The sequence below is a fragment of the Syzygium oleosum genome, unplaced genomic scaffold (genome assembly GCF_021117445.2).
Source record: "Syzygium oleosum isolate NSW1041296 unplaced genomic scaffold, Sole_v2.1 Sole_v2.10, whole genome shotgun sequence".
Lineage (NCBI taxonomy): Eukaryota > Viridiplantae > Streptophyta > Magnoliopsida > Myrtales > Myrtaceae > Syzygium > Syzygium oleosum.
The window spans coordinates 7,296,303-7,357,250 of NW_026607494.1; the positions used below are offsets into that span (position 1 = coordinate 7,296,303).

Consider the following 60,948-nt stretch of genomic DNA (forward strand, 5'->3'; position numbering starts at 1 on the left):
AAAACAATAAGAAAGACATTTCTCTGTGTTCATGTTTAGGATCAAGTTTTTAAACAGAGAGACCCACCTGTAGTCATGGCTGAAGTTCTGGAAAAGGGTGCTGAGAGCTTCCATGAATGCCACAGAAAGCGTAGCTGCTGATGCAACCTCAGATGGAGAAGCTTCCTACGAGTGAAAAGCCCAATGAACCTTAAATCTCTAGATACCCTAAAACAAATCTCAGTGCCTGTTGGTTAGCCAGCCCATTTTCAGACACGAGGTACTGAGTTAAAGGTTCACAGAACTAATCCAATATATGTTTAGCAAATAACTAAGGGTGGGTAGATAAGTACCTTGAACGCATCAGGAAGGACTTCTGCAACAACCATCCAAATCATACATCCTGCAGCAAAGCCCGTACAGAAGGGCAGAAACTTGCTAAATGCATCAGCACAGATGAAAGAAGGGACTGCTACAATTGGCTGCAAAAACAAATAATAAAGCCAGTTACTGACAGCCAAATAAGGAGATGAGCAGGATGCAGGTATTCACTGGTATCAAACAGTCAATATTCAAGCAAACTGAGTAGTGAGCCCCCGATATAAACTGACTAAGGTCTGGTCTGGCCATTCCAATATTTTAATAAATTTCACAAGAGACACTGTAACCTTGGGCTTCTCCATTTTTTCAGTTTTAAAGTTTTCAACAACAGGAATAAAATAAAATCAAGAAGATAACATAATGTACTTGATTTGGTCCAAGGAATTGACGCGCTGAGTCTGCATCAAATATTCCATACTCTAGAGAACATGATATACAGTTTGCATGTTCTCCTCATCCTTCGTAATGAAACTTCCATGCTTATTTCTTTTCTCTGGATTAAAACAACTAAACGAGTAGTGCAAACAACCATTACAAGCAAGAAATCCAACTCGATGGCATTTGATAGCCCAATAATAAAGTTGCAGCTGCAATTAAACTGAATAAATTAGACAGAAACACCACAAAAAAAAAAAAACGACAATCTGACAAAGAATTGTAATAGGTAATATTCATGCTTAACTATTAAGAAGCATATGTCTGCTTATAATGTAGTTTTAAATCAGTCAGAAAAATCTGGCTTAGGAAAAGGCTTCCACTTTCCCACAATGACATATACTTTAAAGGTAACAAGAAAGAAAAGGTTTGCCAAGAAGAAAAGCCTACAACATTTCACTCCATACCTGAGGTAGGGATGTAATTACACTCCATAACATAGCATTTTGTGGAGAAACGCCCCTTGATGCCAGTACCATGCTGACAGCTAATCCCTCCGGTATGTTATGAACTGCTATGGCCAAAGTCACTAGTAGACCTTGGGAAAATCCTTTAGAACCAGCAAACGAAACTCCAACTCCAGAGCCTTCCCCGAATGAATGAAGAGTCATAATCCCAACAACAAGAACTACTTTAGTAGCATCCGCGCCCTTTATGTCTAACATACTGACTTCTCCATATTGTTCCAAAAACTGAAACCATCAAAGCAGAGTGCAAATTGTGACTGAGACTAACATGTGTTTTGCTTTTCTCGAAAAAGACAGATAGGTGAAATCAAGATACAGTCATACACCGTATCAAGCAAACACAAGATATTCTCTAACCGAGTATGAACTAACACCTTTTATAAGGATGACAATTCCAAAGTCATCCAAATGAATTTTTCATAAACACTGTCCTAGCCATGAGTCTGATACTATTCATCCTCGAGTAAAGTCTTAAGTCACTCTATTTACAGACTATGAGTCAAGGGCGCTGCATTGGACATGCAGATATGAACAAATATCTTGGCAGAAAATCTCAGAGACAAAAAATGTAAAAGTATCAGGAAACTTTATACAAAGGTGAATTGGCAATATAAAGACAATCTATTACCTTCTTACAGAGCCAGATAAAAATGCCCCCCGATAAAATCCCAAAAACAACCCAATTTCCGGCACCATACTCCTGCCCTTCCTGTACAAGGTCAAAACTTGCAGCCAGCATTACACCAGCTGCCATTCCATTGCATAATCCAGCCCATTGTTGATCAAGCTCCACAAAGAAGAATGGAACAGCACCAAGACCAGTCGCAGCAGCCATTGCCAGGGTAAATAAAGCAACAGTAGAGACTGAGACCTTACTGTCGGCATTCTTCCTCCCGCCCAGTATGTTACCTGCACCATCAAAACTTAGGACCTTCTCCTCGCCAGTACCATCTATGACATTACTTGCCACATTCTTGTGAGGGGCAGCTCTCAGACGTGTAATGTCATTTTCAGATTGTGCCGCAATGCAATCAAATGCCACCAAGGAAAAGATGAAGAATAAGAGGACTCGTTTTGCTACCATCTTCTTCTACATACACACGAAGAAGATATGGGGCCTTCAATATATCAAGAGATGCCCCGAGTGATCCTCTTGCAGACCATTCGGTCTTTCTACCACTGACGGCAACAAATAATTTGTTTTGCAGAGAGTTCGCAAGAGAGAAACTCCCATATGCTCAGTGCTACAAATACGAAAACGACCCCCCTGCGCGCGGGTAAGAATCACGCCAACAGAAGCAAATGTACGTGCAGGGGCCAAGGATTGAGAACTCACTGCCGCACAATTCTCCGATATCGACCCAGCTGCAGTAAAAAAAAAAATTATCATCCCATGAGCAAAGCTCTCAATATCAACCGATTCGTAACAGAGATCGCCGAATTATACCATGGCAAGGGCAAATTCCTTCCTAGGCAGGCCAAGGTACAAACTTGAAAGACCAGATAAGACAAAAGGTCACCAAAAACTAGCCAGGAATTGACAAAAACCTTCAAACTTAGCAGCTCATTAGCCCCATCTCTAATCAATTCTCGAATCGCCGCTAACGGAAAAACAAAAAAATTTTGCTCGAGAAATAAACGATCGATCACCATCGGACGATTCAAGGGCAAACATCCAACAGGGAAAGGAAATCCGCCGAAAGGACACGCACCCGCGAGGCATATTGACTCCGTTTGACCAAACAGAAGAAAGAAAAAGAAAAAAAAAAAACGGGGAACCCAGAATTTTCCTAACATCAATTCACGAATTCAACGGTGCGCACATCGAGATCAGACAAGCGATCGAGGACGCACCAGCCGCCGCAGAAAAAACAAAGAAATCCCCGAAACCCCGAAATGCCTGATCAAACCATCGAAATTTCGGGTAGGGAAGAAGAACCCCGGGGCGGCGGCCGATCGATGAGGCCGACAAGGAATCCACAACCGAGGAGAAGCATTGCAACAAATATCAAAAGGGGAGAAATTTACCGAGACAACGGAAGCCAAGAATGATCCAAAGAGCCAGAGACACGGAAGAGGAGAAGAAGAAGAGGAGAAGAAGAAGCGCGTCTCTGGCCCAAAAAAAGGAGAGGACTTTAGGAATGGCAGGGCACAGTAGCTTCCACGGAATAAACCCCTCCCCACCCCCCTTCCAATACGGGATTATTTGTTGCCATCATCATTAATTATTTATTATCAATTTACTTAATTTTTGAATTTTTTCCTAAAAAAAAGATATATTTATGACGCGAGCACGTTGTTTTTGCTCCCCAGCCCCACCGTCGAATTCAAAACCAGCCAACCCTGGGGGCAAAAATCTGTGTTCTGGGAGGGCCCCCTCCTCCAAAAAGTCAGAATTGGCCCGAAACGCCGCCGCTGACGACGTCACCCGCACGTTCCAACGGTGGAGGGACCCCCCATTATTTTATTTTTATGCTTTTTGGAATTTACTTAATTAATAGTTGGGATGACTTAATTACTTCCTTCCTAAAATCGCACGACAAGGCGTTTAAAATATCACGTTGTCCGAATCAACTCTGAATCCCTCAAAGTATCTAAGCATCGACCTAAAAAAAAAGAAAACGTCATTGATAGAAGCAGCGACAATATAATCGTTGGGGCGTTTTCGAGCGGGTAGCGAAATTGGATTCGGACCGTCGAATCCGAATATCCCGCTCGGAACCCCACATTAGTGCCTGATGTTTGACTTTTGATGTGATTAGTTACTGTGATCAATCTCTCTGAGTGGCTACGATGTTGCTTGGAAGTAACCACTGATGATGGAGATACCCCACCGCTATCATAACCATTTGTCCTAACTACAGTAAAACTCGTATCGGAAGATGGAATGTGACTCAAGGTAAGCAAGGGCAGAGGTGATCCCAGATTTGGGTAACACACCAAATGCAAGCAAGTCAAAGCCTCATTGTGCTCTCAAGCAAGCAAATCAAGAGCAAGCCATTGCAGCAAAGATCCCAGCTGAATCCCAAGACGGCAGGATACAGACTAGATGAATGTAATCCTGGTTCTTTACAGTATGTGTAATAGATGATGCATAATCTGCAAAATGAATTGAGTAGATTCATAAACCACCGTTGAAGTGCACAATCCTTTTCTTTTCAAGGCACTGCCGGACGGAAAATCAAGTCTCAATCTCAGCGTGACACAGCACGGCTGCCAAGGATATAATAAAGCTTCACGGCGACGAGGAAACGAAGTACAAAGAAGTACAGCTATTTTGACCAACAATAGTTGCGAGACCAGTTCATGCGTTATAATGAAGGCTCGTGAGAGTGAAATCAGCGGCCGAGCATCTGAACTTTTTGCCCACAAGAATCTTGAAAACCACCCCCCGTCCCTACTAAACAAATTGCTATTCTAAAGAAGAATAACACCGCTATCGTCTTGACTTTGAAAAATTCTGGATCGCGCTTAATTGCTACAATTGAGAGACAAGACCCAGCAAAGAATCATTTTTGGACTCGGTCTTACAGGATCGACCTTTACAATGTACATTTCTTGAGTAAAAAACATGCCACAGCTTCATCTTACTGGTCTTCCATCATCAATGTCGAGGGCTTTTCCCATGGCTCTGCAGCGGCAAAATCATGCTTGTGGTAAAGAACCGGCCGCTAATACTTCGGGTACCAAAACATTCCTTTGATTCCCTCTGGGTCAGCTTCAAAACCCAAGTTCCGGTAAAACTCTACAACTGCAATGAAAGTGACAAAGCAAAGTGAAAAACGCATATCTACTCGAAATCAAAATCAAAATCAAAGCCAATTGAGGAACTCTAAAATTAGTCAAAGCTTCCAATATCTCCAGGGACAGCACTCATAACAGCTGGAATCAGAGGCAACCAATAATTAAAAAACAATATCCTCAAACTGATATATGCATTTCATTGATATATTTATTCTCAGAACATAGAAGATTTGATCATGCACTTCTCATACTGTCAAGCACATGCTGGTACATAGGAGGGAGGAGATCGATGCTCATAGAGGAAAAGAAAATTTGAGAAGCAAATCAATTTGCCAAGAATAGTAAGATGCGTGTTATCAGTAATTTCTGCAGCATTGGAAATCAAAAGTGGGTTTGTTCTGCAAAATATATTTACAACAACAAAAGGATATGTGAAAGTAGCATGGTCAAGACATTTGCCTCAACCTCTATGATGATATTACAGCCTTCGAAAATTTTCAAAAACATAAAACAAATAAAAAAGAGAAATATAACCTGAAGAGAGATCAGGATAAGCTAATAATCTATCAATAGTAATAACAACAAAAATAACAATAAGAATCAAATTTCAGCAATTTTGAAAAAGTATAGCATTGTCATAAGAGCCAACATCCAGTCTGCTTCGACCCCATAAAAAAAAAATCCTCCAGTCTGCAACCACGACATGATGACAACAGGGATAGGAAACAGATGGAAAAACTTTGGACATGATTTCTCTTATTTCTTCTAGTTTGCATGGCCTACATATTTTATTACTTCTAGTCCATCATCATTATTTCCTCCCAAATATTAGAAGGTAAAGCACTTCACCTCAGAAAAATCAATTTACTGATTTCAAATTTTCCGTCTCCCACAAAGAGGCGCAGATTAAATGACTATAGATAAACAGATGCATCAAGTCTCATAACTTGGGTATACATTGAAGTCATTCAAACTCCAACAAGATTGACTTTACTCAAAGGTAGTAACAGGCTTTAAACTGAGATCTGCTTTTCAGGCGCTTTGTCATTGGCGAAGAGAAGCCGCTGTACAAACTTTTTCTTTTTTTTCTTTTTTCAAAAGAAGAGCTGAGGTATGACCTCAATCAGTTGCCATGGACAATATATCCTATGGGAAGGATCAAACAACATCACTGCTCACATACCTTTACTATCGGCAAAGAGCGATATATTGCCAATGTCCCTCTGCAGAAGAGTCCTGATAAGATTTTCCACAAGAGTCTTCCCAAGGCCTTGACCCTGGATGAAGAGAACTTCATTAACACAACTGCTGTGTGGTATGTAAAATCAGAACACAAAAAAGCGTCCGGTTATTCTCGAGCAGTAAATAACCATGGCACCATATGTCATTATCAGGTAATAACTATCCCACAAAATCTCCCAGAATGTTGGCCTTAATGTTTTGTTCGGGTGGTGAGTGTGGAAAATGGGGTAAAATTCTCCATCTTTGCAAACAAAGCACAAGGGTCCCTAGATCTGTATTATACCATAATTAAAAGTTTTAATTAAGAGTTGGGATAATAAGTAATAGTAGCATGTTAGCAATTAGTTGAAACAGTGTCACTTCACAGATATCCACTACATATTAGGAATGCCTTAATAAATGATTATTCTAAGGTATACCTTTTGATTGGCTATCTCAATTATGTAATGATGCCATAATTCAGCTTAATCATATGCAAAGATTATGGCACAGAAGCGACACAAATGAAGGCCAAGGACCGAAATAGCACAAAATTCAATATTTAAAGACTCAAACCTCAGGATTCAATGATCACGGACTAAACCATTAGAATGGTGAAACCTTAGGAACAAAAGATGCCGTTTCTCCACTTTTCAAATTATCAGTTATCAGTCAAGCCAATAAAACTCGCTCAACTAAATCTCATCCAGATCTCTTATGGTTTTCTTACAAAGAAATATTTCTCTGAAACACTAGCTTAGTCTGTGACACAAGATTACCTGATAGGAAGGATCAACAAGGACATCCCAAATGGTGGCATTAAAGGCATGATCAGATGTAGCACGTGCCATCCCAATGAGCTTCGTTTGGGCACTCTCATCTGTAGGTAACTTTTGCAGGTACAATAAGACTATCATCAAATAGTCTTTTACTGAAAGGAAAATGCGTATACAGCGGGTATAAACGGATCTACTGCAACACACTAATTTCTTGTGTTAAAGTACCTGAGCCAGGGGAATTCCTTACAGAATGCAATGTGGCCACAATGTAGCTATTTTTCAAAGCTGCAGCCAGTTTGGACAACGGCCTCCGAGGCCATCCCACCTACAAAACAGGTGAAACTGATTTATTTCTAATTACCACTGGAAGCACAAATGTTCTAGCTAATACATTAATATAAAAACAGGGATGAAATAAAGCAGAGTTGACATGAATGATCTTGATCGAGCGAATCAACTCCACTTCTACACTAAGCAGCTCAAAGAAACCTGAAGATATACCTAACACTGCATTGCAAATACAAATTTAACCACCGAAAGAGAATTAGGTATTAGCCAGCTCTTGCAGGTGAAGAGACACAACAATGACCTTATAATCACCTTATCACATAGTGCTTGAAGATCATACACATCAACATCACCACCAGATGAGAATATTATTTGTTCAAGTGAGCCATCTGGTAGAGTCTTCTCAAATAGTAAAAACTCCTGGGGTAAGATCTCTTCCTCCTCTTCAGGAATGGTTGGTGGATCAACAATTTGCGTCGCACTGTCCTTCAATAAACTGCCAAAAAAATGAAATTGGTGAACTTTCATAAAACAGGCGGCTAAATACCACCAGAGATTATTGGCAAAAGGATCTGCTAATGAATACACCACAAAGAAAAAGGCATGCCAATGTGTGTCGCACAAAAGCTTTGAATGAGGAATAAGAAATGGGTGAAATCTAGCAAAGAAGAAATAACATGGCATCCAAAATTAAACTGTTAAATATGAGAATCATCAAGAGCAACAAATGAACTTGTATGTTAAATTACAAGGGCTTTTCATATTTCTGGAACCCACATTTCATGAGTAAAAAACTTAGCTTCGTCCCATCTAGAACTGGTTGGGACTTGATAGTTGTGGTAATATTAAAAGCTTCTTGCAGCACGCCATGTAGGTTTTAGAATCAGCTCCGTATAGTAAAATTTGTGCCTCAAGTTTGATTGTGCTCATACAATCACAATGAATAGTAAACTGAGATGCTTCAGAAATAGAGTTCTCACCATGTCCAATATATCTCTAATAAACACAGGCCTTTCATCAATGTTACTCTAACCTCTTTTACATCGTTATACGATAATTTTTACTATGTCAAAATGGACCATTTTCTTGATTAAAATAAGCTGCTGTGGCCATGAACTAAACTACTTGCGAAAATAAACGATGCCCAACTTCAAATTTATGCTTTCACTGGAAAAGCATTCCAAGCTATGAGATTTCGATAAATATATAGGTGACAAATGTACTGATAGTGATATCCATTTTCTTCGCCTGATAAGGCTCGCAAGCAATTCAGCAAAGAAAATAGAATTTAAAAACATAAATAAAAAGTGCTATTGTTCAAAATCCCTCATGCCACTAAAAGCTTTAAAAAACAAAGTAGCTCAAATAAAAAGTTTCGTACAGCGGAACAACCATGCTGATGTAAATACCACAAGAAAGGATAGCTATTTAACGCTTCAAATAGAGATGAATGATCAGAAACCGGAAAGCATTTGATTTGCAATTCGGGTGCACGTGCATCATATGCTTGCCAGCATAATCAAGGCTTTTACGATTCGTCAATTACCCTGATCTTATGGTTTCCCAAAAGCTTGCCTTGAGCGGAAAAACTTTAAACCTTCGGCTTGCTGCAAAAAGTAAGCCAGATATCAATCAATTGCCAACTAAGAGACTAAAGGAAAGAAAGTGATCATGCATTAATGGTAGAAGCCGAGAGAACAAAGGAAAGATCAGTACCAGAGAATTGGACCTTTAGCTATTAGAAAATGCAACTAAAGTTTTCCAGTTTCTCCTTTCTTATCCGTGTGGTTCAAATGTTCAAACAAAGAGTGTTATGGTGATGATCCAACAGACGAAGCATATCTTATAGACTGAGTGAAATGCAAACACTTCAGCCTTGGAATTCAAAATGCAAGAAATTGCCAAACAATAAATAATATTTTGACATAGCCAAAGTGAGAAAGTTATCTGCAATTTTTTCATTCCCTAAGCTGAAGATATGGCTTATTTAATCTGCATCACCTGCCTACTCAAACATTTGGTTGTTGTTTCACAACTTCCAGTTTCACATAACGATGAGATTTGGGATGTACAAATACAAGCACCTTTGAATTCAATTCATGATAAGAAAAACTCGCCTCCATTGGTTACCATTATTTACATTGATCAAGCTGGTTTGCATGACTTTTATCTTCATAAGCAAAAGATATAAGAACGCGGAAATCCAATAGACGAGCACTTTTTTCATGATGTACATGCTACGCATCTCGACGATTTAAATCTCCAAGAAACACGGTACTGTCGTATCGATACTAAGAATGCCAAGATCAAGTGCCTTATTCTAGTGCAATGACTCCATGAATTTCGATATCTCCAAATTTTCAAAAGTTCTCGATCCTAATTCTATTCCACTTCAAAATGGATAGCGTAAGCAAACGTTCCATCTCTTCAAAGCACCACGGCCAAACCAATCCTTACGCGAGAAAGGCTTTAGACATGCATAATCCACAACATTAGACTTGCATACCGCGCTCCGGCCCATACCCCCCATTACTGATACTTGCGCCTTCTTTCTAATAAGCCAAATCTCTCACTTTTTTTGGGACAAACTTTCTCAACCCACTTAACTTCGACCTAACTACTCACCTCTCCCTCCCTAGAATTTGACTTCAGAAGAAACAACTCGATTCCTTCTTTCACTCGGTTCGAATTGCCCGACCAAACGCCGTTCTCCTACAACGGGAGCTCCGGCAAGCAACATTTCACCCACTCAGCCCGAAGCTACGCCGCACGAATCGAAGCCGACCCGATTCGCGTTTCACTCGACGGAGCCGAGAGAAGCAGGCGGATCAACGCGATTCTATCCTAGGATTCCCATCGCAAGATCATCTCGACGACGAAATCGACACGGACTCATCTGCCCGACAAAGGGATCGACGGACTCGTCAAAGAACAATGGGCGTCTAAAAACTCGCTGGTTGGGTTGACTTCGAGGCAGCAGCGCGGACGCTTACCTCCGGCGAGTCCAGAAGGGGAGGCGTCGGGGAAGAGAGGGTGGTTCGGAGGCTGGCGGCGGCGGCGGCGATCGAACGCGAACGGGGAAGGAGGAGCGGAGGACGACGCCGGGGCGACCAAGTTGTGGGCGAGCATTTTCTCGCCACTCTCTCTCGCTCGCTCGCTCTGTGGCTCAGGAACTGTCTACCGTTTAGGGGATGAACGCGCCAACATCACCGCCTTAACTTCGTTCGCCTAGGTGTGTCCATAAAATCTCAAACATTAATAGTTCGTGAAAAACGAGGATGATATCGACGGTTGAGATTTATCGAAATTCCGAAAAAAAAAAGAGGCACTATATGAAATGGTGAATCCCTACCCTCATAAATTCAAGAATATTATCCGCATGGATTGATCGCCAGTCCTAATCCTCCTTATTTATAGGTTACCATTATATCGTATTGGATTCAGGGAAAATTCCAAGTAAGGCTATCTAAAAAAAAGACTTGAAGTAGATTTTGTCTTAAATAACGACCCGAAGTGGTTATTTAGTCTCAGATAAGGCCATGGCTTGTCAGCCAGCAAGGAGATGCATCTCGAGTGCATATTCTGACAACTAGGTCAGGGTTATTTTCATCCAAAATTTTTAAAATTTTTCTTGCTCCCTCTTCTGCCCTATTCATTTTCTTTCTGATCAAAGCCGTGATTGTCCCTTTTCATCATCTTCTTCGTTAAGGTCGAGGATAGGCATAAGATTAATGTCCCAATTAATGCTTGGAGAGTTGCTCCGGAGCGGTGGCATTGGCAGTCTCGGCACCGAAGATGCTAGAGAAGCGGGAGTCTGATGCTACACACACCCTTAAGGGAGGCAAAGGGAATCGGCTTAGAGGCGGGAGTGGCTCCAATAATGTCGGAGCCGAAGCTATTGCGACAATGGATGAGGGTCTTGGTGACGATCACAACAAGGAGGAGGGTGATGAGGATGAGGAGGCAGCGGTAAGTCCGCTTATGAAAGGCTTGCTCCTCCACCTCATTTGTACGGTGCGTTTGGTTCAGCATTCCCAATGGGCTTTGAAGGAATGCAAATACCTTTAACTTAAAATCTCCTGGAGAAATGCAAATTGCGTTTGGTAAAAAATCCTTTGTGAAGCTTCTTTAATCCAAGTAGTATTTGGCAAATTTTATATTGCAAAGGGCGTTGGAATTTTTTTCTATTAAAAAAAAGAACTTACCCTTCATCGGAGCCGGCGATGGGCAACAGCCGCCGGCCCGATCTAGCCTTGAGCGGCTCTGGCCAGTCGCCCTCGCTGGCCACCTTCAGCCCAAAGAAGATGAACAGTTATGAGGGGCAAAATTGGAATATTGAAGAATTAGTGAAAGTAGTTTTCGGAAGAAAAAAAATTGATTTCAGTATTAGGCAAACGCTGAAAGCTCAAAACTGGTTCAGACTAGCCTTGGGCTTTCAGCATTCTCAATTCTGGCTTTCGGTCGAAAGCTCATTGGAAATGCTCACCAAACGCCTTAGCATTTCCCCAAGGGGCTTTAGAGGCCGAAAGCCCCTTGGGAATGTTAAACCAAACGCACCCATAGCCCTTGAGGACTTCATCGAATCCATTCTTCACCTTCTTGTCTTCTTTTTTTCCCCAAAAAACTCCAATCAAATCTGAATTCCAAATTGATTCGAGTTCCTTCACAATATGTGTAATGAGAGTGAGCGCGTGAAATGTGAAGTGTTAAAGAGAGAAAGAACGGAGAGATGATGTGGTTTTTGGAAGGTACTTGATTTGGGCATCAATTAAAAATTTCTTGAAAATGATCATTTGTATCGCTTAGCTAATTTAGAATTCATTGTAACATGCGAAGCAAGACAAAAATGGGTGTTAACAATTTCTAGAGAGGTGGCATGCTCTCTATCATTCATCATCGAGACAAGCGGTCTTCGAAGGGATTGGGCCTAGTTACAAAATAAAGCCCATTGACAAAGGTCGTGGGCCGGGAAATTTGATCTTTTTGCAGATAAGTAGGAATTAGTTCAGAAGAAAAAGGGATTTCATACTAGGGTTACACCTCATCCAACCAATGTTGCGTGGTTTAACAAGTCAATCAAAACTCGGTGATCCAAAAATTCAAGTTGCATGTGGTCGGATGTTTATTACACGTAGACGATGTGATTGGTCCGTCCCTTGCTTGAAGTTACCGGAGAGGGGGAGTCGAGGGATATTTAATTTTCAACGGGTGCTTTTATTTCTCAAAAAATCCATGATTCGAAAAGTATTTTCATAAAAAATGATTGCTTATGTCGATCACAAAAATAAATGAACGAAAAAATGCTTTCGTCGTTCACGAAAATATTGACGATAATGAAAATACTTTTCGTTGACTAATTATATCAAGTGATACGAAGGATTATTTTTTGGATAAAAAAATTTCGCGAAATAAACGGAATTCCCAAGAAAATAGATTTGGGAGGGCTGATCTTCTCAAATGGTGAAGCTGACTGAACTCCGCACGCGTGTCTCGATCTCGACTCAATTTCGAGTCGGGTTCTTGAATGAAGCCTTAAATCATATATGCTCGAGCTCGCCAAACGGTTGAAACTTCTGGCCCATCCTCTTGTCACATCACTTTGCAACAACTATTCTACTAAAAATATCATCTGATTTTTTTCATCTAGTCGAAAAATCACGTATCGGGCGCCCGAAAAATCAAATCCGAGATGCGTTCGAGACGTATAGGGCTACAAGTTCGGGATCTCAAATCCGACCCGCTTCTTGACACGGAACATACGTTAGTCCGCTCGCGATTCGACCGGGCCAAGAAATCCAATTTCTTCATAACCAAAATTCGTTTCCGTGGGGGGGGTGTGGGGGGGGGAGGGTCCGAGTAGATATCTTCGGACGGCAGATGAGGAACTAACTCCTGACCCAAGCATTCTCGGCTTTGAGCTATCGGACAATCGCATACCCTGAAGCTGTATTTGGTCCTTTGGATTGGTACAATGAAAAAGTTTAAAGACTGAATTGATCACGAGTGCAATAGGTTTAGAACTTTTCGGTAATCATCCTCACTTCCATGTATGCTCGAGTACATATAATTCTGGGGATGGATACATCCAAACCAAAATTCGTTTCCATAGCGGGGGAGGGCAGATATCTCCGGACCGCAGAAGAGGAACGGCTCCCGACCCGAGCATTCTCTCAGGAGGCATCCTCGGCTTCGATCGCTTACCCCGGGAGATCGATCCGGGGGCGGTCGAAGAGTCTCGAACGCATCTTTATTCAGGAGGAAGAAAGGAAAAGAAGGAAAAAAAGGGAGAAAGGAAGATGAGGAGTCGAGAATGATCGGCTGGCAGGTCCCTGTTTGGTCGATTCCTCGCGTGTGTTTTTGTGAGCTGAGAGGATCGGGAATCACATGTGGTGTGGGGGTTGGGAGGAGGAATTCGTCCATCCTTTTCCACGATCCCACACAGCCGGTGGCACATGGCTATTACCCTCCTCTCCTGCCCACGCGAATCTCTTCTTTTTCTCTCTCGTTTGGCCCAGCAACTTCATCTCGCTAGAAGAGCAGCCTCATCCGATCCGATCCGATCCGATATGATCCGATCTGATCCGGTAGCAACTTCATCTCATTATAAAAATATTTTATTTTTATTTTTATATGGTATGGTTGGTCCACCTATATATCTATTGATTATTTCGTGCACAATTCCTTTGATCCCAATTCCAGCCCACGCAAGCCCTTCCCTTCCCTCTTTTGACCTTTCGAGATTCACATTAAAATGTGATTGAGATTTGATTTGATACGTGCGTACGGACACGCAATCACTTTCCCCCCCGTGTACAAGCTAAATTAGCTGCTTCTTCTCCCCTCATCGTTGTCGAAGAAATTTTGAGATTGCTAATTTCGTCCGTTTTGTCAAAAAATTTTATGTGGAAAAACGTTTTTCCCATTTTCCGGAATTGGAGGATCACTTAAGAAAATGGGCCGACGGAGAAATCTACTCATAGTCGGCGAAAAATCTATGCTCAGATTTAAACAGATAATTTCCTCTTTTGAAAATCGAAAATCACCTTCCATAATATGACTAGACAACGACGTTTGGGCACGGGAATCCCGACACCCTACCATGGTCCACGACCTGGCTCGAATCTACAGAGGCCAGGCTCAGGACCCCATGTCTGTGCCTGGGTCCACGGCATGATACCTGGCTCCTAAGCCCAAGTCACTGGCTTGCGGACTAATTCCCGGCGGTTAGGGGTGCGCATAATACCATTCTGCACTTAACTATTTACGAACGAAATGATTTTTTTATTACGTGCCTCTAAACAATTTCTCGAGTATTTGAAGGCGTTTGATAAACTGTCCAAAATTTCTATTCCTGCAGTAGAAAAGAACGTAAATGCGTTTGGTAACTACACAAAATTTTTGTTCCTAAATAATATTTTAATAATATTTTGAATTGTTTAATTTTTTTTTCTTTCTACCCATTTTCTTCGTTGGCCATGCGCCACGGCCACGGCCCGGGCCGACGAGGGCGTCACGGCCTCGCCGCCGGCGGCGGAGGGAAGGGTCGCCTCTCTGGCCGGCCGCGGCGGAGGGAAGGGTCGCCCTCGCGCCCGGGCGAGGCCGAGCCTCGCCAGGTGGGTCGCGACGGCGAGGTCGGCCTCGCCGTGAGACGGCGAGGCCGGGCTCCTCGCCGGATCCGGCGAGGCCGAGCCTCGCCGTTGCGACCCACGGCGAGGTCGGCCTCGCCTGCAGACGGTGAGGCCTCTGCCTCTCCAGATCTTGGCGAGGCCGAGCCTCGCCGTCGCGACCCACCTGCGAGCTCGCCGCCAGGTCGGCCTCGCCGAGACGGGCAGTGAGCTCCCTGGCGAGGCCGAGCCTCGCCGTCGCGACCCACCGGCGAGGCTCGGCCGCTGGGTCGCGACGGCGAGGCTCGGCCTCGCCAGATCCGGGCGAGGTCCAGCCTCTCGCCTCCGGGCGAGGCCGCCGCTGTGCGGCGAGGGTCCAGCCTGCCTCGCGCGAGGGCCGTGACACCTCGCCGCCCTGGGCTATGGCTTCACGGCCGCCCACCCAGGGAAGAAGAACACAAAAATAAGAAAAAAAAAACCGATTCTTAAAATTGTCGAGAAACAAGAAGCAACTTTTTTACTTCTTGTTTCTCTTCCAAAATCGTTTTCTTGGCACAAATTTTTGCAAAAATGTGCCCGGAACAAAAAGTTTACTAAACGCATTTGTTCTCAAACTATTTCAAAACAAAAGAACAAATTTTCACCTGCTTGGCACGTGCCAACGGCCCAGGCCTACGTCCACAAAAGCTTGGCCTAGGTCTCTCGAGGCCATGCCCAAAACCCCCGACAACAATGCTCGTGTACCCAGCTTCGAGTCCAAGTCACCGGCACCCTGGCCCGAGTCCATCAAGGCCGGGCCGGGTCCCTCGCGCCCGTGCTCGGGTTCTTCATAGATGGGCCCGAGAAACATTGACTCTTGCTATCATATTACACGAATAATGCATGCCTTTTTTAGGAAAATAAGATCAAGTTTTCGTTTTCAAAAGACGAAAAATAATTGTCGCTCCACTTTCATTTTTTAGTCAAATGCCGAAAAATATTATTATTATTTTTAAAAAAAATAATGACTTCTTAAAAAAAATATTTTTCAGAACATCAAAATTTTTCACGGAATTAATGAAGACACGGAATAAAGTTATGTCGAAATAGGGGGCTAGGAACCTCCATGCTCGCATCACGTCATCCGATAAATCTGTCCATGTAGCCAACAGCTGGCGCGTGGCTCGTATACATGCACGTTGCATTGCTGAGCATTACTGAATCTGGCAGCTGATTATGAAAACGTATAGATCACATCATTATGTTGCGTGCACTTTGTCCCTACAGTGTTACGAAGGACCGTGTGTCGTGGGACAACGCACCCATTTGAAATTATGATAAGCACATTGATACCATTCACGATCCATACGAAGTGACCGTTCCTCGTTGGTTGGCGCATTAATTAGACGCTCGGGCCTTCCGCCTCGAAAACCCAAAAAAAAAAAATGCCGAGTGCTCCCGTATTCAATCCACAAGAATCCGCTCGATTCCATTAATGTTCAACGCGAATTAGTCGGTTGCTAATTGGTGCCGGACTACCCGACGATACCCAAAAGGCGGATCGCACTGTGCGACGGGCCGATCGATCTCGCCCGTAGCCTGGACCCGAGTCGACGCTCTATTCGACCCGAATCGACAGAGGGGTCTCGGGTTTCGAACACTTATCAGATAGCACGAACATGGAAGGCAACAACATCGACCGACGGACATGGCCCGTGCCCCAAAAAAAAACAAAAAAATTTCAAGCAGGAGGTGGTGGGGACTAGGGAGGGTGGCTAAACGATGCAATTTTGTGGGGATTCACATGCACATGCCCCTTCCTTTGCTTCCGATTAAGGTAGCTCAAAATCTAATTTCTAATCACTTCTCTCGCGTCACTGTTGTCTTCCCCTTTTGAAAAAGCCAACTTTTCTTCTCTCCTTTCTCTATTTCTTTTCCTCGGCACACTTTGTTTCTTGCTGAAGTGACGCGACACCGCCTGGTGGTTGGTTAGATGGAGCTTCGATTAGTCAACAGTTTGCCTTTAAATGAACGACCATAAATTTTGGAGGGATGGTACGGACTAAGGTTCGTGCAACGTTGATTGGGGGGTGGTGGTGGTGGTGGTCCCGTGCCGTATGATCCCCCTTAAGATCGACCGACCGACCGATGTCGAAGTTCACGAACCGTCCCTATTCGTTTCTCCATTACATAAGAGTACAAGAGGCGAGGCCACTGTCCATCATGTGATCCGACGATCCTTTCAGGCGATTTTGTGTTCAATCGGCCAAAATTCTCGGTGTTGGGGGTAAAAGGAAATCCGATTGATGCCACGTGTTTTGGCTGGCACGCGAGTTTACGGAGCCTTCGACGACCATGTGGGTCGAATAAGTGACGCGTGTGTGGGTTAAGTGCACGGCTCGGGTCCCATATCGATACCGCCAAATGCGAACAATCCCGTATTTTTGGGATTGTAGCGAATGTTTCTCCCTGATTTCATTTTAGTGATGGAACCACAAAACCGGAGTGGCTTCGAGTAATATTTACGTGTTTGCAAAATATTTTTGGGTGAAACAGTGATTCGAGTAATATTTATTGGGCATCTCTAGGGATCGGAACTTCCGATCAATCCTTCCTAAGAATCGTCAAAAAAAATCTTAAAATTTACTATACGACGGCTAATTCAGTTATAAACTTTTCATTTTGATCAATTTTCATCTTAAACCTTTTATTGATTTGACAATATAACTATATTCCAGCCGATTTTGATTGGAAATCACTGACGTGAACGTGGACGTCGATCGTCTTACGCAGCACGGGCGATATTGATATGAATAAATTTTGCAATATTTTTTAGTTCGGACGATCCGATCTTCACGTAACTTTATGCAATTTGGCCAAAATTCTCAATTCGGAGGGCGCGCGAAGGGATCCGATTATTGATGGAAGCCACGTGGTTGGGCTCAGCACGTGTGAGTTCACAGAGCCTCCCGATGGTCACGGGGGACGGAGCTTTAGGATTTTCCGGACGAGGCAAATGTTAAAAGAGACTTTTCATCAAGCACAGCCCAGCAAAAGCAAAAGCAAAAAAACCAAAAAAAAAGGAAGAAATGATTGGACCAAAGGCACGAAAGGGGGGCGTCTTCCATTTGAGCGTGACGGATTTGGTACCATTCGAAGCTCTCAAACTCGCCCATTACATACGTTCGTATGTTTTACGTAGTGCGCGTAATCTTGCTATGCCCAATCCGCAAAAGATTTTCATGTCAGCATCGACTTTTTACGACAATGATTTCCGGACAATTTGCCAACGCAGTCTTTTTTTTGGCCAAATTGGCCGTCGCAACATAGGTATGTGGCATTCTGGACAATTCTCCTCCGTCGTATGACGCGGTGACGGTGTTGCCGAAGGCAATCCAAGAAGAACTCGTCCCGTGAATGGGACCATTACATTTTGGTTAAATAGTTTTTTTTTTTTGATAACCGAGGTGTCCGCGCGGCCGGCGAGCTAGGGCTCAAACCAGCGGTGATGCCCGACTAGTCCTCGAGGGGGGCTAGCGCAGCATCCCACCGCCACGACCCCCCACTTAAACCACCGATGGGCGAGTTTGAACCGAGGACCTCTTGTGAAAGGAACTGAGCGCAAACCAACGCGGCCACCGATGGGTGGGTTTGGTTAAATAGTTTTGTAAGCACTTAAAACATAAGATTGCATCCCGCGTACATATTTGATTGGGTTCGTATCACGAAAAACCCAAAACTTGTACAACCATGACAAATTTATCCCAAAATTAATTTTTTGATCACGAAAAACCTCAAACTGGCACACATGTGACAAATTTACCCAAAACTAATATTTGGATAATAAAAAACCCAAAACCGGTATATTTGTGACAAATTTACCCTCTGTTAATTGAATTAATACTATGAAAAATCACAAACTTGTATACCTGTGACAAACGGAGGGTAAAACCCTAAATTCATATCATCAAACTCAGAAATTTGATGGAAAAATTTAATGAAAACTAACATAGGATAAAATTATCATAGATGTACCAATTTGGGATTTTTTGTGGCAAAAAAATTAATTTGGGGTAAGTTTGTTACATGTATACCAGTTTGGGATTTTTCGTGGTATTAACTCTATTTGATTTGATATTGGATCAGATTGCAGTGGATGCACATCTCATGATTGTAGAGTGACGGGTTTTTCTAATGTTGCCGCTGAAATCATTGGTCAAATAATGGAACTCCCGAAGCCAAAATTCGCACAAATTCTTGAAACGGAAGAAGAAGCTAAAGATGGATACGTAGAAGCAAGAATGCCAAGAGTATCGACTTTCACACCAAGAAAAGAGAAACCTTAAATTCAAGAACATGCCTCCTATATCGGGTCGATTGGCTTTTTTTTTTTTTTTTTTTGTAATCGAGGTGTCCGGGCCAGCTTGCGTGCACCTCGACTATTCCTCGGGAGAGACTAGCACAGCAACCCACCGCCATGGCCCCTCATTTAAATCATAAGTGCTCAGCTGGGAAATCGAACCTAGGACCAGTGCGCCTAACTACACAATCCCAAGTACGCCCTAATCAACTGCGCTACCCATAGGTGGGTGGGTCAATTGGCCTTTGCTGTTGCAAAAAGCCAAAAACAAAATAAAATAAAATTAATATCACCGAAAATCATAAATTGATATGGCCATACCGCATTTATCTCAAATCAATCTTCGTGTCCCAGAAAAATTCCAAACCGGTACATTCGTGATAAATCCACAAAATATTAGGATAAAATTGGAGCGAAAAATTAGAGATCAGGGAGCTCTTGAGGCAAAATCGGCATATTTTTTGCATTCTCCCAATTCATTTTGTTCAGACGTGGCTTCTCCAAAACCACGTTGTTTAGGAAATTCGTTCACGTTGCATTTCTCACGTCGGATTCACATCACATGCCAATCATCCGATTTGTCCGTCGCTTGAGTTTCCGCGTCGACAATTTACAGGAACACTAAACAGAAGCCAACCGAGAACAGATTCGCCACAAGTAATGCCCGGTTGGGATTTTTGGCGATACACATATCAGTTTCAAATAAATGCGGCACGGGAATTTCCTTTTCCGATGGTGTATAAAAACGAGAAAAAAAAGAGAGACCCTTTGATGAAGGGCGCATGATTGTTGAATGTGGAAGTTGGGAGTTCTTAAGCGATGGAGATTAGATGCCAACGGTGGTTGCTATGTCATTCGGACGTACCATAATGATTTTTTTATTTATAAAAAAAAAAAAACAAACAACAAAAGGGTGCTTTTTTTACTCGTAATCTGTCAACGGCACAGAAACTTTTGCTCGGGCTTTTACACCGCTGACCCTTTTCTTGTTCAACCGCTCGACCTTTTTCCTTTTTCTTCTTTTTTTTTCTTCTCTTGTTTAATTATCATTACTAGTTAATTAATCGTGAAAATCACGTCACTCGTGAGCTTGATTCGGCCTTTTGGGTGGGTCCAATTTGGCTTGGAATGGCATGATTCGGACGTTTAGCCACATATCTTATAGTGCGCTTGGGCACCGGTTAATCATACGGAAAGCGTATTTATTTCGGATAAAACTTTGTAATAAAAAAAAAAAGCTTTTTGGGGAAATCATTTTTTCGAAGGAAATGTTTTTTTCCGTTTTGGGACAGAGAATTCATTATTCTAACATTAAGCATGCGTATCTTGTTTATCAAAAGATCGCTTATACTGTCTGAAATAATTAACGATTACTAAAATTGAGCGAATAATATAGATACAATTAATTTGCAATCATGGTCTTCGAGATCAGACCCAAGCCTCCGCTCATGAAGGAAAAGATCATCGCCTTTGCATGTGCGCGCAAATAATGTTTGGCTTCTCCATTTATAGTGATTAGGAAAAGAGCATATGCCCATGCGGTTTCCGAGAAAAAAAAGAGTTTTAAATTTTCGCGAAAAAGCGGTAATTGTTTATAAATTAAAAAAAAAATTGGCTTAGGAAAGAATTAAATGAGGGCGACTTGCATTCAATTTGAGAAAAGTAGGGTATTTTCAATGGGATAGGTTGACAATTATATGGATTATTGAAGATTGCAGTTTTGTCTATTTTTGGGTATTACTGTATTGTTGTAATATTTCTGAACAAAATATATGGGCATTTTAATGGCATTTTTGGAGTAGAGGATTTGAGATTGAAATCCTCATTTGGTTCGATATATATATATATATATATATAACAATTATGATAATGTATTTTTTTACTTTGACAAAACAATATGCTCCTTTTTAAATTTTTTATTTGGATTCGATACTATGACGGTCTTTTAAGTATTAGCAAATGTTCAAACGTTGCATGGGTACGATTGACATTTGAAAGATTGAATTTGTTATGAAATATTGGAGTCGTTAAATAATAGAAAAAATAATCGATGAAAGTACATTATATAAAGAAACTGTATTTATGGAAAGAGAGTCATTATGACATTGAAATCTTTCTACGAAAGCAGTTGTAATCATAACGTTCTTAAGGTAGCGAAATTCCCTCGGCTAAGTTTTGATATGCACGACGATTTGGGCACTATCTTCAAGACAGTGAGCATGGTTCCAGATTCTACCCTGAACCTAAGAACCTGATCAATGGAATTTTGCAGGTTCCAGGTTCCAAGGTATGCAGTGTAGATTCTAGGTTCTAAAAATTGGGGAGCTTGTTTCGACAAGTAGATTCAAGGTTCTAGATAGGTGGGACCTGAACTTATCTTCTCGTGATCTGTGGTGTTTCATGACATTAGATAATGAGTATATGATCCAAAACCATTAGTCTAAGCTTTCATTTTATGACTTGTTAATATTTCATATTTTTCGTGTGTTTAAATATAAATTGTGGTCAGTGGATCATAACAGTAAGTGATGATTATTAAAGATGATGATTCACTGCAATTGTTCAATTAACAATACAGGTGAAACCTAAGTAGACTTTAGAACCAACCCTCAAAGCTGTGATAGGGTAGGTTCTAAGTTCTAAAAAATGAGGAACCTATTATCATGGATGGAACTTATATGGAACATGGAACTGCTCACTTTTAGTATTGATTTACGCAATGACTTCTCATTTTAGTTATATTTATTTTAATCGTAATGTCAGGAAAACTAGTTTTTTGTATTTTTTTTTTATGAATAACAAGATTGTTCAATAATGTTGTGGTCATTTTTGTTTTGTTTAACTAAAAATGCAATAAAAAAAAAGAATCTGTTAGACTCTGGAACCTACCCTTCCAAGTTTCGACGGGTAGGTTCTAGGTTCCAAGAAATGGGGAACATGTACCTGAAGGTAGATTCCAGGTTTCATAGAAGGAACCTGTAACCGCTCACCCCTACTATCTTGGAGGGAGACTTTGAGAAATACACGTGTATGTGAAGATATGGACTATCTGCACTTGGATAGAAAGACTGCTTTACTATTCCCTAAAATTGGTTCGAGCCATTCTCTTGTGCCGAAACTGATTCTTATATTTGCTTTATACGATATCATATATAAAAAAAATCTCATCTCAGAGCGAAATATGCGAAGTTTTACGCCTGATTTCGTCGCTGGATTGATACGGAATAATAGCAAATATAGGAAGATTAATTTATAAAAATGGTTAATACCACGAAAAACCCAAAACTGGTACATCCGTGACAATTTTATCTTTCGTTAGTTTCCGTTAAATTGGATTAATACCATAAAAAATCACAAACCAATACACTTATGACAAATGGAGGGTATAACATAAAACTAGTATACGTGTCATTTAACAAAACAATTTGATAGTAAAATTTAACGGAAACAAACTGCGAGTAAATTTATCACAGATATACCGGTTTGGGGTTTTTGGTGGTAAAAAAATTAGTTTGGGTAAATTTATCACAGGTGTACCAGCTTTTAATTTTTTGGTAATATTAACCTTTATAAAAACGAAGCGATAAATATTTATACCGCGTTGAATATGATCAATTTATTTCCGCTCAATATTTATTATTTAACTTTTTCCTTATAAAACTGTACAGGGCGAGCCTAGATTTTTGGCGTCATAAATACGATGGCAGTCAAGATCACGAGGTAGGAGAGGGAGGGAGGAGGAGGAAGAAGAAGAAGAAGCAGGAGCCCACCATTGTTGTCAGAGAAACTGCTTCTTCCTTCTTCCTTCTTCCTTCCTTCCTCACGACCATTTACTGCGCGCACAGATCTTGATGCTGCTGCAGTCACCAGATCCACCACCACCTCTCTCTCTCTCTCTCTCTCTCTCAATCATACATGACGTAAAGCTTAAATAACCGACGGAAAAAAACAATATCCGCGGCCACTTTACTGTCCGTCTGTCCCTCCCTTCGCATCTACTGCACTCCTCGCCATCATCCCCCACGTTCTCTCTCTAGATCCCTCCTCGGTCCTCGCTCCCCCTCCCCCATGAGCCGCATTTGCCATTCCCGCGTCCCTGCCGCCGCCGCGGCCGCCTCGCGCTGAGGAGTCGGCCGGAGCCCCGGAGGCCGGGGAGGGAGCGAGCGCCCGCGAGATGAGCCGGAGCGGCAGGGAGTATCTGTTCGGTGGGAGGACCGGCCCCGCGGGGCCGCTGAGCCGCCACCACCACCACCGGCGGGGGCACAGCGTGACCGGCGTGTCCGCCGCCCCCTCCCGCGACGCCGACGAGAGCCTGGATCTCTTCTCCAAGAACCGCCGGAGCGTCTCCGTCGCGTCCTCCGACGAATCGTCCGACGGTAAACGACCGCCCCACCCCCCCCCCCCCCCCCTCCGATCGCCGACGCATCTTTTTTTCTTTTTTTTTAATCCGATTAGGGAGGGCAGCTCCGTCATTTCGTCGGATCGCCATTCAGTTTTCTCCGGGAGGATTTCGGTTTGTCTGCTTCCGGCTCGGTTGTTTGCATCTTCCCGGAGGGAGAAGATCTTTTGGGGGGGAACGAAAACGATGTTTTCCTTGGATTACGCATTAAATGGAAGCTTGTCTTTCGGCCAGGATGCACGAAACGATCGCGTTTTCGGGAAAAAGTTAAATCGGTCCTTGTGTTTTTTTTTTCATCTTCCCCTGCAACAGGTAAAGTAGGAATTGGCTGTTGCTTGTAATGATGACGGTTCATGGCCACTCGGCAATGATCATCTTCTTCTCGCTTCGTCGACCCAGAATTTTTTTTTTTCCCAATCCCCCATTTTCTCGTTTCTCAATGCTGCTGCAATTTTGAAGATTTGGAGTTTAGTGTGCATCTAACGTGCTGCATCTTTCATGGGTTCTTTTTCTTTTCTTGAATGGGGGTATGTTGGTGGTGGGATAAGGATCCTGAGCTTTTTTTCTGATTCAGTAATTTGATCCCCAACAGCTTCTTCGATAAAACTGGGAAGGCTTTCCGTCGGATCGGCGAAAGTGGCGCAACGGAGCGGGCTCGATGATTTGCTTTCGTCTACAGATGGAGGGAAGCACGATTACGACTGGTTAATTTCTTGCAATGATCCCACATCAATGCAGTACTACACCTTTGTAACTGTGCTCTTTTTCTGATTATTTCTTTCTTTTCCCCCTCATTTTTGGATTTCCTTTCTGTTGTTGAACTTTGGCTGTGCTGACATTCTGCTGACGTCCTTACCAAAATTTTTTTTACCCTTACCAAAAAGACATTCTGCTGACGTAGATTTGGGAATGTCACAATTATGTGCAGAAGTTTGGTTATCTGCTAGAGATGTTTGGTTGTTCAACTACTAGATTTGTTCATGTCTATTCAAATCTGGGATAATAAAGTCGGGATAAGTTTCTGTATGGACAGGATTTAGTGGTGTTTTCTTATGTTGACTATGGGAGCGACATGATATGGGTCGAGCACGATAAGGACTCTTATCTTTCAAATTCTTGAACAGGACTGTTCATGTACTCATCAAGCATAGACTTTGCAATAGAGGAAATTGGATTTGTGTGATCTGTGATCTATAACTATAAGTTTCTAACTGCTATGAATTGAGACCTCGGCATCTATCTGAAAGCATTTTGAGGTACTCTCTGCACATTGGCTTAGGACTTGGACTTTGCCTATTAATAAGATGAGGCGTCCTTGCTCCTTTTAATAGAGACTCCACTCTGACCAAAAGAATAGAGACTCCACAGGTAGTGTTCTGGGATTCTAGCTCAAACAAGGAAAAAAGGTGAAAAGAGGACTAGTCATCTTTGATCAATTATAGAATGTTGTATCTGAGATTCATGATGGCTAAGCTAACTAAACATTGGTTTAGCAACTCTTCAATGGTTTCCCGCCAGATCTAGATTTCCGAGTACCTATTTTATTTTTCTGTAGCTTTTGGTATGAGACTTTTAGATTGTTTTCATTCTTCTTTTTTCTGAACTTTCTGATATGGAAAAATGTTATCAGGCTTCTCACTCCTCCGGGGACTCCTCTATTTCCTTCATCGGACGGAGGAAGTGAGTCTCAATCAAACATAGCGGTGTCGAGAAGCAGTTCCATGGTCCGATCAACCTCTACAACTAAGGTCTCCAGGGTATGTGCATCTTCTCTAATTTTTAGTAAATATTATTCCCCATCCAGAATTTAAACCCTTTTACACTTTGCAGCGTGTTTGCTTCTCTTAATCTGGTTCATGCGGTAATTTGAAGAAATTAGGCACAGGCTCTCTCAACATCGATTTACTTCTGCTGCCAAGTCTTAAAAGAGTTAATTATCGCCTGCTTTGGGTGTTTTGGTTTTCCGTGCAGCCTAAGCTTGAACAATATTGCTAGCAGTAATCAGTCTGCATCGTGTGTATCTCTTGTTGCAGTTATCTGTTTCACAGTCGGAGAGCACTCATTCCTCCAGACCTACCAGAAGCAGTTCGGTGACTCGCCCTTCTGTCTCTACTTCTCAATATAGCACCTATTCTTCTAATAGATCATCATCAATTCTGAACACCAGCTCAGCCTCAGTCTCATCCTACACTAGACCATCTTCCCCAATTACCCGCTCTTCCTCTGCGGCCAGACCTTCCACCCCATCTGCCCGTGCAACTGCATCACGATCCTCAACTCCTTCAAGAATTCGTCCGGTCTCCACAAGCTCCTCTATTGAAAAACCTCGACCATCACAAAACTCGAGGCCTTCCACTCCAAGTTCAAGGCCACAGATTGCGGCAAATATAAGTTCCACCACTGCTCGATCTAATTCTCGTCCATCTACGCCCACTCGTAGGAACTCTGCACCTTCCCTATCCCCGTCAGCAGGCACTCCAATATCTAGTGGGCGAGTGCTTTCAAATGGTCGCAATGGAGCCCCTGCATCAAGACCAAGCTCCCCAAGCCCACGACTTCGACCTCCCCAACAACCTATTTTCCCCCCCGATTTTCCTCTGGAAACACCACCTAACCTTAGAACTACCTTACCAGACCGGCCGCTTTCTGCTGGTAGGTCGCGTCCTGGTGCCGCTGTCACTGTTAAGGGGAACTCAGACATCTCGGGGCCAGTAAGCACGACAAGACGACAACCATCACCCGTTACTACCAGGGGAAGAGTCGCGACTGCGGAGTCCATCGGAAGAGGTCGAGTCCATGCTAATGTTACTGATGCACTCGAGCCTCGTAGATCCCCTAATTCATCAGAATTGGGAATGAGAAAGCCTGTGAAAAGTGTGATGTCTCTTAGTGAGAGCACTGGATTTGGAAGGACTATCTCCAAGAAATCACTAGATATGGCTATCAGGCATATGGTATGTCTATCCTCATCATATCAAGATATGGTAATTTTGATGCACAGTCACATTACTTTTGAGATGTCAGTTTGCAAGCTTCACAAATAAATTTTAATTTCTACAGTGAAGTTTAGTTTAGGTGTATCAAGTTTCTTTCCTTACATGGTTGATTGGAATTGTGACTAACAGCTAGAGCTGTTCTCCAGTCGTGATTTGATTTCTATTGAATTAAGCAACAAGGCCATTCACTCTTTATTTGTTTTATCTATTCTGACGGCGCAAAAGTCATATCACTAATGTAGGAGTACTTGGTTGAAACTGTGGTAGTTGAAAGAAACTTTATTATAGGGGACGGATGGCAGTATGTCAGTTTGCAAGCTTCACAAGTAAATTTTAATTTCTACAGTGAAGTTTAGTTTGGGTATATCAAGTTTCTTTCCTTCCGTGGTTGATTGGAATTGTGACTAGTAGGTAGGGCTGTTCTCCAGTCGTGATTTGATTTCTCTTGAATTAGACAAAAGGCCCTTCACTCTTTAGCATCATTGATGGGATCAGTTATAGAGATATTGCCAACAGGGTTTATAGCTAATTCAGATGCAGCAGTCGATCAACAGCTACAGTCTCGTTCATCCTCGTCATTGAGGTCTCATATATTATTTTTAATGTGACCCTTCCCATATCATAAAGTTTCTTCCAACTACCACAGTTTCAACCAAGTACTCCTACATTAATGATATGACTTTTACGCCGTCAGAATAGATAAATAATTAGTCTTTGCTTTTGTTCTTTTGGTGTAGAACTCGCTTTCCTTAAAAGATTGCTAGTCTTCTTCTTCTGTAACTTCCAATTGAAGCAATTTGGGATTCATAAGAAATCTTTCTATTGACTTGGCAAGAGCAGAGGGCTGGCCTGTCAATAGTTTACAGAAAGTGAACTTTCTAACTTTCTGACTTCATATATACAAACAGGATATAAGAAATGGAGCAGGAGGCAGCCGTGCACTTTCAGGCACCACCCTTTTCCCTCAGAGTATTCGATCTTCTGCTTCGAAAAACCAATCAGCTCGCACTTTGAGTGCACCACCATCCGTCAACGGCAATGGCAACCAGCACTGCATGAATGACGTAGTCTTTTTGGAGAATGGCAGCAGAATGAGAACTCCAGCAGTTGGTGGAGAGGTGGGCAATGGAAGGTACTCCGCCAAATTGACAGAAGTTGATATCTACGAGAGCTCGCGCTACGATGCGATGCTGCTCAAAGAGGATTTGAAGAACACAAACTGGCTCCACAGCTTCGACGATAAATCCGATCAGGGATTGATCTTTGATAACGGGTTCGAGTCTCTGCCCGAACCATTCGCCCCCTTATAGCGTGACCGAGAGACGCGGCCTTCCTTCCTTACTACTCCCGTTATTTATTGGTTGGAGTATGGTTTATATCTTAGCCCTAAAGAAAAGCAGCACATTGACAGAGAAACAGGGGAAGTGCTCAAGTGTCCTCAAGGAGAAATCAGCTTGATGTGGGTCTTTCTGTTTTGCGGCCATTCCTCATGGAGAAATCGATGTTGTTCCCTTTCTCTCTATAGCATCCTACAGTTTTCTTGGATTGGGCAATGTAGGAGCAGCAACGCCCTATTGATGGATGATACGGGGAAGTACGTTTTCTTTTTTTTTTTGTTTCTTCTTTGGGATAAGTGAAGAACTTGGTTTGATGGATGTGTTAATGTAAATCATAGTTTAATTATCTAAGCATTTCTCGCGCATCTTATTGAATGAAATAGAGGGGTGTGCACTGGCCAAAAGCAAATTAAGTAGAGCTAGGGGTTTAGTCAATTGGCTTCTTGGTTATACAAGCACAAAGACTTATCATGACGATCTTGAGGATGTGAATGTTTTCATGGGCGATATGATGTAAAACTTGAAGCGGGTTCGACAGAACTATTTTTATTAAAGGTAATCTAAGAATTTCTTATTTCTTACAAACTGTGCCTTTTACTTTCCTCTTAAATAATCTAATGTGAGTCTTGAAAGCGAAAACGGTGTAATTAAATTTTCAACGGTCATTTTGCGATCCAGATTAAAACGTGAAAAGTTCAAAGTAAGCTATGCTTTAGTTTTAGGTAGCATGATAACCATTCTGGTTCTGTCCAGAACTAATTTTCTGTTCCCAGAAACAGTTTTAAAATAGAAACCCGTTTGGTAACGCAATATCATTTTTCTATTTCTGGGACAACTTTTTGTTCCAGAATCGATTCTGAACCAGAAATCAGAACAAAAAAAAAGTAGGTTTTCTATTTCTAGACAAAAAATGAGAATCATTTCTGAGAGAACTCTTTCTTCGAAACACATGTTCATCTGGAAGTCATGATCTTTGAGGTGGGAAAAAAAAGAAAAAAATCAAAAATTTCAAAACTTCACAGAATGGTTTAGAATCTGTGGCTACCCACTTTGAGCGAAATTTAAATTTTTTTAGGTGCCGAAAAAAATAAAAAAATTTCAAAATTTCACAAAATGGCTTAGAATACCTATGACCACCCACTTTGAGCGAAATTTAATTTTTTTTAGATGCCAAAAAAAATAAAAAATAATCAAAAAATCTAAAATTTAAGAATTTCACAGAATGTCTTAGAATACCTGTGGCCACCCAATTTGAGCGAAATTTAATTTTTTTTAGGTGCCGAAAAAAATTAAAAAAAGCAAAAAATAAAAAATAAAAAACTTCACATAATGGCTTAGAATACTTGTGGCCATCCACTTTGAGCGAAATTTAAACTTTTTTAGGTGCAGAAAAAAATAAAAAATAAAAAATTTCAAAACTTCACAGAATGGCTTAGAATACCTGTGGCCACCCACTTTGAGCGAAATTTAATTTTTTTTAGATGCCAAAAAAATAAAAATAAGCAAAAAAGCAAAAATTTCAAAACTTCACAGAATGGCTTAAAATACCTGTGGCCACCCACTTTGAGCGAAATTTTATTTTTTTAGGTGCCGAAAGAAATAAAAAAAAGCAAAAAAGCAAAAGTTTCAAAACTTCACAGAATGACTTAAAATACCTGTGGCCACCCACTTTGAGCGAAATTTTATTTTTTTTAGGTGCCGAAAAAAATAAAAAAAAGCAAAAAATAAAAAATTTCAAAACTTCACAGAATGGCTTATAATACATGTGGCCATCCACTTTGAGTGAAATTTAATTTTCTTTAGGTGCCGAAAAAAAATAAAAAATACCATTTGGGCACCTAAAAAAAATTAAATTTCACTCAAAGTGGGTGGCTGGAGGCATTCTAAGTCATTCTGTGAAGTTTTGAAATTTTTGATTTTTTTATGTTTTTATTTTTTTTTCGGCACCTAAAAAAATTTAAATTTCGCTCAAAGTGGGTGGCCACATATATTCTAAGTCATTCTGTGAAGTTTTGAAATTTTTGATTTTTGATTTTTTTTTCACCTCCAAAAATTAAAATTTCACTCAAAGTGGGTGGTCGCAGATATTCTAAGCCATTCTGTGAAGTTTTGAAATTTTTGAGTTTTTGAATTTTTTTGGGAGCCTTAAAAAATTTAAATTTCACTCAAAGTGGGTGGTCACATATATTCTAAACTATTATGTGAAGTTTTGAAATTTTTGATTTTTTGATTTTTTTTGGGCACCTAAAAAAATTCAAATTTCACTAAAAGTGGGTAGCCACATGTATTTTAAGTCATTCTATGAAGTTTTGAAATTTTTTATTTTTTTATTTTTTTTGAAAAAATTCAACAAATTTCCTATTTTCCTGAAATCTGAATTTTTTTTATTTTTTGGAAATTGTGATGAATTTTTCTAGAATTTTTCAATTTTTTTGGATTTTTTGAATTTTTTTGAGATTTTTAGGAATTTTTTGGATTTTCTAATTATTTTTATTCCATTTCTAAAAAAATGGATTTTTGTTCCTGGAAATAGAATTTTGTGTTGTTTATTATCAAACAGGTTTTTGTTTTAGGAAATAGAAATTTTGTGCTGTTATCAAACGGGTTTCTGTTCCAGAAATAGAAATTTTTGGTCGTTATCCAACGGGTTTCTTTTATCAGAAATTCATCCTGGAACCAGAAATAGAAAAATTTATTTCTGTTTCAGGAACTCATTTTGGAATAGAGTGGTTATCATGCGCACCCTTAGAAACCAACAAACTTATTCCGGGAAAACACCCACGTGGTCAAGATTGGACAGATAATTAGATTGGGATTTAATTTTCATCTTTGAAATATAAATTCTCTCAAACTGTTTGAATAATAAATAGGCAATGCATAAGTCGTCATAAAAAGAAATTTCTAATCTTCAATATACCTTTTGTGATTGAAAATACGGGACCATAAATTAAAATTAGCAACCTTCTCTAGGCAAACCGATAACAAGATGCAAGATAATATGATATCTTGTTGGGCGCACGAGGCATTTTATTGTGAAAATGACGAGAGAAATAATAGAAATAAAGTCGGTTTTGTTGACGAGCTCGATAAAATAAGGAACTATACACTAAAGAGAGAGAAGAAGGATATTTTGGCCAATCAAATAAAAAAAAAGGGATTGTCTTAGTCAAAATAAGAGTGGAAATAGCGTCGCCCTTAATTATAAATGATATTTCGTGATAGATCCATGTATTCATATTTTGGCTTTTACCATGCTTAACTCTTCGAAATGAATGAAATACATCGTGATCTATTTTTTTTTTTTTAAATTGGTCGAGAAAATATTTTGTGAGTTTTTTTAAACCGGTGAAATTTCAACGTCAAAGTGGAGGACGGGTGCTGGAAGGCTTGTGGGAATCCTTCTCGCGTACAAACAACGAACGTCGGTGGGGCCGGTCCCATGATATTCATAAGGGAAAGTTGGCGAGCTCCAAAACCAAAACTTGGAATCTACCCTTTCTTGGGTTCGCATCCATGTGCTCCAAAACCTTGGGTTTTGTTTCATCTGCAGAAGAAATTTCACTCCTTGCCCGAATTACATCGCAATTCCCGCAAAGAGAAGCGAACCCATTTGGTCGCTTCCTTCGAAGTTCACATCTTCCTACTTGATCGAGCCCGGTCTTTCTGTAATTTGTCCCATCGTCTGGCCAGATTTGGAAATCTAAGCGTTCCGCGAGTTTGCGACCGCCCCGCACGCTTTCGAGATCCAGCACTTCGGCAATTCCGATGCTGCTCTGCGCGTAGACCGGTTCGTCGCAGAACAAACCTCCTTCCCCACGGTTCTTGGTTGGTTTCTTCTGCTGAGCGAATAAAGGTTGTTTTAGTCATTGTTAGGTGGGTCAGCTGTACGTGCTTGCTAAGGCTAAATTGAATTCTTCGTTTCTTGTTTTGAGTTCATATGGTGTCGAGTGACTCGTGGAAATTTCGAGTCTTGAAGTGTGAATTTTCATCAATTGTTGTGTGGTGTTTAGCATTTTGACTGCTTGAATGAGCCGAAGCAGGAGGTAATTGTTTTCGTATTCATGTTCTTGATGGAAGCAAATATGTTTGGTACTGTTATCGAGCTCGTTTATTACGTTGTTAATCTGCATTTTCGTTTCCACAAATTTTTATGGGTTTTGTGTCCTACTTTCTTAGCTGAAATCAGGGAAAGAAGTTTGTCAGATTTTGAAATAGAATTATCGGTGACTTGTTTGGAAAGGATTCAAGAATGGACATACTGTCCAGAAAAGATAAGATTTTTAATGCTCAACAACATTTATGTTCCCCAACATCGTCTGTTCATTAAAAAGAGGAGTGCGGGGCGGTTTTTGGAATAATACTTGATAGAACTTTGAAAAATCAGGACTTGATCGGCCCCTCCGATCAGCAGGTTTTACGAGTGTTGGAATGGTATCGTCATTTGTAAAGCTGAGTATTCAGTTTCCGTTTCAAGCATAATTGCCTCGTGAAGTTCGATAATATATGTTTCCAGGACTTTGATAATGTGAGCACAGATTAGGAACTCTGAAACTTTTTCAATGTTCAGTCTTAGAGGTTTCTCTAGGCAATGATTGAGCTAACTCTTTCTTTGAATTTTTTTTGTGAAACCTGGTTTCCATGTTTATTCCACAAGAATCACCCAAGTAGCTTAATGGATGCTTGAGAAAGTGCTGTACTTTTTGGGTGCCACGACGAATTCGTTTCCTCTCACTACCTCTCAGCTTAATCGTACTCCTTGGCACGTGCTTTAATTGGTCTGGAATGCTCTAGTTTGTCCGCCAATTTATTGAGGTTTCTAATTCATTTCCTTCGTATCATAGTCAATCTTGTTGGTTTAATATGTAGCCTTGGATTTGATGAGTATCTTTTCTTTCTTTACATGTACCGACAGGTCTGCTGCTGCTTTGTTTCTCAGGGTCCTTGTGTGTCTAAGTATTGCAACTCCATTCCAGAAACCTCGTCATGGGACAGTGTTACCCTAAGGTATATTATTATATGGGAACGTGAGCTAAACAATTGATGGAATGGAATCTAATTCAACCACAAGTGTTGCTCTTGAAGCTGGAAAAGTTTTAGCCTACATTTAAGCCGCTTATCACTTCTCTCATATGATACATTAACATTCAAGTGAGAAGAAACCTTTTCTTTGTAGTTATCTTACTCTATCACATCACACATGTGATTGTATTGAATAGCAGTCAAATTTATGTATAGTTGCTAAGTAAAAACAAATCGAGGTTATATGCATTTGCCTGCATAATCTGCTGAGGTATGCGCTTAGTTTAAAAGTCCATGGTCATTAGGTGCTTTCTTGGTGCACCTATGGAAGGCTGCCTGTTAAGCATCTACTGATCAACGGTATAAACCAAATTTTGTCAAAAAAATGGCATATAGAAAATACATGTCCTGGCTTTCGCTACATGAGTGCTCGCATTCGTGTTTGGATATCTTTCCCCTCGATGAACCTTGCATCAGCTCGCTGGAAGATGGGGGAAGGCGTGGTTGTGAGGAGTCAAGCTCCTGGCCTGTATAAAATTTCCGTGAATTTACTGACTCATGAAACTAACATCTGAGAAACTTCCCCGCTGCAACATTAGTTTCGGTTTCAATACGCCATTCAATCCATCAAAGTAAACTATTTTATCTATCACCTTGCTTTTGAATGCATGGATATGAGTCTTCCAATGGAAATAATGGATACACAGTCCTTCTGATGGACTTATAATGCTTGCAAAAGACAGCTGATAACTGTCGCTTTCTAACTGAGCATCTGTCAAAAGCCTGAGGTGAAGAGAATGTACTATGGACACTTTCAGCAGATACCAGATGTCAAGACACATGATCTTTGGAAGGATTCGCTGTTAATTGAAAGACTTTGTTGAATGATCATTATGGCCTTTCAATTTCATGGAAAAATTTTGTCCTAAGCCAATGGTTGAATAGGTAATTCATTAAATCTCACTACGATCAAGATCCTAGTTATGCAATGCGGGCTTTAGCTCTAAGAACCACATTGAGAGGGAAGAGTGGTCTGTGGGTTGTGCTGAATGGTTGACAACAGGGTATTTACTGATCATCAATAGCCTTGTGTAATACTAGTTTTACCATAGCCACACACAATAAAGGTGCATTTGTGGTGTCATAGCCTAATCCGGACTTGTATCTTGCTCATTTCTGAAGCTCTTATCATGTGCACAGTTCTGGCAGTATCAAAAGGACGAAGGAGATTCTGATCACCATGTTGAATTTGCTGGTGGGAATGTACACCTCATTACTACCAAAGAAAGCTGGGACCAGAAGCTGTCAGAAGCAAATAGAGACGGCAAGATTGTAAGTACTCTGCAGCTGCTTTTAGAAGTGTATAATGAGCAAAATTAGCACAATGCTAATTAGTTTGATTTTTTATGAGGTACGTTGGGAAAAGATTTTGTATGAGCAATTGTCAAGCATCAGATCAGCAGATCATTTTTTTGGGTTGTGAATTCAACTTACAATTATTTGTATTAGGTCCAGCATGCCTAATAATGTCTTTCAGCATTTTCTCTTTTAGTTGAATATGCTCAAATAAGGTGTTCTTTACTGCAATAGTTAGGCCAAAATTTTATGAACCGTCTCAGAGCTGTGCTTCTTGCATAAGAATACCATGGGAGACTCGATTGGATTAATTAGAATATTATTGAATTTGCATTGGTTTCGTATTTAATTGGATCACTGTGCAGGTGCTTGCAAATTTCAGTGCAACCTGGTGTGGTCCTTGTAAGCTGATGGCACCGTTCTATTCGGAACTGTCCGAGAAACATACTTCTATCATGTTTCTGGTGGTTGATGTGGATGAGCTAACTGTAAGCAATGGAACTTACTTATTTGCCTTGATCCTTAATTCCAACCGCTTAGCCTAAACAACAACCACATGCTCACGCAGTCATTTTCTAAGTTTTCTTCCACTTTAGCCCTCAAACTGAATGCAGCGAGTGCCCCAAGTGTTCGCAAGACAGGAAAAATAAAACACTATTAGGTACAAGAAAAACAAAATAGATTCCATTGGGGGTTATTGAAATGTAGTGGAATTTGCAAACAGGTCGCTGACCTTTGATTGCAGTTAGCCAATATACTAAACTTCACTTTTTGGCTATTGATACGCTTTGTCTGGAATCAAATCAATTTTCTGGCAAACGCTAATGTCAATGCCCACATGGTGATAACGTAGCATCTACAAAATTGTGACACATCTGCCATGTCAGTAGTTTGCCGAAAAATTGTTGGATTCCAGTCAGAGTACTTAAATTGCAAAAACTCTAAAGGCTAGTGCATTTGGTGATTGAAGTTAAAGTTCAATGACCCAATTGCCAATTCCACTTAAGTGACCCGGGATGTAATTTACGCAGAAAAACAGGAGTTACATAGCGGCATGATCAACATATAGAACGATTGACAATGTCTGTTGTTCTTCTCCACTTTCCTATGTGAAATGCGTTAATTATTTTGAACTTATGCAGGAGATGAGCACATCATGGGATATCAAAGCCACTCCCACTTTCTTCTTCCTCAGAGGTGGCCAGCAAATCGACAAGCTAGTGGGTTCCAACAAGCCTGAGCTTCAGAAGAAGATCACTGCAATCCTTGATTCAGCCAACCCACGTTAGACATGAATTTGTAATCAGTGTGTGTATGTTTGTGTGTGTATTTGGGATCCTTTTTTCAGCAGATGCAAGTGTACGGTTTTCTTGAGCTTTCTTTGGTAGTGATTGTTCTGACTCCCACTCATGAAATCCTCTGTTCCTAACATCTTTCGGATTATGGAAAAATCCGCATGAGTTTCTGGAAAAATGTTTGGATTATGTTCGAAGCGTTTTGGTGTAAAGGATGTCTTAGTTCTCCGGTTGCCTCTATTCTTTCCATTTTTACTTTCCCAAATATCGTCCATGATTGTATTCTCCGTAGTTTTGCAACCTGTTATTGCTTTGCTTTCATTTTTCATTTATGCTCTGTCTGGGACACTAAGAAAAGGGAGGGAATGGAAAATAGAGAAGAAAATTATCTATCTACTGTTTGCAATTGACAAAAATTTTCCAACGTTTCTCCAATTTTCACCCAAACTTACTTTTCTTCCATTCCTCTCCTAAGAGAATAACATAATTATTTTGAAATCTACCATCGGGTTGTTTTAGTCTCGAGTAGTCATGACTCAAACCGAGCAGCATATCATAAAATAATTTAATGTCTCTTTTACAGGGTGAAAATTCTGTATCAGATTTCGTTGAGCCGGTTCTTGGTAACCAAGCATTCCTTACTCTCACTGGATAAACCCAACATAGCTGACGCGGCAAAAATGCAACCTCTGCTTACTCTCCTCAGTTTTCCCGAAACAAACGATCGAATAAACGGAATAAAGGTCCCTTCTTTTCTTACTTCGAAGCAGCAATTCCCATGGCTTCCTTGCTCTTCCCAGCACCGCCAACTGCGACCCAACAAAACCCCAAATGCGCTCATCTCTCGCTCTCTCCTTCCTCTCTGAGACCCACTTCAGCTTTCCATCTGTGCTTCTTCTCAAACCGAGCGAAAGCCACGAACACCCTCAAATGCGACGCCTTTACGAGCGACATTGCCCAGCTGGTGGACCAGTCGCTGTCCCAAGTCCCTCTTTTCCAATCTGGGTATGAGCGAATTCTGGGCGTGGCCGAGGAACTGACGGAGATGCAGAGATGGGGGGTCGTCATATTCGGTGGGCTCACTTGGGTTTACCTGACGGCGAGGCCTGGGGTGTTGATCGGCGCGATCGATGCCTACGTTTTGGCTCCGCTGCAGGTGGGTCTGGATAGCTTGAGAGGGAGGAGGAGGTTGAAGAGGAGTGACTTTTTGATCGGGGACAGGTTGGGTGAGGGGTCTTTTGGGGTTGTGTACTCCGGTGTTGTCGTCCCCGAGAATGTGAATGTTGAGGAGAGAGTGCAAAAGAGAGGGCGTGGCAAGAGAGCTCTGGATTTGGATGGGAGGTTCAAGGAGAAGGTCATCTTGAAACAGGTAAGCCACAGACACCCAGTAAAAACCGATCATCAAACCATGCCTTTTGTGCCTCTAGTTTTCGCTTAACTCGTCGAATAAAAGATAGAGATGTTGTGGCCGAAATAAGGATGAAGTTTGGTGTCTTGCATATGTTTTTGCAATTTGAAGCAGAGGGTGAATTTTCAATGGGTTGTGTTGGTTTCTGTGAAGGTGTTTTGGTAATGTCGAGAAAGATAACCTTTTTGTTGGTCGCATCGATGAGAATGTTCAGGTTAAGGTTGGAGTCCAAGGCGCAGAAGAATATGGGGATTATGAGGAGTGGTTCAATTACAGGATGTCCAGGGCAGCACCTGAGACCTGTGCCGAGTTTTTGGGGACTTTTGTTGCTGATAAGACGAATTCACAGTTCACTAAGGGTGGGAAATGGCTGGTTTGGAAATTTGAGGTACTTATTCTCAGGATAAGCTCTGAATTTAGTTAAATTTTATGTCAAGATCCTCTGCTATATCTCATTGGATCACTCATGATTTGGCCGGAAGAGTTGTCTTTCTTTCAATAATGCCGACCTTTCAAATATACTAAGAGATTGTAATTTACCATATCTGCGACTTACCGATGAAGGTCAGATGGCTGCATTGAACTTGTGTCCTTGTTTTGATCAGCTAATGTGTTCCTTGTAATAGGGAGATCGAGATCTTGCCGATTACATGAAAGATCGTAGCTTCCCTCTGAATCTAGAGTCCATCATGTTTGGCAAAGTCTTGCAAGGGGTAGACTCCGTTGAGCGGAATGCGTTGATCATTAAGCAGGTGATGCGGCAGATCATAACTTCACTGAAAAAGATTCATGATACTGGCATTGTCCATCGGGATGTAAAGCCGGCCAACTTGGTTGTGACAAAGAAAGGGCAGATTAAGCTCATTGATTTTGGGGCAGCCACAGACCTTCGTATCGGCAAGAACTATGTGCCTAATTGCGGCTTACTTGATCCTGATTATTGTCCCCCCGAACTTTATGTACTTCCAGAGGAAACGCCAAGTCCACCTCCAGAGCCAGTTGCTGCCTTTCTTTCTCCCATCCTGTGGCAGGTAACTGCTGTTCTGCTGAGTAGGTTATGACTTGTTGTATATCAAATGAAAGGGAAAGGTGCTTGCTATCGTCTTCCTAGTTCATCAATGATGCTTTCAGCTTTCTGGACAAGGCTTCCATCAGCTAAATTGAAATATTTGACATAGGAAGAATGATCATAGTCAGTTTTCTTTGTTTGTTATGTGGTAGCTAACTAAATGAGGAGCACCGATGCTAACTAAATGAGGAGCACCGATGCGCTTCTTTATTTTTAAGTGGAGTCCATTAACTCGAGCTTGGATAAGGCAAGAAATATCAAGTATTTTTCAGCTTTGAATATGTTTAATTGCAAGCTCAAATAAGCTCAAAATATAATCCATATGTTGATTCTCTTTTCTTGAGTTTGATATGCTAAATTCCGGTTTGTACTGGATTTGCAGCTGAACAGTCCTGATTTGTTTGACACATACTCTGCCGGAATCGTACTCCTGCAAATGGCGATCCCGACCTTGAGGACCTCTGCAGGCCTGAAGAATTTCAATTCCGAAATTGAGGCAGTCAAATACGACTTGAATAAATGGAGGGACTGCACGAGATTGAGGCCCGACTTAACGATTCTCGAGCTCGACTCGGGAAGAGGGTGGGATTTGGCCACAAAGCTCATCTCGGAGAGAGGTTTCCTGAGAAGGGGAAGATTATCGGCCGCCGCAGCCCTCAGGCATCCTTATTTTTTACTAGGAGGTGACCAAGCGGCTGCGGTTCTTTCTAAATTGAGCTTGAGAAAATAGGAGGTTCGCGAATGATGTAAGTGCAAGCATCGCCGTTCATTCATCGGCCATTGTTTTGCGTTCTATTCTACATTGAATTCTCTTTCCTGCTTATCATGTACAGATTTTGTAAAGCCAAGAGCTTTCTCATTTACGCGCAGGTCCTAAGATGTAATTCATAGTGCATAAAAGGAGTACTGGTCCAGTTTTCTTCTACTCCCTACTTGAACCTGTTGGCTCTCTACATGTCTCCGATACCGGCTCTCAAGTCTTGTGATGGCGAATCTTAAGAAATTGAGTTCAACGTACAGGTAAGGCAGTGTTGCGGGAATCATCCTGATGACATGGGTTAAAGTCATTGTCCTTTGTATGATAAGTACAGGTAAGGCAGTGTTGCGGGAATCATCCTGATGACATGGGTAAAAGTCATTGTCCTTTGTATGATAAGGTCGTAGGTCGGATGTTTTTCCTCTGGTGCACGGCGGTTCAGCTGCTCGATAGTTTCTTCCGTTGCCTGAAAAGGAGTTCGGATAGTGTTGCGGCGAACGGCGAATTGGAGAGGAACCCTCTTTCAAGACCCGCCGTGCCATCAGCATGTTCCCCCTCGGACTGAGACTGCTGCAGATCTCCGTCAGCCAGTGAATCTCGTCGCCGCCTCGCCGTGCACGAAGACGGTCCTGACAAATTGTTTCCGGGTCGAATTCGAAGAAGTATACATAAGAGAGAAATGCATCTCCGGTGCAGCTTGTTCCTAGTACAGAATCAATGTTGCAAAGGATGTCTTTTGCTCTGTATCTGCCCGTGGAAATTTGGAGGCTCTCAGACCATCTTCTATCCCCAAATTCTGACGCCGTCCATAACAAAATCTAAAAACTAGAGACATTCATGTACAACTGCAAGCATATCATCATCAACTTTAATTACGCTCCCATTATTTAATATCTCTTCAAGAAAATAACTTTCTATCATTCACTTCAATTTAGTCTTCTCATAGTAAATATTTCCCGAAAAACTAAGATTGTAAAAGGGTCGATACGAGAAAATTACTCGTCATTCTTCAAAATAAAAAAATTACTCATCATCTTGAAAAAAAAATAAGTTTATTGAAAGTCCTAAAACTTGTCACGAAAGTGTAATTAAGTCTTAAAATTTTTAAAAAGTTCAATTAAGTCCTAAAATTTGTCATGAAAGTGTAATTAAGTTTTAGGATTTGAAAATTTGTTAAGTCATTTTATTGATTGTACTTTTTTGAAAATTTTTGGATTTGATTATATTATTGCGATAAGTTTTAAGATTTGATTGCATCTTTTAAAAGTTTTGATGGTTCAATTATACTTTTGCGATAAATTTTAGGATTCCCGGTGCATTTATGCCGAATAAAAAAAATTACTTACGTTCGTCTATCAAAACCTATTTACTAAAAATTCATTTCATTCTTGAGGTGCTGACATGGTGACACGTGCATATTATCTTCTCGGCTTCTCAGGATCACTTCCTCGTCGCTCTGTAATCCAAACATTTGACCCATGATGCTTCGCCGTGTTCGTTGAGCCTCAGGCGCTCGTGTGCTCTCGGCTGTTCTACCATGTGCGACCGCGTCTCGTCGGCTCCTCCTCTGCCGTCGTTCCTCTCCGGGAACCGCAAGCTCCCCTCGGCCGCCTCCACCCCGACGCCGGGAGCCGGGCGGTTCCCGACCCGCCGTTCTCTTGGCCTCAGGAACCGGCCGCACGCCGGGCATTCGGCAGCCAGGTCATCCGGCGGCGCCGGCTTCGGTTCCCGGGACGGCGAGTTTTACGGCCGGCTAGGGCTCAAGGACGGCGGGGGGGAGAGTTTCGAGCTGGGGACGAATCGAAGCGGCGGCGCGGAATCGAGAGAGGGGAGCGGAATCGGCGGGGGTGACGCGGCGGAAGGCGGAAACTTGGGTACCGAAGAGCCGGCGCGGCGGTCCTGTGAGGAAGAGGAGGGGGAGGAGGTGCTGCTGCGAAGCGAAGGCGGCGATGCCGGCGTCGCCTTGAGGAGGGAAGAGGAAGCGGAGAGGAAACTGAGGGTGCGGGGCGGGCGGCAGGTGATGAGGCGATCGAGCATGGTGGCGAAGCAGGTGATCAGCATCGAATCTGCTCTTGGCTTGGGGTTCGTCTCTCAGCTCTGGGTGGACACCGCCTCGGTAAGTGGCGCAGTTCTTCATCTGGGTTTCTTGTAGTTTTCTGTTATCTGTTGCGGGAAGCAAAACCTCTCGTGCCTGCAGAAGATTATCCATTGAAGAATCTAGGTGGGTTGTGCTATAGCAGGTGACTGTGAATGTTAAGGAAGGTTTAAAAGTGTTGTCTTTGTATACCAACTCCTGGAGTTTACTAGTATTCAAATATTCGAGTCAATCAGAGCGAATAACTTCAACAAAAGCTAAAAAGACAGATGATCGTAAATGTCATGCTGGTCTGCGCGTTTGTTTATCTTTTGCTTTTGGTATCTCATTTGTAGTTAGCTAAATTTATTCGATAGTTGGAGGAAGATAGAGATGTACATAAGAGAACACATTTGCTTTTGGACTTGATTGTACTACTTAATCAGTCCTCAAGTGAAGTTTGCTTTGGCAATCCCTTAATAATGGAGTGTCCATTGGGAAAACCAGCGATTTAGGGAAGAACCAGGTTTAGGTGCAGTCTTGATTATTCTTGTATGCTACAAGATTGCTTATGGGAATTGGAGATTGTCATCTTTAATATGAGATTTTTCTTTGACCCAGTGGAACGTCGTGATTGTGGAAGTGAGGCCGAATTTGCTTTCTGGTGATTCAGAGAGATTTCTTCTTGAAGATGTCTGCCAGGTGCTTTTTTGTTTTTCACTTTTTCTTTACTCAGTAACCTTGCATTTCCCTTTTGTCTGCATAATCGTTACGGTGGATGCATGTACTCTGTGGAATAGTGGGATGTTCGCTGTTGTGATGTATATCAGTTGCAAATTTAAGGTTCCACCACTTTGCTTAGCAGTTATTAAGAGTCATTGCTTTGTAGTTATTTGGAGTAAATTTGACTATGAACATACTCGATATATTTGTCAATGAGTCTGAGTCGTTCGATATATTATGGCCTTCAAGTTCTTGCTTGAGTCATTTCTTTGATGGTTATTACATCGCCCAAAGTTTTGTAGTTCAGGTCGGTGATGTCGTGCTTGTTGAGAATGAGAGGGTAATGGAGAATGAGTTGAAAATGGTGGGGCTGGATACATTGGTATGTTTCTGTACACTATAGTTCCTTCTCTCTTGATTCTCATCTTATTTATCTGCATAAGTAGGATCATGTGCTCAACTTGTGATGGAACTTGCCTAATAGGAAGGCCTGAATGAGGATTGACGGTGATTTGGGTTAAAATCTCTTTGTAAAATTGACCTTTTCCAGAGAGGTGCACAGAACATAGTCAATCAACTGATAATATGCGCATATAAAAAGGATGGTGGAGTTGTGGTTTGGCTATATTCTGTACCTGATCTGTACAACCCCTTCAAGAAAGGGAGTGTGAATCCTTTGTAACTGTTGGCTATTGACGAGCGTGCAATATTAAGGGAACATGAATCCTGTACCTGAAAACTGTAATTTTTCTGCATCAGTTGCTTGTGTGTTTCACGATCTTGTGCATAAGTTTACTATCAAGAACTTAACTTTCTATTTCTGTTAGGTAGGGTATGAAGTTGTAACTCCTGGCAGAAGAAGTATTGGCAAGGTATAATGATATTTTGCAGGAGTTATATCTTTTTATAGCTATGTTTGCAGGAGCTATAGTGTGTCATTGCAAGTGTTATCTTTCTTAATGAACTTCCTTTTGGTATTTACTAGGTCAGAGGTTATACGTTCAATATTAATTCAGGGGCTCTGGAGTCCCTTGAGCTTGATTCATTTGGTATCTCGATCATTCCATCAAGTTTGGTATGTGAAGCATTCCTTTTGAATCTTGCAAACTGAGTATTCTATGTGTGCGTGGACCCGTGTGCGTCTGTATCGGGTCTTGATGGGTATTTATGGAATATGTGTCAACTGCAAAATTCATCTTTATATATGGTTGCTGTTGTTTCAGGTGAGTACTTATGCTTTGTTTGTTGAGGATGTGCTAGAAGTTGCATCGGATAAAGTATTTGTGCATGAAGCTGCAGCAGTGCGCTTACAGAGGCTAACAAAGGTACGTCAGAATCGACACGAACCAATTATCATGTCCTCTAGAACATTTAGCGTATCAACAGCTGTTTCTTTGCTACATGCTCAATGATGGTCTCTAGAGCATCTCTGACTACATCCTAGTTGATATAAGCACCTCTTAACTCGCTTTTTGGTCCATGTCCCATCATCTCACGTGCCAGGGTTGGTGGGGTGCCCAGAACGTCGGGAAATCCATCAATGAAGTTGAAGAATATTATGATCTCGAAGAAGTTGACAGATTAGCTAGTGACAGCCGCACAAGAAGAGAATTCCAGCGCAGGAGATCCCGTCCTAAAGCGAGGGAAAATCAGGATGACTTGGACCTTCCAATGGACTTTTTATGATACTCGAGCCTACGCAGTGTCCCCGGTTCGAGCGTGCAATAATTACCCTTGTAGAGGGCCTTTGCACGGGTCTTGTGCGTTACATCGACCATCCAGCGTGAGGACGTCCTTTCTCATTCCCTTGTGGTCTTTCCCTTCTCTATAGGACGAGGCAGTTGAAGTCCATAAAAGAGCTCTTCGCAGGTGCTCGTTACCCGTTGATTGGTTCGCAAGAGCCCGCGAGAGCCTTTTCTGTCAAGTACTATAGTGATTTCGACGGAGCATTCAGCAGATCTCGGGAAACAGCAGCAATTCGATGCAGATTCGGATGAGCGAAAGGAGGCCAAAAGAGTAGGCGATTAAAGAATGATGATTTGGTAGCTTTTTCCTTATCTTTATCTTTGCTCCACTGCATTGGGGATTCTTTATGATTGAGCCATGTACATAAAGCCTCTTATTGCGCTAAACCTGTGAGGTCTGAAGAGCCATGTTGTCGCTAAGTGCCAATTGTAGTTGCAACAACGGCCACATCGTCCATTTTGTCAAGTAAATAAAAGTGCATGTGCGATTATTTTTTAGTAAAATGTTTTTCATGTCATTTATTTTTTTATCATTTTTATGGACGATAAACATATTTTTTGTTGATTCGTTTTCGTAAGCATTATAAGTAATTATTTTGTAATAAAATAATTTTTTAGATTATTTAATTTTTTACGTAATAAATGCTACCTAAATGAAAGGAAGAGTTCACTGCGTCGTCCCCAGCATAGCAATTCTTTGTTTGGATGCGTTGCCCGGATAAAAAAAAAAGTGATTAATTACTAATTAGTGAGCTTAAAGGAGTATTGAAGGTTCACCAGCTAAACTTTTCCAATAATCGTCTTACATTTTTTTCGCTTCTCAATTTTAGGTCTGCTTGGAGCGACTTCTACTTTTTCGACTTCGCGGCTTTTTATTTATTTATTTATAAATTTTGCAATTTTAATTTGATTCCAAAATCAATAACAAATACAGCCATTTTTATTTATTATTTACTTTTTTTCGAAGTATAAGAGTCTCATTTAAATTCTGTCCCCACTGACGACTCAAACGAAAAATGGATAAGTGTTGTGAAAATCCTATTGAATTTTGAAATTTTTGAAAGTTGTAATTAAATCTTAAAATTTTAAAAAATTTATAATAAAGGCATAATATTTGTTAAATAGGCACAATCTTGCACGAGTTTTAGAATTCGAATTGCACTAATCTCAAAAAAAAATAAAAATCCCCCCCTCCCCTCTTTTCTCTCTCTCTCTCTCTACCTTCTAAATTCTTCCATCCCCGAACCGCTAGACCGGAGCTCCAGTGACCGATCGCGAGGCAGGCCGGTTCTTCAACCTCTCGGCGGCCCGCACGCGCCCCCCGGTCGCCGGTCGCCGGCCGTCGCGAGCCAACCGCGCGGATCTCGGGGGTCTGTGCCTTCTAGGCGGCGGCGGCGGCTCTCCGTTTTTGTAAGCAGTCTTTTGCCTTTTTGCTCAGTGTGATCACAGGCTGCTGTAGCTAGCGATCTCCCCTCTCTCAATTACGCGCGTTTCCACCTGCGAGAGCCCTAGCGCCGCCGTCGTGGGCTCGATCCCCACCTCCCGATCTCCGATTTCCAGGCGGTTGGTCGTGGTGTTGCTATGCTGCTTCTTCTTTTTTTCTTTTCTTTTTTTCACATTGGCCGATTCCGGTTGCGCGCGTGTTGCGTCTAGCTTGTTCGGAGGACTTTTGAAGTGTACCCTCTTCTAATTCTCTTTCGCAACGGCCTGAGTGCTGTTCTTGGGTGTTGACTGGTGAACGAAAAAAGGGGTGTTGTTAGCTAGCGTGTGGGATTTGAATGAGCAAAAACGGTAACGTGGCCCCGCCGTGACGGGTGGCGTCAATTATGCGCCTGTGTTCGCTTCTGCTGTGACGTGAAGCGGAAAGTGGGGGTGGGAGTGGGAGTGGGAGGGGCGTTTACCGACGGCGAGGTTTCGGGGGTTGTTTGTTTGAGAATGTGGAAGGGTTTTGATAGGTATCTGATCTTATTTTTACTGGATGAGGCATTTGCTGATCGAGTGAGATGGATTTACGTCTGCTCGATTGCGGGCACGGGCTTATCGCGAATTCAGCGATACTTCAGTTTAAGATTCAAATCACATAACCATGAAATTGGCACTAATGGTGCAGTTCCTATCGAGAATCTCGTATCGTTATGATCACCATGCTAGAATATGTTTACTTTTGTAGAATGAGGAAATCGGAGACCCGGTACTGCTTTGAGTTGTCATTATTTCTCTGCAAGCCTTTTTTGAGAGTTAGCTTTCTTATACAGTGTTTTGAGAAGGTGCTGTTTTACTTATGTGTCACGGTTGGACTTTGCTTGCTTAGATGTGTCGATTGATCAGCATCGAGATCTTATTTTGACTGATTTGTTGGGCACACTTTACAGATTGTGTCTGATGATGTTCCTGCTTTTCCTTTTCAATCGGTAGGTGTAAATGGCATTGGCAGAAACTACAGGTACTGAAAGAGGGCCATTACCAGCCAATGGTGGTCCAAGGAAGCCGCGGATATTGCTGGCCGCTAGTGGAAGCGTGGCCGCAATCAAGTTTGGGAACCTCTGTCATTGTTTCTCCGAGTGGGCCGAAGTGAAAGCAGTCGCCACTAGGGCTTCTTTACATTTCATTGATAGAGCATCACTGCCCAGGGATGTAGTCCTTTACACTGATGAGGATGAGTGGTCAAGTTGGAATAAAATAGGGGACAGCGTCCTTCACATTGAGCTGCGCCGATGGGCTGATATCATGATCATTGCTCCGCTATCAGCGAATACACTGGGCAAGGTAAATCATACGAGCAATCTAGATATTCTTCTTGTTTTTTTTCGTACTAGATACTTGGTTCATTGAGTTATTTCTTGGTTAGTGTCTGAAGTTATATACTTCAATGTGCCGTTGGGTCATCTGGAGACGGCAGAAATGTTTATCCTATAAAAAAAATTTCATTTTGTGCTCATCTCAGACTCATATTGAAGTCATTCAATTTCTCTTAGTTCATTTAATCGTCTTTCCTTTGGTTATGGAGAAAGATTCTGATTTGTTAGTTCTTTGTGCCGTCTCATTCTAGATTGCAGGAGGCTTGTGTGACAATCTGCTAACATGCATAGTACGAGCATGGGACTACGCCAAGCCCCTCTTTGTTGCCCCAGCTATGAACACACTCATGTGGAATAACCCGTTCACGGAGCGGCATCTTATGACAGTTGATGAGCTCGGAATTTCTCTGATTCCTCCTGTATCAAAGAGGCTAGCTTGTGGTGACTACGGAAATGGGGCAATGGCCGAACCTTCACACATCTACTCAACCGTGAGACTTTTCTACGAGTCTCGAGCTCAAGCAGGCAGCAGTAACTTTTAGGAAGCATTTGTATCTTTTTAGAAGTGATGGGGACACTCACTTAATCCGGTAGGCATTCTTGCACTATCTTTCTCATATATATTTAACGAGCAGGATAACGCTGATTCAAGACTGAGGTTTATCTAATCACCAGGCCAAACTTTTGGTTTGGTTATCTAATTTTACAAATCACCTATGTAATTCAAGCATCTTTTGTATAAACTTTGAGTTTGTTTGGCATCATTGGCTGCTGCTCTTAGTAATCCGACTGAAGTTCAACTCTCCAAACTTTTACTGATCTCTCGATCCATATATGCACGGCGCACACAATAGGTTTAGCCTCATACTTTTCAGCTCTCCTTTGCTGTTTTGCGATCTCCATCTTCGACTCAGATAAAAAAGAATATTCATTGTCACGACTGCTTGATAGATTATTATGTCATCGAGAACAACTCCGTTTACAGCAAAATGAAACTTCGGCTCCGGTGAATTAGCGCCCGCTACATCTGTTGGGGAAGATTCTTTTAGAATTACCAGCTTGTAAGTTGCCTACATTCTATTTTACTTTCTATTCTGATATTCTCCTTTGTTTCTGTTCTCTACTTCAGCATTCCTCTACTTCATGTTAATTCACCTAAGGTCGACCACTTTCTTAAAAAACATGCCTGCATTTATATCGCTGAAAATGTTGGACTAGGTTGGTCATCCTAAACAGGACGGGTCATCCAAATCTTTCTTTATGTCATCTGCTTTGCAACTATGTTGTGGGCTTGGCATCCTAAAACGTGATTAATCTCACTTTCTTAAGCTATGCAACTATGCATTATTTATTTTCTTTACTCGTAACTTTTCGTGATTAAATGTAAGTTTGGTCACCTTTGCATCGGTAACTTTCCTTTTAACGTTAGTAATTTACGAGAGAAAACCAGTTTCGCAAAGCGGATATGATTGTTCACGCTTTTGCCTTTTTAACCAAGGATTCACATTGAAGGCGAGGCTGCTTTCGTAAAAGCACTTACAAGCCCTTTGGTCCTAAGTAAGACCTTAAAAGGCTTCGGCTCAACTCTGATATGGAAAATGCGGGGTATTCTCGAAAGAGAGGAAAGAAATTTTTTTTTATAATCGGGAGGCTAGCGTGCGGGTATTAGCATATTAAAATAAAGAACGCAACCGTGTTAATCTGTTAGGTGTATACACCTGGCCAGGTGGGGCGGTTTTAGTCACCTGCCAAATTTTCCTAATCCACCTCACTAGGGCAAATTATACCTAGACAGGCGGGACGGCCTCAGTCACCCGTCGAATTTCCCTAATCCACCTCACTAGGGCAATCTGCAAAAATTTTGCAAGAACTTCTGTACTCTTCTGTTTATTTCTGACTCGAAAGTACAAATATAAGGAAGAAAATGTTTGACCATCAGGTATCTTGCGAGAAGCTGGAAGGTCTAAGTGTCTCTATTGAGTCGTACACTTTTATTTTAAATTTCCTGAACAAAAAAATTCTATTAATTGAGATATAAACAGTTCGAGACTCTACTTATATAAATTGATATATAGCATATCAGATGAAGCTAGCAAACAACTGGGGAAACCAATGGAATTATTATGGAAATAATTTGTCAAATTCATGTCCAAAGTTAATGATAAATTATATAGTCGATAAAAATTAAATTTAGCACACATAAGAATAACTTTAATGGAAATCAAATACGTTGATTTTCATATAGTGCATTCTAAGGTACCGTGTTTGTTGCGTCAATCGTTTCTTGCAAAGTTCATATAAAAAAAACTTACTTTTTGGCAATTGCATAGAAAAAGAGAAAAATTCCAATAGAAGTATAGATAAGAAAAAGCTTGAAAGTAGGGCTAGAAAGTAAGAGTAGATGAAGGTGAAAGTACATACTTTATAATGTCCTTAAAGGCTACATCTGAACTCTTGGACGTAAAATTTCGGAGGTATTTCCTAGGGAGAGGAAAGAAAAACTTTCTCCTCAATTAGGAGGACTGGACATATTGGCACTAGCACGTTAAAATAAGGAACGCAGTTCTGACTAGCCCGTCGGATGTTTATACCTAGACAAGCAAGATGACCCTAGTTGGAAGCTTGCTTCCCCTGCTGTGGTGAGATATCCTTGGTAACCACCGCTAAGGATCCATGGCAGGCCCTTGGTTACCGAGGATATTCTAAAGTATTGTGTTTGTTATGCCAATCGTCTCTTGCAAAGTACATATAAAATAAAACTTACTTTTAGGCCATTGCATAGAGAGAAGAAACAAACTCCAATAAAAGTAAGAAAAAGCTTGATAGTGGGACTAAAAAGTAAGAGTAGATGAAGTTGAAAGTAACATTGGAAGCTAATCTCCCTTGTATGTGCGATCAACATATTTTCGACTTACCCATCTTGATATATAGAGATAAGCGGACGTATAATCTTCGTTGCACCTTTTCCGAAAGGCGTATGATTCAATTAGCTGGCGCTATCGATTCAATTGCACGATAGATTCGAGACTTTTATAGCACGTTTCATGATAAATCGGCTAAGTTAAAGAAAACGAACAAAAGCTATAAGGGGCCATGAGACTCTTCAAACCATCTCCCAAATACACACATCATGACACGAGATTGAGATGTCTTCGAAGAGTGCGTGCATGTTTTGGTTTGTCATAAAAAAAAAAAATACATTAGAAGTCATAAAACTTGTTGCGAAAGTACAATTATATTCTAAAATTTTCAAAAAGTATAATCAAATCCCTAGTTCTAAAATTTTCAAAAAGTGCAATCAAATCCCTAGAATTTATCATGAAAGTGTAATTAATTAAAGGGCTCGATTAGATTATCGTGATAAATTTTAAGATTTTCAATGTGAATATCCAAACGAACAAAAGAGAAACATGGTTTTAAGTTGGAAATGGGAGACTTCATCTCTGCATTAAATTTTGGGTCATATCCCGAATTCAATGAGATCGGACCTGCTCGATCTCGAAAGTTTCGAGGGTTTAAATTATGAGGACGACAGAAGAGTACAAGAAAAGTGGCAGGATTTCCAATGTTCAAGTCCTCCTCAGATTTCCCCAAACTGGCTTTTCTTTATAGCGACAGTGACATTCCAAAGCCCCCACGTGTCTCTGTCAAAAGATATAAAAAAAATCTATTTCATTCAGATAAGGTTAGAACGTCTAGCATTTTCTGATTAACCACACTTTTGCTTTTTTTTTTTGAGGGCCTAATACCTCTAAAAAAAACACCACAACTTTAGGTACAATCTCAATTCAATCCCGAACATTTTTTTTATCTCATAAAAAATCCTCCCAACTTTAGGACGTGGCATTTCCATGTCATTGTTCAAGTTTTTTTTTTTTCCTGAATTTCATATCCGAGAAAATATATTTTGGAGACGAATTTCCATATAAGCCCAAATGACGTACTATTGGTCTGAAATTTGGGTAAAAGCTAAATTAATTAGGGTTTGGCTTTCTTCCTTCCATCTTGCTCGGGGATCTTCGATTTTGCGCTCGGTCTTTAATTTTTCGCGCTCGGGAATTTTCCATCTCTCATTGTCGAAGAGCTCGCACTCGAGACACTCGGCGTCGGGCCCTCGAACAACTCATACTCGGGATTGTCAAGAGAAATTTTGGACGGAAGGTTAACGTACGCAGATATGGGACTCAAGTAAAGGTTTACGATCTTTTATGAGACAAAAAAAAGTTTAAGGTATAATTGAGATTAGACCTATAGTTTGGGATTTCTATGAGATGAGGAAAAGGTTAAGATAGAATTGGGACCGAAACTAAAATTGTGGGTCGTTTAGGGCATTAAACTTGCGAACTCAGCCACCGACATGGCCACATGACCGGTTACTAGATGCAACAACTGTTCAATATTCACTTGATTGGGTGAGTTTCACATTAAGCAATGTTAGATCTATGCCTAATATAATGCATGTCGAAAACTTTCCATTGGCACACAACCATCCCAGTGGGTATAACCGTAATTGCGATGAGCCTCCATCGGCTTGTCGGTCGTCGCTGTTGAGACTTCTAATCAATCGGCGGTCGGTATCGCCTTGACCGACGATTGCCGTCCTCGCAAAACATCAAAAAACACATCTTTCTGTGAAATTCCCCGATCGAAGATGTTTTTGAATCAGTGTTTGCTGCCAATTATTGCCTGAAATTTGGAGGGAAAGTGATTGATAGTATCGAGAGTTACTCTTTTCGTATGTTTTTGGGTATCATCTCATGCACTCCACCTGGCTTGCTCCGGCGACCTTTGCCGGTGGCCGCGCGGTGGCCACTGGTGCTCGAAGTGAGAATGGTCTTGTTACAAGCACATTACTATTTTTTCAAAAGATAATCCAAGAAGATTATTCTTGTTCCTATAGAAGTCTCGTATACGCGAAATAAGAATTTCGTTTTTCTTTTTCTCCGCAATCAATCTTCTCATTCACGGTTTGACACCTTCGAGAATCATTTTTGAGCGAATATATTTCTATGTAAAGATAGAGCATTTTGTCGAAGTCTTCTTCGATAATGATCTTCGGTGCATCATGAGGTTCTCCAAAGATCCTTTCATGCATTATGTTAGATATCAAGAAAAATCAATTCTCGCTTCAAAAAGACAGGTCTCTCCTGACGAATAAATTAAATGGAAATATCATCTTGTTAATTCACGACAATATCGTTTTTACGCACGATTTCAACCGGAAAGGATCGACATTAACCAATTACGCAATAATTCTCCTGACTTTTTTCGAGTTATTGCTCGAGCGTTCGGCTGAATTTGTCAGTTGCACCGCCTCTCTAGCTTACGACCATCGGCGACACTCGCCACTGAAAACCTTGGCGCTCGCCGGGACGTCCCCCCGTCCTCGACAAGTGCCGCGCAACCCTCGCCCGCCACCGAAAAGGGGGTCGCGCCGCTCCCGTTGGCGGCAGAACCCCCGGCATCATTTATTATCCACACACGTTATGTGATTCGAATGATAACCGCATCTTGTTATGGTTTTTTAACCATATCTTGTTAAAAATAATGGATAAAACGACGGTTCAAAAGGATGGCAAGACAACCGCCCCAGAGTTCAAATCAAGTCTTACCAACTATGTAACAATTTGAGCTTGTTCGTTCAACGGTAATTCTAATTTACCTTCACCAAAATTTTCGTGCCAACCACTTCTCTTCCGTGGAGTCAAAGTATATAAAAAAAATACTAATACATTTTTTTTCGCCAAATAAAAGAAAAAAAAACCTTATATAGGGGCATATCTTCTTGTTTTGTCAGCATTTACTAGGGAATATAAAAACTTTCCAATCTCGTATTAAGCATGATCATATCGACGCCGACGCCGACACGCGTAACCGTCTTAATGCGAAAAGATTGGATTGCGCATATTAAAAATTCAACGACCCAACTGCATAACGGAAGGCACCGAACCAAAATTCAGCAAGCAAGGATACGGAATTTAAATCGTCAATCCGCGCCGATCAGGAAGCTTTACTCGTTCGTTACAAAATTACCCCATCTAGCCTTTATAAATGAAGTGAATATGCATATCAATAATCATGAATCACGTGCACGTGTGTATATATATATATGATGAATTTTTATAATACGCTAAAAATTTCTTTTCTTAATTACTAGATGCCCATCTCTACAAAATTAAACTCGATATATCTACACATACGACGTTATTTTTGGGAGCTTAATTAATTTTTTGGGTCAGAGAAGCTTAAATAACTTGCCTAATTTTTTCTTTTGGTCAAGTGATTTACCTAATTTGAACTCATGAAATTTGATGCAAAGAAAAATAAGGAAGCGATTATAAAAAAAATTTTGTGTGAAAAGAAAGGGGGGGGAATAAATTTTCGATTTCGAGGGGGGGGGGGGGGGCAGCAAAAAGCCAAGATTGATGGTGCACCGCTCGTCCTCCTCTGTCTTCCTCCGTCGGCCACGCCTTTCGTGACACACAGACGCAGACGCAGACGCAGACGCAGAGACGCCATTCTCTCTCTCCTCTCCAACCTTCGAAGCTCTCGCTGTCTCTCTCTCTTCTTTCTCTCTCTTCCGTGCGTTTGTGGGTGAGCCCTGAGCCCTAGCTCCGTTCACGTTCGCCTCGGCCCCCCGTCGCTTCGTCCGATGCGCGCGCTCAGATGGGCAGCAGGAAGGGCCGGAAGGTGGGGGAGGGAAGGGCTTTTGATCCGATCCCGATCCTGATGGTTCGGGCGCGGTGAGAAGAGGTGCTCCGCTTCCGTCCCGGATAAGAAGGGGATCCCCGCGCGTTGCGCAGGAGAACCTCCCAGATCTGCGACGATTTCAATCAATGCCTGCCGCCTGCCCTCTCCTCTGTGCGCCCTGACATTTTGGCCAATTGATTTCGTCGTAGTCAGTGCATTGATTGGAATCGGGCTGCGGATTTGCCCGAAGCGAGGCCTCCCGTTCAGCTGGTGGCCCCACCCCCCTCCCCCTCGCTTCCCCGAGGCGATAGAGCTTTCTCGATCCCGCGGAGGTTCGTGCTTTTCCGGTTTCTTTGCCGCATCGTTTAGCTGCGGGATTCAGACCCTTTTCAGCTCAATTCGATCGCGGGACTAGGGTTTTTTTTTTCGTTTTTTTAATCTTTCTGGGGAGTCAATTTGGGTTCTTTTTCTTCTGTCGGTTTTTTTTTTTTTTTTGTTTTGCGGTCTTGGCAGTCTGTTTCCATTGTATCCGTGTGAATTTTGTCGACATTGAAGTGAATTGGGGTGGTTTTCTTTTTGGGATTATCAATCATCTGCATTTGCGGGTTTCTCTGCTTGTAAAATGATGAACTCGGGAAGAGGCTCTTTTTGTCCGCAACTGAGCTCGTAATTTATCTCGTTTAGAAAGAAAAGTTTTGGTTTTTTTTTTTTTTTGGGGTCGGATGGGAAGAAAAGTTGAGAAGGAACTTATCTGCTAGAAGCGTGCGGGGGCCTTCTGGGTATGAATTTTTGGGCGATAATTGCCTTTATGCTCAGCATCTGCATGGCGTTGGTTTTTGGCATTGCCCATTTTTTAAAGTTTGAATGGCGTTGGTGTAATGAATTTTGAGATGTTGGGATGGTCCTGGTCGATTTGAGTGGAATAAGAGCGAGTTTAAATGATGGATCTTCGTGTTTTGAGCTGTGAATCCCGGCTGTGTCGGTCTAACTTTGGTTTCTCTGCGGATGGAAATGCTCTGCAATGCGGTGTGCTTTACCCTTCTCTTTCCTGAATTTTTAGGAGTCCAGCCGTTCATGCATCCGGTTCTCCAATGTGGTCGTTGGAGGATTGTTATTTATGACTTCTGGCCTGCCATTGCTGTCATCCTCAGATCCTCCACCGGTGGCGCAATCTTCTAAGCCTGATAAGAGTGTAGGCACCTTTGGATGTCTCTGCCGGGATGCTTCGTTCACGTCGTCTATTCTCGATGACAAACAGAGCAATTTGACAAGCGAAGAAGGAGACTCATCGCCTTCAGACATCTTTCCTGATAAACCACTTGCACGAACCTATCGACCTGCAGCGAAGAAGCAGTTTTATTCAGCTGACTTGCACCATCACCAGCGGTTTCCATTGGAATGCCCCACGCAGGGAAGGAAAGGGCAGGTAGCGTGGGGTTCAATGGAGCTGCCCAGATCTAACAACAACAGTTTCGCCACTTTTGAAATTTCTGGGGCCTCCTCGGTGGCTCAGAACAAGAGGAGTAAGTCTGAAAGAGTACGGCACAAAAGTACGCAGTTTGAAGAGAACCTGTTTCATGAAGAGAACTCCAGATTGATTTATATCGATGATCCAAGGAGGACAAATGACACTTACGACTTCTCTGACAATGAAATCCGAACTAGCAGATATACTATCATCACTTTTTTGCCTAAGAATCTCTTCATTCAATTCCATCGCGTTGCATACCTATATTTCCTTGCCATTGCTGCTCTCAATCAACTCCCTCCACTTGCAGTCTTCGGGAGAACGGTGTCTCTTTTCCCCCTTCTCTTTGTGCTTTCCGTCACGGCTGTTAAGGATGGCTATGAGGACTGGCGAAGGCACAGGTCAGACCGGAAAGAGAATAATCGGGAAGCACTAGTGCTTCAGGGAGGTCAGTTTAATTTGAAGAGATGGAAAAATATACAAGCAGGCGAGGTGGTGAAAATTTGTTCGGATGAAACAATTCCATGTGACATGGTTTTGCTGGGAACAAGTGACCCTAGTGGGCTTGCGTACATTCAGACAATGAATTTGGATGGCGAGTCCAACCTGAAGACGAGATATGCAAGGCAGGAAACTGCTTCAGCTGTGTTTGAAGGTTGCGGGATCTCTGGAGTGGTTACTTGCGAGCAACCAAACAGAAACATCTATGAATTCACAGCGAACATGGAGTTTAATGGGAATAAATTTTCTCTCAGCCAGTCTAACATTGTTTTGCGAGGTTGTCAGTTGAAGAACACAGAGTGGGTGATTGGTGTTGTCGTGTACACTGGACAGGAAACAAAAGCCATGCTGAACAGCGCAGCATCCCCTTCCAAGAGGAGTAAACTAGAAAGTTATATGAACAGGGAAACCATGTGGCTGTCGATTTTTCTTTTCATCATGTGTGTGGTTGTGGCAATTGGAATGGGGTTATGGCTTGTACAACACAAGTATCAGCTTGATACTTTGCCGTTCTACAGAAAGAGAAATTTCAATATGGGAAAAGATGACGGGAAGACATACAAGTATTATGGAATTCCCATGGAGACTTTCTTTTCATTCCTCAGTTCTATCATAGTATTTCAGATAATGATTCCAATATCTCTTTATATTACGATGGAATTAGTTCGATTAGGACAATCCTATTTCATGATCGGAGACAATCATATGTATGACTGTAGTTCTGGATCAAGGTTCCAGTGTAGATCATTGAACATAAATGAAGATTTGGGCCAGATACGCTATATCTTCTCTGACAAGACTGGCACATTAACTGAAAACAAGATGGAATTCCGAAAAGCTAGTGTCTGTGGTAAGAGCTATGAGAGTTCTTTGCCATCGCTGGAGACCAGCATTACAGGTATAGATTCTGTTTCTTCTACTTTGCAGACGATGCTTGTGGCGTTTCTTTTTCGATTGCATTTTGAACTTAATTGTTTTTTTTGGTAAGGTATTTTTATTTTTTTTGGTAAGGTTTTGAACTTAATTGTTTATGTATATATAATTCTATTTTATCCTCTCTGTCAAGTTATTAAATCTGCTGCTTCTAGGGTCATGTATATGTTTGGAACCAATCTGTATAGGATAAATGTTTCACACATCTAGGACGAAAAACTCCTACTTGTTGACCATGTGATGCAAATTTACTGCAGGACAAGGGTTGAAATTTGTACCATGGGCTTGTTTATAACTTGAGGTCAAAGAGTCGTAATCTCGTAATCAATAATAAAGATGATATCTGTCGTGGCACTATTTGATGTTGTTCTAATGAATTGTTATGTTGGAGCTGTTGTTATCTGCAATTCCTTTTCTTTATTTTGCTCCACACACTACAGCAAGAGACCAGATGATTAGTCTCAACCTTCCTTTTTTGGCTCAAGGAATCAAACATCTATATGTGAATTTGTTTTAAAGTTTCAATGGTGTTTCTTTCTGGTATATTTGCAGGTACTGATCTTTTGATCCATTGCTATCTGTTAGTATGCTAACTGTACGACATAGTGTTTACTTTTGTCTGAACATGTGCTTTGTATTTCACTATATTCTTGTTACAATACATTTTTCACATACGTTTATCTAAGATTATGTTATGATCTTCTCCAACATATTATCAATTTGGCATGTCTTTCTGTAGAGAGAGGTATGGGGACACCAAGGTGGAAGCTCAAGTCAGAAATCGCTGTTGATCCTGAACTTATGAAGTTATTGCACAAAGAAGTAATTGAAGGAGAAAGGCTTGCCGCACATGAGTTTTTCCTGACACTAGCTGCATGCAACACCGTGATCCCAATCCTACAAGATGACATGGTAACAATTGATTATCAGGGTGAATCTCCAGATGAGCAGGCACTAGTTGCTGCTGCATCTGCTTATGGATACACTCTTTTTGAGCGAACATCTGGGCATATTGTTATTGATGTGAATGGCAAGACACTAAGGTAGAGTACTCTCTCTCTCTCTCTCTCTCGTACACATACACATGCTCACTGAGTGCTTAATTAGTCAATGGTCTCTTTTATATGATTAGATTAGTAGTAGAATGGAACTTTTTGGGTTTTGTTTGCCAGTATTTTTTTGCCACGGATTGAGATCTAGCATACAATTGTTCTTACTTTGGCAGTTTCTTGCACACCTGTGAAATAGGTTGGATGTTTTGGGACTGCATGAGTTCGATAGCGTGCGCAAAAGGATGTCTGTTGTTATAAGGTTTCCCAACGATGCTGTGAAAGTGCTTGTGAAAGGAGCTGACACCTCTATGTTCAGTGTTATTTCGAAAGATACTGAAAGAGATGATCATATATGGCAAGAAACTCAAGAACATCTGATTGAGTATTCATCAGAAGGTCTACGTACACTTGTCGTTGCAGCAAGAGATCTTACTGTTGCAGAACTTGAGCTGTGGCAGTCAAGGTATGAAGATGCCAGCACTTCCTTGACAGATAGAGCTGCAAAGCTTCGTCAAACGGCTGCTCTCATTGAGTGTAACCTAAATCTTCTTGGTGCAACTGCAATTGAAGACAAGTTGCAAGATGGAGTTCCTGAAACCATCGAGTCTCTCCGGCAAGCGGGAATTAAGGTCTGGGTTCTGACTGGAGATAAGCAGGAAACAGCGATTTCTATTGGACTCTCTTGCAAGCTACTGACGATGGACATGCAACAAATCATCATTAATGGCATCTCAGAGGCTGAGTGCAGAAATCTTTTAGTTGGTGCCAAAAACAAGTATGGAGTGAAATCATTGAGTAGAAGAAATGAAGATTTTGGAAGGGGAAGTAATTCTGAAAATGGCTATCATGAGGTCTCTCTTCATACAAAGTCTTCCCAGATTCCCCAGTGGACTGTTTTCAAGGAAGAAGTCAAACCAAACGCGCCACTGGCACTCATTATTGATGGCAACAGTTTGGTTTACATTTTGGAGAAAGATTTGGAGTCAGAGGCATGTGTTTGCTTTTTATTTAGTAGATGCTGCAATTCAATTTTATGAAGGATCACTGATAGTCTAACGGATGTTTTTCTAACTTTTGAGAGTTTCAGATGTATTTGAGAATCACTTGCGGAAGTATTACTAATATTTCGTTTTTTCTTCAGCTTTTTGAGCTGGCAACTTCATGTAGTGTTGTCCTGTGCTGTCGTGTTGCACCCTTGCAAAAAGCTGGGATAGTTGACTTGATTAAGAGCAGGACCGATGATATGACACTGGCTATTGGTGATGGTATGCTGTCTTCTTCAAACTTCAGCTGGTAGCATGTGCATGCTGTTTGTGTCAATCGCTGTGCTTCCTTAGTTCTCGATTCTCAGTCGCGTTAGGCCATTTGAGAAGCTAGTTGATAATTACAGTCTAGTACAAAAGTTGACATTAGCAAGCTCATATATCTATCCTTGGTTTTGTCTAACTAATTGAATTTTGATAGGGGCAAATGATGTATCCATGATCCAAATGGCTGATGTTGGTGTTGGAATATGCGGTCAGGAAGGGCGTCAGGCAGTCATGGCATCAGATTTTGCTATGGGGCAATTTCGGTTTCTGAAAAGATTACTTCTGGTGCATGGTCACTGGAATTACCAGCGAATTGGTTATCTCGTTCTGTACAACTTCTACCGAAATGCTGTTTTTGTCTTGATGCTTTTCTGGTACGCCTCTTTGTTTCGTTTTGAGTGTCCAGCTGTATTTACTTGATGATAGCTTTGACATATGTTTCGACTAGGACCCAAACAAATGCACGTGTTATGGGGGGCCTAAAGTGGCACACTTGGTTTTCTGCCTCCCATTTCCCCTCTTTTAACCATGAAACTTCAATATTTTGGGGACAGAATTCCTGGCAATGCTTGCTTTGATTCTTTTTGAAAAATTCATTGCTGAAAAGCATCTCTTCAGAGCGTTATGCAATGATTTTTTGGTAGATAATTGCTTTGTCATATTTTTGGCTACATGTGGTGCTTGGTTGTAAAACTGGAGAAAAGGTGGAAGCTTCATTTTATGCTAGCTGTTAATTTGTTTTACCATATGAGCTGTAAATCAGGCCTGGGGCCTTTTGAAAGCTTTTCTGCTATTAAATTATGAAAACATGGTCAGCTCCCGCATATGGCTGTGGTCTTATCTTTCTTTTTTGTTCATTTCTTGGTGTGTTTGCAGGTATATTTTGTGTACAGCCTTTTCAACTACTTCTGCCTTAACCGACTGGAGTAGTGTGTTCTATTCTGTCATATACACTTCAGTTCCAACAATCGTAGTTGGCATTTGGGACAAGGACTTGAGCCATAAGACACTTTTGCAGTATCCGAAACTTTATGGTGCTGGGCATAGACACGAGGCTTACAATTTGCATCTTTTCTGGATTACGATGATTGATACACTATGGCAGAGTCTTGTTTTGTTTTACATACCGCTGTTCATGTACAGTGAGAGCTCAATTGACATATGGAGCATGGGCAGTTTATGGACCATATCAGTTGTTGTTCTCGTCAACATTCACTTAGCTATGGACATTCAAAGATGGGTATCGATCACGCATATTGCTGTATGGGGATCAATTGTCATTACATATGCCTGTATGGTGGTTTTAGATTCCATTCCGGTCTTTCCGAATTACTGGTCAGTCTCATATATTTGTGACTTAATATGGTTTCTTTATTTCTATCTTTTAGCTGATTTTCTTAATGCTTATTTTCAGGACCATCTATCATCTGGCAAAATCACCTTCATATTGGCTCACCATTTGCCTAATAATCGTAATAGCATTACTCCCTCGATTTCTTTTCAAAGTGGTGCGGCAAACTTTTTGGCCTTCTGATGTCCAAGTGGCTAGAGAGGCTGAGATCCTAAAAAGATGGCCCGATCATTTGGTTTCTAAAGGAAATCGAACTTCCACGTGACATGCACTGTGTTTGGAGACAAAGCCAATTCAAGAGCTTCCCTTGTGCTGGTCTGTTGTACAGCTCTCTTGAAACGCATTGAATAAAGCTATGGTAAGTATGCGTGACATTTCAAGCACTTACCTTTTTTTTTTTGGGTTTTCTGGTTGAGATGCCTGAGGACATTTAAGAGCTTGCCTGAGACTTAAAATAAAATTGTGCTCATCTGTCTTTATGTTGAAAGTTTCAATCATTTACCGTGCTTTGTTAATAGTACTTTTGCCATTTGTACTTCTCAGAACTGTTGAACCGGCTCATGGTATACAGAAAATGAAGACCTGCTTTTTATAGCATAGAAGTGTGAAGTGCAACATTTTTCTTGGCCAAATAGGGAAGACATTCGACAGAGCCGGGAGAGCTGTTTGGCAGCGTGGAAAATGATTCACGTCGGGGCTCTGGGGGGGTTGGGGGGGAGGTTGAGAGAGTGGCTCAGGGATACTGATGAATGTAACTTAAGATGTTGATTGGGCCGTTTTGGTGGAAGGGGAATTTTACGCCGAGTGTATCATGATGGTACTTGTTTAGGGCATTGAATACAGAGGAAGGAATACGAGAAAAGAGAGTACATAATAGTTTGTAAAGAAAGCGGTCCAGTAACCGAAAAAGGAAAAAGTCTTGAATCTTTGAGACTTCGAAGTGTGGAAGTGTTCAGAGATGTTCTATTTATCTCCTTCCTCTTTGCCAATTTCACTATATTGCCTGAGGCCAGATCGGATCCTTCTTTATGAACAGGTAGTGTTACTTCCCAAATTCCCCAGATGGCCCTTTCATGTTTCAAACTTCAGCATCTTTGGGAGTAGATATGCAAAAGTGGGTTCTCGTCTGGTATATGCACAGGGCTTTAGGGTTTCTGATCTTAGGTTACTGATGAAGGCCGAGACTTGGAAATAAGTTCTCTGGGTACGACAGTTTCTTTATCGTCCCTCTTTGTTGGTTTGAAGGATAGATTTCGAAAGTCACATGCGGTTTCTGTCAATTATCAAAATTGTGATGACATCTCGCAAAGGACGAATGTCCAATCTATGCATAGGCTATGATGGCAACTTATGTGCCCGTATTATTTAGTCTAGCGAGACTTGCACATGGAAAGCTCAATTGTGAGTAAATCTGCAAACCTTCACTAATT

At 41.5% G+C, this 60,948-nt stretch overlaps 7 protein-coding genes across 26 annotated transcripts in view; 5 read left to right on the forward strand and 2 right to left on the reverse strand.

The window, feature by feature from the left end:
- LOC115685770 (putative zinc transporter At3g08650) overlaps positions 1–3,415 on the reverse strand; it is a 6,437-nt gene extending 3,022 nt beyond the window's left edge. Inside the window, exons 1-5 of one of the 2 annotated variants that reach the window (XM_030610886.2) lie at positions 3,291–3,415; positions 1,891–2,627; positions 1,203–1,487; positions 333–461; positions 68–165 (exon numbers count right to left, since the gene is read on the reverse strand). In XM_030610886.2, coding sequence (XP_030466746.2) covers positions 68–165; positions 333–461; positions 1,203–1,487; positions 1,891–2,346 — 968 coding nt within the window. In that variant the 5' untranslated portion in view covers positions 2,347–2,627; positions 3,291–3,415. Of the gene's footprint in view, positions 1–67; positions 166–332; positions 462–1,202; positions 1,488–1,890; positions 2,628–2,709; positions 2,969–3,290 lie in introns of those variants that run through there. The other variant, XM_056315132.1, reaches the window with a different exon arrangement.
- A 1,104-nt stretch (positions 3,416–4,519) lies between these two features.
- On the reverse strand, positions 4,520–10,511 carry LOC115685783 (histone acetyltransferase TAP1). 4 transcript variants are annotated; one of them, XM_056315634.1, is made up of 7 exons: positions 10,288–10,511; positions 8,841–8,910; positions 7,607–7,790; positions 7,232–7,331; positions 7,007–7,137; positions 6,190–6,283; positions 4,520–5,013 (listed from the first exon to the last, which is right to left on the reverse strand). In XM_056315634.1, exons 1-7 carry the CDS (start codon positions 10,421–10,423, stop codon positions 4,934–4,936), a joined length of 795 nt encoding a protein of 264 aa, XP_056171609.1. In that variant the 5' UTR covers positions 10,424–10,511; the 3' UTR covers positions 4,520–4,933. The 4 variants fall into 4 exon arrangements, with proteins under 4 accessions (XP_056171609.1, XP_056171610.1, XP_056171611.1 ...); XM_056315635.1 differs by having other exon boundaries at positions 8,841–8,901; positions 10,288–10,506; XM_056315636.1 differs by having other exon boundaries at positions 7,007–7,107; positions 10,288–10,506.
- A 12,468-nt stretch (positions 10,512–22,979) lies between these two features.
- LOC115685782 (uncharacterized) lies at positions 22,980–28,349 on the forward strand. Of its 3 annotated transcripts, none has more exons than XM_056315396.1 (5): positions 22,980–23,613; positions 24,229–24,373; positions 25,267–25,393; positions 25,670–26,590; positions 27,541–28,349. In XM_056315396.1, the coding sequence occupies exons 1-5, from the start codon at positions 23,412–23,414 to the stop codon at positions 27,940–27,942; spliced, it is 1,797 nt and encodes a 598-aa protein (XP_056171371.1). In that variant the 5' UTR covers positions 22,980–23,411; the 3' UTR covers positions 27,943–28,349. The 3 variants fall into 3 exon arrangements, with proteins under 3 accessions (XP_056171371.1, XP_030466763.1, XP_056171373.1); XM_030610903.2 differs by having other exon boundaries at positions 22,981–23,613; positions 24,229–24,340; XM_056315398.1 differs by lacking the exon at positions 22,980–23,613 and adding an exon at positions 23,694–24,107.
- Positions 28,350–31,444: 3,095 nt separating this feature from the next.
- On the forward strand, positions 31,445–35,718 carry LOC115685745 (thioredoxin H9-like). 8 transcript variants are annotated; one of them, XM_030610846.2, is made up of 5 exons: positions 31,445–31,842; positions 32,906–32,973; positions 34,189–34,320; positions 34,710–34,832; positions 35,487–35,718. In XM_030610846.2, exons 2-5 carry the CDS (start codon positions 32,953–32,955, stop codon positions 35,631–35,633), a joined length of 423 nt encoding a protein of 140 aa, XP_030466706.1. In that variant the 5' UTR covers positions 31,445–31,842; positions 32,906–32,952; the 3' UTR covers positions 35,634–35,718. The 8 variants fall into 8 exon arrangements, with proteins under 8 accessions (XP_030466706.1, XP_056171382.1, XP_056171383.1 ...); XM_056315407.1 differs by having other exon boundaries at positions 31,445–31,794; XM_056315408.1 differs by having other exon boundaries at positions 31,445–31,756.
- A 465-nt stretch (positions 35,719–36,183) lies between these two features.
- Positions 36,184–43,817, forward strand: LOC115685743 (serine/threonine-protein kinase STN8, chloroplastic). Of its 4 annotated transcripts, XM_030610839.2 has the most exons (8): positions 38,951–39,136; positions 40,312–40,989; positions 41,569–41,649; positions 41,978–42,052; positions 42,498–42,542; positions 42,656–42,745; positions 42,894–42,995; positions 43,174–43,817. In XM_030610839.2, the coding sequence occupies exons 2-8, from the start codon at positions 40,411–40,413 to the stop codon at positions 43,354–43,356; spliced, it is 1,155 nt and encodes a 384-aa protein (XP_030466699.1). In that variant the 5' UTR covers positions 38,951–39,136; positions 40,312–40,410; the 3' UTR covers positions 43,357–43,817. The 4 variants fall into 4 exon arrangements, 2 of the variants coding, with proteins under 2 accessions (XP_056171374.1, XP_030466699.1); XR_008817320.1 differs by lacking the exons at positions 40,312–40,989; positions 41,569–41,649; positions 41,978–42,052; ... (2 more) ...; positions 42,894–42,995; positions 43,174–43,817 and adding exons at positions 36,184–37,008; positions 37,262–37,435; positions 37,674–38,078; positions 38,499–38,862; positions 39,208–39,767 and having other exon boundaries at positions 38,950–39,136; XR_008817319.1 differs by lacking the exons at positions 40,312–40,989; positions 41,569–41,649; positions 41,978–42,052; ... (2 more) ...; positions 42,894–42,995; positions 43,174–43,817 and adding exons at positions 36,184–37,008; positions 37,262–37,435; positions 37,674–38,078; positions 38,499–38,862; positions 39,208–39,767 and having other exon boundaries at positions 38,987–39,136.
- Positions 43,818–44,609: 792 nt separating this feature from the next.
- On the forward strand, positions 44,610–47,022 carry LOC115685744 (probable phosphopantothenoylcysteine decarboxylase). Of its 2 annotated transcripts, XM_030610841.2 has the most exons (3): positions 44,610–44,825; positions 45,831–46,181; positions 46,465–47,022. In XM_030610841.2, the coding sequence occupies exons 2-3, from the start codon at positions 45,837–45,839 to the stop codon at positions 46,753–46,755; spliced, it is 636 nt and encodes a 211-aa protein (XP_030466701.1). In that variant the 5' UTR covers positions 44,610–44,825; positions 45,831–45,836; the 3' UTR covers positions 46,756–47,022. The 2 variants fall into 2 exon arrangements, with proteins under 2 accessions (XP_030466701.1, XP_030466700.1); XM_030610840.2 differs by lacking the exon at positions 44,610–44,825 and having other exon boundaries at positions 45,811–46,181.
- A 6,059-nt stretch (positions 47,023–53,081) lies between these two features.
- Positions 53,082–60,488, forward strand: LOC115685769 (phospholipid-transporting ATPase 1-like). 3 transcript variants are annotated; one of them, XM_056315394.1, is made up of 9 exons: positions 53,082–53,235; positions 53,964–55,770; positions 56,545–56,848; positions 57,054–57,846; positions 57,999–58,122; positions 58,322–58,541; positions 59,044–59,502; positions 59,582–59,886; positions 60,062–60,488. In XM_056315394.1, the coding sequence occupies exons 2-8, from the start codon at positions 54,021–54,023 to the stop codon at positions 59,781–59,783; spliced, it is 3,852 nt and encodes a 1,283-aa protein (XP_056171369.1). In that variant the 5' UTR covers positions 53,082–53,235; positions 53,964–54,020; the 3' UTR covers positions 59,784–59,886; positions 60,062–60,488. The 3 variants fall into 3 exon arrangements, with proteins under 3 accessions (XP_056171369.1, XP_030466744.1, XP_056171370.1); XM_030610884.2 differs by having other exon boundaries at positions 59,582–59,876; XM_056315395.1 differs by having other exon boundaries at positions 59,582–59,876; positions 60,090–60,488.
- Positions 60,489–60,948: the final 460 nt, after the last annotated feature.

Coding starts and splice junctions, on each gene's coding strand:
- LOC115685783 (XM_056315634.1), bottom strand. CDS start 10,423: ATGCTCGCCCACAACTTGGTCGCCCCGGCGTCGTCCTCCGCTCCTCCT. Junction 7,791..8,840: donor TGGGAAACCATAAGATCAGG/GTAATTGACGAA, acceptor TTTTTTTGGCAG/TTTATTGAAGGACAGTGCGA. Junction 6,284..7,006: donor TTGTTGATCCTTCCTATCAG/GTAATCTTGTGT, acceptor CTCTTCATCCAG/GGTCAAGGCCTTGGGAAGAC.
- LOC115685782 (XM_056315396.1), top strand. CDS start 23,412: ATGAGCCGGAGCGGCAGGGAGTATCTGTTCGGTGGGAGGACCGGCCCC. Junction 23,614..24,228: donor CTCCGACGAATCGTCCGACG/GTAAACGACCGC, acceptor GATCCCCAACAG/CTTCTTCGATAAAACTGGGA. Junction 26,591..27,540: donor ATATGGCTATCAGGCATATG/GTATGTCTATCC, acceptor ATATACAAACAG/GATATAAGAAATGGAGCAGG.
- LOC115685745 (XM_030610846.2), top strand. CDS start 32,953: ATGGGACAGTGTTACCCTAAG. Junction 32,974..34,188: donor TGGGACAGTGTTACCCTAAG/GTATATTATTAT, acceptor TCATGTGCACAG/TTCTGGCAGTATCAAAAGGA. Junction 34,321..34,709: donor CAAATAGAGACGGCAAGATT/GTAAGTACTCTG, acceptor ATCACTGTGCAG/GTGCTTGCAAATTTCAGTGC.
- LOC115685743 (XM_056315399.1), top strand. CDS start 36,418: ATGGCTTCCTTGCTCTTCCCAGCACCGCCAACTGCGACCCAACAAAAC. Junction 37,009..37,261: donor AGAAGGTCATCTTGAAACAG/GTAAGCCACAGA, acceptor GAGAATGTTCAG/GTTAAGGTTGGAGTCCAAGG. Junction 38,079..38,498: donor TTTCTCCCATCCTGTGGCAG/GTAACTGCTGTT, acceptor CTGGATTTGCAG/CTGAACAGTCCTGATTTGTT.
- LOC115685744 (XM_030610841.2), top strand. CDS start 45,837: ATGGCATTGGCAGAAACTACAGGTACTGAAAGAGGGCCATTACCAGCC. Junction 46,182..46,464: donor CAGCGAATACACTGGGCAAG/GTAAATCATACG, acceptor GTCTCATTCTAG/ATTGCAGGAGGCTTGTGTGA.
- LOC115685769 (XM_056315394.1), top strand. CDS start 54,021: ATGACTTCTGGCCTGCCATTGCTGTCATCCTCAGATCCTCCACCGGTG. Junction 57,847..57,998: donor AGAAAGATTTGGAGTCAGAG/GCATGTGTTTGC, acceptor TTTTTTCTTCAG/CTTTTTGAGCTGGCAACTTC. Junction 58,123..58,321: donor GACACTGGCTATTGGTGATG/GTATGCTGTCTT, acceptor GAATTTTGATAG/GGGCAAATGATGTATCCATG.